General features: G+C 33.5%; 3 protein-coding genes across 3 annotated transcripts; 1 reads left to right on the top strand and 2 right to left on the bottom strand.

Annotated features, from left to right (window-relative positions):
• Positions 1-10,885: 10,885 nt before the first annotated feature.
• Positions 10,886-13,873, top strand: LOC134253822 (uncharacterized). Its single transcript, XM_062736413.1, has one exon. The coding sequence runs from the start codon at positions 10,886-10,888 to the stop codon at positions 13,871-13,873; it is 2,988 nt and encodes a 995-aa protein (XP_062592397.1).
• A 1,289-nt stretch (positions 13,874-15,162) lies between these two features.
• Positions 15,163-21,858, bottom strand: LOC134253824 (uncharacterized). The gene is made up of 4 exons (XM_062736415.1): positions 21,705-21,858; positions 16,666-16,905; positions 15,542-15,681; positions 15,163-15,324 (listed from the first exon to the last, which is right to left on the bottom strand). Exons 1-4 carry the CDS (start codon positions 21,856-21,858, stop codon positions 15,163-15,165), a joined length of 696 nt encoding a protein of 231 aa, XP_062592399.1.
• Positions 21,859-33,298: 11,440 nt separating this feature from the next.
• Positions 33,299-63,808, bottom strand: LOC134253823 (uncharacterized). Its single transcript, XM_062736414.1, has 10 exons — positions 63,724-63,808; positions 60,067-60,288; positions 58,097-58,336; positions 57,889-58,023; positions 57,660-57,800; positions 36,020-36,160; positions 35,240-35,379; positions 34,970-35,101; positions 34,744-34,881; positions 33,299-33,387 (listed from the first exon to the last, which is right to left on the bottom strand). Exons 1-9 carry the CDS (start codon positions 63,782-63,784, stop codon positions 34,744-34,746), a joined length of 1,350 nt encoding a protein of 449 aa, XP_062592398.1. The 5' UTR covers positions 63,785-63,808; the 3' UTR covers positions 33,299-33,387.
• Between the last annotated feature and the right edge of the window lie 8,281 nt (positions 63,809-72,089).

Genomic DNA, 72,089 nt, shown 5'->3' with positions numbered 1-72,089 from the left:
ACAAATTCAAAGGAAAGAAATGCTAACAAATAGTTGGTTTTGCTTGAATGTACAATCTATACTTGAGGCATTTTAATTAGACCAAATGTCCTCTTCAAACCTTTCAATGATTTCTCCATTCTCTTGATACTTCTTGATTACTCTTATGATCTTCTTATGCCTTCTATTAACGTCTTCAACTTGAATGTTGGCCTGTGTAGCTTTTTCCACTGTCTCAACTTGTTTCTTGCAACAGGAGCAATGTTGATCTTCCACGAGTGCCTCCTGGTCTGATCTACTACTAGTGGCTTCGTCTACATTCTCCACATCCTTGTCTTGTATTACTCTTTTCTCAGCCACTTGGTTCACTACGTCTGTTGTTTTTCTTTTCACACCAGGCAAACGTGGGGCAGTTCTTTTTCTCTGCGTTCTGCCTAACTCGAGGTCGTTTTCTTCAAAAATAAGTTCCCCAGGGTCTTCTTGCCAATCTTCTTCTGTAGGCAATTCCACTGACAGATCCTGAATCTGCCCCTGCCCCTTTCCGTGTAATTCTGAGTTCTCTTGTTCTTTATGCATACGTTTCAGGTGCCTGGTTAAGATAATTTTCTTACTGAAAGCTTGATCACATAACTGGCATTCATACTTTCTTCGATTATTGTCAGCCATTCCACATGCTAGCAAGTGATCCCTTCATTCCTCTTCAGATGGAAGGCGAACCAAGCAAATTGAGCATAAAATCCCAGGCTTTCTTTGAGTATTGACCTTTGAGAATAGGTGCTGAAACTTTGTTAAAGTTGACTTAACTTTGGATCCCTCTTCTGCCGTGAGGCCCTTAGCTGTTTCTGTGTACAATTCGTTTAAATGATCTGGGATGCTCTCTACCTCACTGAATTAATCATATTTTCTTCCTCGGATTTAACTACGTCCACTACCGAAGTCAATCCAACAACTGTATTTCTATAACCGATTTGCACCAGCTCCGACATATTCATCAAACGCACTTTGACATTCTTGGTTGGATTAACCAAGGTTCTAGCCATAAGTGCTTTACTGCCGTTATTAAACGTTTTAGTAGGAATTGTTTTATTTTCCTCAAGACTAACACTAAAGCAACCTATTTGGCCCTGCAAGTGCAGTTCATGTTCTTCTCCAGACGCCAACATTTTAGTACGTGATATATCCACTAAGCATTGACTTGATCGAAGAAAATCCAAGCCTAGAATTCCATCTGCTTTAATGTTTGCCACGACAGCTTGGCAGTCAACCGCATGGTCTCCTAACTTAATCACAAAGTCACCTCGTCCCTGTACTTTTAATGGAGTTCCATCTGCAGCTACTATATTCTGTGATATCCTTTCAAGGGGAATATTATCCGACTTTACCATTTCATCATATAATCTATCAGCAAAAATAGTAAGTGTTGCCCCGGTATCAACTAGTAGATTACAAGGAACACGGTTCACTTGAGCTTTTATGAAAAGACCTGATTCTAGACCTGTATTTGCATGTTTAACAGTAGCTGTACTAGACTTGATAGTATCTCTTTCCTCTGGCGATGACCGTTCCACAGTTTCATTGTTCTTCGCCTTTGGTCTGGTCCTTGGAAAATGGCCTGGGTTAGATTTATTCTTCAAAAAGCAATCTTTGATTTTGTGTCCACGTCTCCCACAATGATGGCATTTATACGGAAAAGCAGGTTGTGATGGTTCAGCATTTTCGGATGGTTTATTAATTCCTTCTTTTGAAAGGTTTTCAATTTTGCTTTCTAATTTTCTTAAAGATACCTGTATCTCATCCTTAAGCTTCTGAAATTCTTCTCTTACACTGTCATCACCATGATTTACATTTTTAACCTCTTGATCCCTTGTGGCATTTCTAGCAAACCCAACATCATGTCTTCGTTGCCTTTCTGCTCTGCAAAATGCTTCAATTTCGACTGTCAGTCGCACTGCATCATTAAGTGACTTTGGTCGACTCTGCTGAATACGGAGTCGCATGTCAAAGTCTGTCAATGCATCGACAAACTGGTCTTTGGCGATCATTTCTGTTACTTCACGGGGAGCAGTTGGGTAGGCTAAGTGAATTAATCGGCGAATACTTTCACCTAATTCTGGCAAAGTTTCTGTGGGTTTCTGTCTTTTCTCCCTCAGCATTGCTCTATATAACTCAGTTTGGTTTGCCGGTGCGAACCTGGCCTCTAAAGCATCGCACAAATCCTCATATGTACAGGCGGTACCTGGGCTCATATTTCCTATGACAGTTTGTGCCTGCCCTCTTAACGAGGCTGCCAAGTACAAACTTTTCTGTCGAGCGCTCGATAGTTATGTCACAACAGGCTTCAAAGTGTGCCTTGTAATCAATCCAAGATCCTACTCCATCATATGTGGCTTGTTTCATCACAGTTTTGCCCATAGTATATTCTGCTGCTTTATTTGTTGCACAGTCTAAACTTGGTTTTGGCTGTTGAACAGATAATGATCCAGTCCCTGCATTTCGGCTGTCTGACCAGGTCACATTTGTACTTGTTGACGGAGCAGCATATCCACTAAAACTCCAAGGCAATCCTGTTGTTGGAACATTTCTAGGGAGGGTTGTTTGCTTAATCTGTCCTGATAAATCATACTTGCTTGGTTTCCCAAACGTAGTAGTACTTCTATCTTTCAGTTCTTCTTCATCATACAAGGCATAACTTGGCTTTCGGGACATAAAGTACCTATAGTCTTCTGTGCCACCCGTAGCACCCTTTTCTCTGTCCAAGGTGTTTCTGTATTTAGATGTAAGTTCATCTAAACTAGATTCAAATGGCCTGTATCCAGTATCTATTCCTGAATCTGGTATCTTTGCTGGATTTGTAGACGTCTTTGGTGTAGATTTCATTCTATCTAAAGATTCCCTTAGCTTCTCCCGCATAGCGTCTATAGCCAAAAGGTCAGCTTCTTTATCAGACATTTTACTTTTCTCCAGTATTCCTATGGATTCCTCCTTTTATTAATAATGAAAATTACACTGAACCAAGATTTAATGCCTTGTCACACTATTCTTGCCCTGGCAACACTGGACCTGGTAAACAGTACTTCGTTACAACGCACTTGGCTCTCTGTACCTGGTTATACTGGACCTGGTAAAATGTCCTTGGTAACACAGTACCTGGCTCTGCGTACCTGATACTACTGAACCTGGTAAATAGCGCTTGGTAAACTGGACCTGGTACCTAGTATATTTGTCTTATTAACTTCTATCCCCTTACCGGCTGCCACCAAAATGTAACGTGTACCCCTGCGTTTGGGTTCTTATAGGGGATGAAATTTTCCTCTTACTCTAACTGAGTTACTCTATCTGAGTATTTGATCTAATGATTTAAATATTTACAATACAACAATTTTCCTTTAACCTATCTGGGTTATTCTTTCATTTCTTTAATCACAAAATATGTACAAGAGTTGTTAAATTATGACTTGGTAACAAAGCACCGTGTACCTTGCCCCAGGTTCCTATTGATGGCGGATACTAGGAGTTTCGTTCTTAAGCAGATCTACAGCCCCCAGTATCTCGCCTCAATTCCCCGGGTTTCTCGCCACTTGTGCAATGTATTTTAATTTCTATTATTTCACCTTTTCTTATTCTCACCCAAATTCTTCTACCGCTTCTTCTTTGCAGCTCCGCAAACGACTGACTGACCCTGAAACTCTCAGCGCGTTCTTATATATACCCCTTTTGGGCGAGTCTATTTCAACTCAGACAGGGGAGACAGGTTATTCCATTTAACCCGTATTCTTGGTCTTTTAAACGTTTATAGTTACCACAAATCATTACAATAGTTATGAACATCATCGTCGTGTATAGATCTATTCTTCTTGCTGTTCATGTACGTTTCAGAGTTCCCTCTTATTTCATTCCAGACTTGTGCGATGCGTTTTCTAGAAAAATGAATTTGAAAACAAGTTAATATAACATAATAAACCCTGTAAAAAAATAATCTCACGATATATTCAATTCAATTCATAAGCAAACTCTAATAGGGCTCTCGGCGGGGGCCCTATAGTGATCAGTCCGTCCGGCTGTCCGGCCAAGATCTCTTGTCCGGAGCAACTCTTCTCTCTCCTTTGCCCAATCTGGCTCATACTTCACCCCCCCCCCCCCCAAGAGTGCCTTTGGGTAACTAATGTGCAGTGACCTTCCTTCTAGTTCTAAGGTCAAGGTCAAAGCAGAATTATATGAAAAATCCTTGTTCGGAGCATATCTTCTCTCTTCTTTGTCCAATGTGGCCCATATTTTACGCAAAGAGTGCCTTCTAGTGAAGAGTGTGCAGTGACCTTGAGCAAAGTTTCAAAGTCAAGGGTCAAGGTCTTTTCTGTTTAAATTCTTGCCTGGAGCATATTTTCACTTTTCTTCGCCTAATCTGGCTCATACTTCACTCATAGAGTGCCTTTCAATAAAGGGTGTGCAGTGACCTTGAACCATGTTTCTAGGTTAAAGGTTAAGGCCATAACAGAATTATATGAAAAATCCTTGTTTGGATATCTTCTTTCCCCTTTGTCCAATGTGGCTCATACTTCACTCACAGAGTGCCAGTGGTCTGTGAATGTGCATTGGCCTTTAGGAAAGTTTTTAAGTCAAAGGTGAAGGTAAAGAATATCCTTTCTGTTAAAATTCTTGCCTGGAGCATATTTTCACTTTTCCTCGCCTAATCTGGCTCAAACTTCACAAACAGAGTGCCTTAGGATTAAGAATGTGCAGTGACCTTGAACCATGTTTCTAGGATAAAGGTTAAGGTCATAGCAAAATTATATAGAAAAATCCTTGTCCGGATCATATCTTCTCTTTCCTTGGTGCAAACTGGATATGGAACATTTGTGATTTTCCTTCCATATTATGATAGAGGATTTGTGATTTTCTTTCTATATTATGATAGAAGATAAGCAACAATTTTCATAGAGGATACATTTCTAAAAGTTTTTTAATTGTATTAATTTTCATGGAGTAGTATTTTTTGTCCCCCTTAATCTCAAACACCTTTGAAATAAACCCTTTTCAGCTACGTTACATTCTCAAGTTCATTTGTTGATTGCTAAAAGCGGGGCCCCTGAGATTGCCACCATCTCAGTTTTATTTTTTATTTATTTCGACAAAAACCTTTGTAAATTGTTCCAACAACATCTTAGTTTCAGATTTAGAAATGTTGATGCAATTGATTTTACTGAACTTGTGAATCGAGCTAAAGAGAACACTACCTGCGCTTTAACCTTAAGCAGGTCAAGCACAATACCCCGATAAAGGTATATAGCTTGATAAAACTATATAGCTTTATCAAGGTCAGGCACGTAGCATCGTTTTTGAAAGTGGGGGGGCCAACTTACGCAAAAAAACCTGACGAGCAAAAAAAAAAGAAAGACAGAAACGAAAATTAAAATTGCCCAAACTCGAAAATCCTATTTCGGGGGAGGGGGGGGGTAGTGGCCAATTTCCTTTCACCTCCAATTTTTTCCTATATACCCTTCCTATAAATATACTGTGATAAAAAGTGGGGGCGGGGGGGCAACCATCTTTTCAATGGACATTTTCTATAGTAAATATTTTGTTGGGGAAAAAGTGCGGGGGGCAGGCCCCCCTCCCCCCCCCCCCCCCCCCCCGTTGCTTCGTGCCTGAAGGTATTTCATCAAGGTACATGTATTTTATGTAATGAAAATTCGAAAGAAATCTTTAAGAATTAAATGCTAAAAGTCGAGTTCTAAGTTTTTGTCAGTGTGTCTATTCGTGCATGAAAAACACTCTGGCATCAAAAAGTAAGCATAAAATAACGTCTCCTCACACGACACGTTTTAATACTGATTTGTTTGTGTTTGAGTATATAACATTCATGGATGAATTTACTGACAACAACTCAGAACTCGACTTTCAGTAATTAATTGTTTTGAATTTTCATTACATAAAATACCTTGATCAAGGTATTTTAAATGCCTTGATAACGCTATATAGCTTTATCAAGCTATATAGCTTTATCGGGGTATTGTACTGGACCTGTTAAGACGAGACATAAATGCTAGCAGTCTCGTTAAAAGTCATCATTTCGTAAGATCCTGGTCGATGCAATGACCTTGTCAGAAAAAAATATCATTAAGTCAAATGCTGACTGTCGATTTTAGTATTAATAGTTTGTCCATCAATTCACTGAATTAACGATAGCTTTTTCCGTTATTTTCCGATCCTGACAAGCGCATACGGCGGGTGCCCGGTCGGCACCCCATTGGCACCTTATCCCGCCTCTGATTTCTTCGATTGTATTGCTTTATGGACTTGAATACTGTTTGTTATCTCTTGTAAATAGGGATGAATTCACGCTGCTTTCATCAACAATCGTCTTGGATTATATGCCCTTACATCGCATAGAAAGGAAGCTAGATCAATTACATTGTATTATCTTGAAATAATTCTGAAGTTTACTAAAAATGATGGTAAATCGCGATATCTTCAATGAATCTAGTTAACTTTGATATATAAGACATGTTTCTACAAATTAATTTGAAAATAAACAAGACCGTGGTATAGTACAAATTGACATTTATATTATAAGTTATAAAAATAAGTTAAATATAATTGAAAATTAACATTTACCTTTTTGAAAATGCAAAGGCAACACATGCTTGCTGTATTGAGTGTGACTGATATCAACTGTATTGAGTGTGACTGATATCACTACAACCCATGTCAATGAGACGCAGTCTGATGCTAAAAATTCAGTTGCCGGTTTCTTATTACCTTTAAAATATTTAAAACAGAATATAGTGACATTTATTTAAAAAACACCTTTTGATTTTCAATGTTTTCCATGTTAACTCTTGGATTCCCGAAAAAAGTGTCAGATCAAAAATAAGGAGGTGCACAATGACATTATTTAAAAGAATATGAAAGGATCAAAAGTTTTCTTTAGTGGTGCAGAAGGAGTTTGACGTACGGGTAAGAGATACATGTAGGTAACCTTGAATTCAATATTATAGGAAAAATGGCAGTGTCATTGTTTTGCTATTGGAAATCCATAACGTTTCCGACCAAAAGGTAAAATAGATCCTTCACAATGACACTCTGTAACAACAAATCTTTGAAAGTCTTATTAAATTTCATGAAGTGGTAAAAGATTAGTTGAGGAAAAGAGATGTGTACACCAAATCTTAACAGACAGGCGGACATTCCGATCACTTTTCACCCTCCCATTTTCAAAGATACCACCCACTCTGAAAAAATATACTTTAACTGATACGATTTTTAAGGGAGCATTTTCATTCTATTCATTTACCTAGATTACATCTGTCTCCATAATATGGATCCTTACATCCTACCAGGCATATTCCATTGAATCTGTCACAAGTACCATTTGCACAATTAGACTGCAAACCTTGTAGTGTTACACAATTTATACCTCGTAAGAGTTATCTTTCTTTTTACATTGTTATTATTATTCTGGGTTTGTAACCCTTTACGGTTTGTTTTTTAGAATATTTTATGTTGTTCCTACATGAGGCTAGGAGGCCATTTTCGCTTGTTCCAAGCATTGTTTTAAAGTATTTTTCACTCTTACGGGTACATCCCTGCACCATAAGTAAGTTTTTATGTATTATCTTAAGTTATATTTTACAGATTACTTTGGATCAGATAGGTTAATAGATTTCGATGTGTATTAGAAAGTTAATGGTTATGTAAAAATCTGCTATGAATGTAAACGCTATATTGATCCTCAGTTTATGTGATAAATAACCTACATGTTACTAAGAGTGCATTTTAATTTTTTATGATAGGCTAGTCTATGTTTGAATTTAAATTGGAAAAATGTTCACTAAATATGGATATTATTCTTGTTTGTCTATAATTTGTCACTTACAATGTAAAATAAGGTTAATTGGGTATCACTGAATTGTATGAATCTTTTTGTAAATCTTGTCTCTTTATTATTTTCAGTCTTTTACCATACACATACAAGCATCGATGCAATAAAGAGTGATCCGCCTTTATTGTTTTGGTTTGTTGGTTTGGTAAACACTCTGCACAGAGGCAGAACAGTAAAAGATTATGACCAGGGACAACCTGTAGGACGATGGCAACAGGGGAAGGGGAGAAACAACAGGTCAAAGACGAACAGGATGATAAACAATCCAGGATTCGGACTCTTACAGAGACGGGTCAGGCTTCCTTTGACCAAACATTCCTTGATCTACAAGAAAAGTGCACAAGCGCTTGCAGAGAGGTAGAGGACCTCATCGCAAATTGTGATGGTGACAATACAGACAGGAAATACCTAAGGACAACAGAAGACCAGATAAATGCAAAATTAAAACAGTACCTTAAAGAAAGTCAAGCCCTAGCAAACTTCCTTGAAAGAGCTCGTACAGAACAAGCTCTGCAGAAACTGGAGCAGCATGAGTCTCAGTATAGCACATATTCCGATATAGTGTTCACATTTCGAGATGTCCTACATAATAAACTATTAGAGGCAGCCGAACGACTCTCGGAAAAGTTCGAAGTGAAATCCAGGACTTCATCACAAACCTCAAAGACAATATCAGAGATATACAAAAAACGAGTGAAAGCGGAGACCCAGCAAACAAGACTTAAATTCTTGGAAGAGCAGGCGGCTCTGGAAAAACAAAAGGCAGCTACTGATATTGATATATGGCTTTCTAAGGAAAAAGAAGCAGCAGCTGTGGCAAACGCAGAAGTGAACGCCATGGAAAATTACGATCGTGGATCTCAAGGAAGTTTTCAATTTGACATTGAAGAACAAAGTGTGAAACAGACGGCCAGAGAAAGAACTGAAGCTTATGTGAACTCGCAGGCCAGCAACCACTCAGAAATCACACCTAACTATGTTCGACATGATGATGCCTCACATCACTCGAGACCTGCAAGCATCAGTCAAGCAGGATTTCATTTTCCGACTGCCAGTCATGTTCAACCTCATGAACAGTCACCTATAGTTGACCTCAGTAACTACCTTTTGAAAAAGGATTTACTATTACATCGTTTCTCGGCATTTGATGACTCGGCGCAAAACTATACAGTGTGGAAAGTTGGTTTCCTGAATATTCTGAAGGAATTGAAAGCATCACCAATCGAAGAACTTGATTTTTATTGACAAAATGACTGGGCCCCGAATCAAAAAGATACGCTCTATCCATACGTTCAGCAAATACTCACCAACCTGAGAGGGGTCTATCCCTGATATGGGCACGATTAGAAGACCTCTATGGAAAACCAGAAATGGTGGAGGCAGCGTTGAAGTCAAAGCTCAAGGACTTTCCAAAAATTACAGAGATGGATCCGAAGCGTTATTATGATCTACTTGACTTGCTGTATGAGATTGAGTCCAACAAGCAGGACCCAAAATATTCCAGACTACTTGGATACTATGACACTTCCTCAGGCATATTGCCTATTGTTAGTAAACTCACCAATCAAGTACAAGATAAATGGGCCACCAGTGCATCTAAGTATAGACGTTTGAATCATGTTCCATTCCCACCATTTAGCATATTTGTCAGTTTCATACAGGAGATATGTGAATTGAAAAATGATCCAGGTCTTATTTCTAGTACGAGGTATCCATCCGACAAGAAGAGAGAACCTACAAACAAAGTCTTTGTCCGGAAGTCAGACGTTGGTACTGAAACACCGACATCCTCTATGCGGTGCCCTATACACAAGGCTGACCATTCCTTGGAACAATGCCGTGCCTTTCTGGCAATGACATTCCCAAATAAACGCGACTTTCTGAAAAGTAGGGAACTCTGTTTCCGTTGCTGCAAGGGAAAGCATAGGGCCAACAAGTGCAAACTTAAAGTGAGTTGTGACTTTTGTAAAAGCGACCGCCATGTTACGTGTATGCACTTTCACGGAGACTCTGGGCAAGAGAATGGCGGGGAGAGTTCATCTAAGGAATCACCATCTGGGAAGGGAGATGAAAACATTATCACTTCCTCTTGTACCCGATTGTGTGGGAAGGATAAAGTTGGCCGATCTTGTGGGAAGATTGTTCTTGTGAACGTATACCCGTCTAACAGACCTGATCTTACCTTTAGAACTTACGCTATGATAGACGATCAGAGCAATAGAACCTTAGCTCGTTCCAAGTTTTTTTTATCACTTTGGCTTAGAGGGCAATGACTGTTTTCATGTTGAATTCCTGCGGTGGGAGTGTTACATTTTCTGGAAGAACAGCAGAGGGATTCGTCATCGAGCCAGTGTCAGCTGAACAGAAGTTGTACTTACCTAAAATTATAGAATGTTACGAGATTCCCAACAATCGTAAGGAAATACCGACTCCTGAAGTGGCGTCGGCATATCAACACCTGTTGGATATTGCACCATTAATTCCTGATTTGGATCATACAGCCGAGATTCTGCTTCTCATAGGAAGGGATCTGATCCAAGTGCATCATGTGATCGAACAAAAACTTGGGCCCCAGACTTGCCGTTTGCGCAAAAACTCTACTTGGGGTGGACTATTATCGGTGAAGTGTGTTTGGGTAGTGCAGCTAGTGCTCATAGACCTAATTCCATTGTAGTGAATAAGACTCATGTGTTGGACAATGGGCGTAGTACCCTACTTGAGCCTTGTGATTCCAAGTTACTCATTACACGAGAAAAACATCAACATGGTGTCGGTTCTTGTACGGGGATATTCTGTACTACAGTGAATGATGAGACTCCTGGAATGTCGACTGAGGACCGCCAGTTTCTGGAAATAATGGACAGGGAGTTTCACCGCGATTCCTATGGAAAATGGACAGCCCCATTACCCTTCCAACATGATAGGCCTGTGTTACCAAATAGTTACACCCAAGCAATGAGACGGGCTATGATCTTAGATGCTTCGTTGATAAAAAATCCCACCTAACTTGGACATGCCTTAGAATTCATGAGGAACATTTTTGACAGAAATCACGCAGAGGTAGCCCCACCTCTGAAACCAAACGAAGAATGTTGGTACCTACCAATTTTCGGGGTGTACCACCCACTCAAACCGGAGAAGATTCGCATGGTATTCGACTCTTCAGCTTGCTTCCAGGACTTGTCTCTGAACAGCGTACTTTTGTCAGGTCCAGACCTTACAAATAGTCTCATTGGAGTGTTGATGCGTTTTAGGATGGAAGCCGTAGCTGTGACCGCAGATATCGAGCAAATGTTCCACTGCTTTGGTGTCTCAGAGAAACATAGGAACTTCTTAAGATTTTTATGGTACACAGACAATGACCCTACCAAGCCTCTAACGGAGTACCGCATGACAGTCCAGGTTTTTGGAAACACCCCATCACCTGCTGTAGCTACTTATGGGTTTCGTCTTGCTGCCATTCAAGCAGAACATAGCTTTGGGAAGGATGTAAGAGAGTTTGTGGAGCGGAACTTTTACGTGGATGATGGTCTGGTGTCCCTACCAACAACACAAGAAGCCATAGATCTCCTACGACGAACTCAACAGGCCTTACTGACCCACGGGAACCTCATATTACATAAGATTGCCTCTAATGACCCTAGAGTGATGCAGAGCTTTGATGTGAAAGACCTAGCAAAGGACTTGATTGACTTAGATATTACACATGATGATCTTCCAACCCAGCGGAGTCTGGGACTCGTGTGGGATCTTCAGAGGGATGCCTTTGGGTTTAAACTTAGCAGGAAGGAGAAACCATACACTAAAAGAGGAGTTTTATCATGTGTTAATAGCCTGTACGACCCTCTAGGCTTCATAGCGCCTATCACTATTCAGGGAAAGTTACTTCTTAGAGAAATGACACAGGCACCTTCTGTGGACTGGGATGCTCCCTTACCAGAAGAATTCCAGAGCAGATGGGATGATTGGACCCAATCATTGACTCGTCTTGGAGCATTGAATGTACCTCGTAAGTACCTGCCCATTGGCTTTTCTCAGCTTCAAGAGAAGAACGTACTGATTTTCACAGATGCCTCGGAGGTTGCTATTGCTGCTGTGGCCTACCTGCTTCACAGTCATGGTGGAGACATCAATCTGGGTTTCATTATGGGTAAATCTAAAGTCGCACCCAGACCAGCCACTTCTATACCACGCTTAGAGTTGTGCGCGGCCGTCCTGGGAGTAGAAATTGCTACTATTATAAGGGATCAGCTAGACATCAATGCAGATCATTTCAAATTCTACACGGACAGCAGGATCGTTCTGGGTTATGTGTACAATCGCACAAAGAGATTTTTAACCTACGTAAGCAACAGAGTTCAAAGAATTCTAAGCTTCTCCAAATCATCTCAATGGAACTACATCCCTACGGACCAGAACCCAGCAGACCATGGCACTAAATCTACTATCGACAGTGCACTGTATGACTCATGGCTCAGTGGACCAATAGAATGGCTACGCACAGAAGATACTGTAGATGGTCCTGCCCCAACAAATGATTTGGTAGATCCAACTATGGATAAGGAAATCAAACAGGACACTGTGGTTTGCAAGGTGGATGTGTCTACCCCCTTATCCTGGACTTCACGCTTTGAGAGGTATTCTTCATGGAAGAATCTCGTTAGAGCCATCATGTGCCTGAAACGGATTGTCCATGCAGTGGCACATCACAGTAAGGATATTAAAGCTACAGAAGATAGCAGTGCATTTAGGAAGGCAGAGGAGCTTATAATACATCACGTCCAGTTAGAAGTCTACGAGAAGGAAATTACTGCACTTAAGAATGAAAGGCCACTTCCTAGAAACAGTTCCATTTTGAGACTTAACCCATCTTTAGATAAAGAAGGCATGGTGCGGGTCGGAGGCCGATTACAACATAGTGACTTTGATTTGGGGGAAAGGAGTCCCATACTTGTGCCAGGGAGTCATCATATTGCTAAGCTGTTAGCTCTACACTTTCACGAGTTAACACACCATCAAGGGCGCCATATAACAGAGGGAGCAATCCGCAATGCAGGTCTATGGATTACTGGTGCCAAACGTATTGTGACTTCACTGATTAACAAGTGTGTGATTTGTTGCAGAGGGCGTGGGAAACTTCTTACTCAGAAGATGGCGGACCTACCTGCGATATGGTTGAAACCCTCACCCCCATTCACTTACGTTGGAGTGGACTGTTTCGGGCCATGGAATGTGACAACTAGGCGTACTCGTGGTGGGAGTGCTGACTCTAAGAGATGGGCAGCTTTGTTTACCTGTATGTGCTGTAGGGCTGTGCACATTGAAGTATTAGAACAGATGAATACACCTTCCTTTGTGAATGCTCTACGTCGATTCTATGCCATAAGAGGAGATGTCAAGGAGTTTTACTCAGATAGAGGCACAAATTTTGTTGGCAGTGTGCGTGAATTAGGTATTAACTCTGTGAATGTAGAGGACGCACCCATACATAACCTACTCACAGATAAAGGAACAGTTTGGAGGTTTAATCCCCCTCATTCCTCACATATGGGAGGAACTTGGGAGCGTCTCATAGGGGTCACGCGCCGTATCCTTGATGCCATCTTACAAGAGAATCGTCACGTCAAACTAACCCACGAAGTACTCACCACTTTCCTTGCAGAGGTCTCGGCAATTGTCAACAACAGACCAATCGTTCCTATTGCAACGGATACGGAGTCGCCTCAGGTACTTACACCCAATGTTCTACTTACCCAAAAAATGGGGAATGTCTCTGAAAGTCATATGAACTTTGATGTTCGCGACATGTACACCTCTCAGTGGAAGATAGTCCAAATTCTTGCCAACAGATTTTGGGACAGATGGCGCAAGGAGTACCCCCAGTCGCTACAAGAACGCAGAAAGTGGGCCGATACCAAACCAAATGTTCAAGAAGGAGATATTGTCCTTATGAAGGACGCGGAGCAGCATCGGAACTTTCTGGTCTCTCTGTCGTGTTACTCGTGTGTTCCCTAGCGAGGATTATCTCGTGAGAAAGGTCGAACTTGTGACATTCAAAGACGGAGCAAGAGAACATATGTGCGACCGATTACTCAGATCGTGCTTTTGCTGTCAAATCACAACTAACTGTTTTGTGAAAAGTTGAATGACTAGTTTATGTATTGAGTTAAAGTAACTACATTTTGTGCATTGTAGGTATCCTCAGTTAAGGATAATGTATACATTTGTTTTGCTTGTAAGGGTGTGATATTTCATATCAGGCGGGGAGTGTAGTGTTACACAACTTATACCTCGTAAGAGTTATATTTCTTTTTACATTGTTATAATTATTCCGGGTTTGTAACCCTTTACGGTTTGTTTTTTTAGAATATTTTATGTTGTTCCTACATGAGGCTAGGAGGCCATTTTCGCTTGTTCCAAGCATTGTTTTAAAGTATTTTTCACTCTTACGGGTACATCCCTGCACCATAAGTAAGTTTTTATGTATTATCTTAAGTTATATTTTACAGATTACTTTGGATCAGATAGGTTAATAGATTTCGATGTGTATTAGAAAGTTAATGGTTATGTAAAAATCTGCTATGAATGTAAACGCTATATTGATCCTCAGTTTATGTGATAAATAACCTACATGTTACTAAGAGTGCATTTTAATTTTTTATGATAGGCTAGTCTATGTTTGAATTTAAATTGGAAAAATGTTCACTAAATATTGATATTATTCTTGTTTGTCTATAATTTGTCACTTACAATGTAAAATAAGGTTAATTGGGTATCACTGAATTGTATGAATCTTTTTGTAAATCTTGTCTCTTTATTATTTTCAGTCTTTTACCATACACATACAAGCATCGATGCAATAAAGAGTGATCCGCCTTTATTGTTTTGGTTTGTTGGTTTGGTAAACACTCTGCACAGAGGCAGAACAAACCTTGACGCAGTTTTCGCCAAACATATTAGGAAGACACTCTAAAATTTATTTATCATATTTTTACGTTATATTTTCAATAAAATATATTATCTGAAAAAGTAAATATATGTTTAAAGGTCCATTGTATTTACGTTTGTCGCAATACGGCGAACCCCTCCAACCGGAACTGCACTCACAAGAACCATCTGTATGACTGCATGTATTTGAGCATTTTATAGAACATAAAGTGGAACAATTTCTACCGTAGTGATTGAGAGGACAAGCTAAAAGAAAGCAAAATTGATTTTTTTTAAACTTGTTTTGATTCAATGCTTGTAAGTATTAAAACACTCAAGTAATTAAAAGGGAACATTTGTTTCCATATAATTCGATTTTAAGCGTTTCTAAATATTACGTGTGGAACAATTTTGCCCGGTATAACCGTCTTCACATCCATGTGGACAAATTCCGTCCGAGTGATTACAAACAGCCTTATCAGCACAGTGTCCACTACAAAGTACTCTACAGTCCTCTCCAAACCACCCAGGTGTACATTCTGTACATGTGAGTAATTGTTCATAGATATAAAAAGAAACGCAGATATTCATGTATATCATACTAGTCTTAATAATATCATTCTTCTCCAAAGTTTGAACTATTCAGAAGGAACAAAATTAATATTTGTACGGACGACACATTCATGTACAAGTATAAATTTATGTATATCACATTTCTCTTAAGTACAGTAAATTAAAGTAATTGTAAAAACTTACCATTCTGACATAAATCCCCAGTATATCCATCACTACATCCCGAGTCCAATGCCCAGTTTCCTTGTTACAAGGTTTGTCATATAAACAATGCCCACTACACGTGGAAGAACAATTAAAGCCATAATACCCATTGTCACAAGCTATAATTAGATAATTACATTTATTTATGTAATTATTATGTATTATTTATAAAATTAGATTATTACATGTATAGAGTTTGTAGCTTTATTTTATCTTAACATTAAATGTCATATATATCTATAGTTTTTACATCTGCTAATTAAAACAGAAATGTCTTGCATAACATTCCTAACATTAGTATTTCTTTACAATATAAGTATCATTCCTAAATAAATCTTCAGATTTGTTGATACTAAAGTTTGTAGATTTTTTTTTTCTAGAAAGCACTTGGAGTCAACCTTATTACATGTGCAACCATTTTTACAATCTTTACCATTCAAGCAGTGAATTTTTAGCATAAAAACATGATTGCATATGTTTAACATGCCGTTTAAAATTAAAGTTTTTTTTTTCCTGATCATTTGTATTTTTTTTTTATTGATAATTATATTTTTGTTTACAAAATTAAAAAAAAATCATGAGCATCTGTGCATGGACTTCATTCGAATATATTTGATTCAAGTTCCTTAAAACTTAAAGAGACATTTAACTCACGTATTCTTCCTTACTTTTATTACACATCGATCCTGTCCATCCCGACACACATCCTTCGACACATTCACCTGTCACATGGTCACATGACCTTCCACCTTTGCAATGTCCTGAACATCGAAATTTACAGTCCTGGCCGAAAGATTCTTTAAGGCAAGCTATTTTGACATGCAACATTTTAGAAACCAAGTAGGGTTTTATCTATGGAAAACCAATTTATGAAAAGAAAACTCGACTTACATGATTGACACTTTTTTCCGTCCCATCCCGGCTTGCATTTCATACATTTACCATTGATAATATCACATAAAGTTTCAAAGCAATAAGGAGAACAATTCTTTTCACAATTTTCTCCATACTTTCCTGAAGAGCATCCTGTTAAAGAAATATTTCTTAACTGACAAACAACAAAACAAAAAAGACAAAAAAAAAAATTACTCCTTTGAATTTACCTTCCACTACCACTTCACACAACTGGGAGTAAGACATAGCTTCATATCCTGCTGGATACGTTACTCCACTCAGTCTTTCATTGTAGTAGATGACATATCGACCATATCCTATACATTTTGTTGTGAAATTTAAGGGAGGTAAATCTGGTCCGTCTTTGTAGCACATATATCCCTCTTCTTTTTTAGTTGAATTTGAAAGGTAGAGAGAAAATCCAGCAAACCTACCCCTTTGCCTCTGGACTAAAGGAAGAGAGAGGAAATCATATACATTTTAACAAGGACAAAAATGTATGCTATTTTAACTATTAATTTAAGATGTTGAATCTATGCATTAATGACATTAAGCGTTAGTTTAACACACACTTATCAAGATTTTTTGATTTTTAAATTTTTTTTGTAAAATGCGTTGCAATTTCACAAAGGACAAGTGCACTTAAGCAATACTTAATGGGCCCTTTTTATGTGCCATTTTGCTTCAGAATATATTACCAAATCGTTCTCTATTGGAAATAGTTAGATACTAGTGGATATTTCTAATCAAAAAGCATGTTAAGCGCCACTTTAATCAGCATGGATTTGAAACAATTGAATATTTTAAAAGGCCTATGGATACCCTGTAAATCCGGAAAAGTCGTACCTAACCTTCTTTTAGTTTCGTTTATGTAAATCAAGGGAATAGATAATTATTTAAATCAATACTTGAACAATCTGATGGTGGATCATAGTCGGGCGCGTTTGCGGAATGATATTTCTTGCGCCAAACCTGTTTTTAAAAATATGGAATGACGTTGTTTAGTTGCCTGTATCTAAAATGATTAATCTAAGAAATTGGTACTCTTGCATTTGAAAAATTACAATAATAGTTTCATTGAATTTGAAATTAAAAAGGAGTGTTACATGTATAGGTGGCTTTCAATACCTGTTTCATTGTCTTGCATGAAGGTTAAAAATGTTTGACACATTATGAACGACACTTAGATCTCCTTACCCGTGTTCTTAAAAACAAATACATACAAACATCTCTAAGCGGCACGACTTTGACTTACTGAAACAAAACCTGCCTATGTTTTAAAGTGAGCACTTCTGAGGAATGTTTACCTGCGTAGAACTCACGTGACTATCAGTATTTTAAATAATTTATTCCACACATGGGTTCAACATGGGTCATACAGGTAAATAGCTCTCACTTGCTATAGGAAAAACATTGTACTTTTTATACATTTTTAATATTTTAAGTACGAGCCTAATCGTGTGCAAATTTCATACTTTCACACAAGTTTTATAAATAATATGCGTCTTTTGTCATTCGCACAAGTTTGCACAACGTTAGGCTCATAGCTAACAAAGGCTTTGAAATGAATGACCGTTCTCGATTTACTATAGAAAATCGCCAATGTCGGCTGACCCCTACCACATTGTATAGTTTTGCTCTTTGTATATTCGTGGATTTCAGCGGTAAAATTTGTTGAATCGGATCGTTTAGATATCAATTAATGATTCGAGATGAAAATTTTTGCTTAATTTGATTGTTTATTTTTTCACATTTTTCCGGGGCCCATAAGTGCACTCGTTCTTTATTTACAGTACTGATTTATTGATTTCTTGTTATTGGTTTGAAGAAAATGGCGTGTTGTTGTAAAAAAGAAAGCAGAAACAAATTTGTTTGATAAACACAAATGGTACATGTACAAGAATGAACAGATAGGACATTTGCGACTAGACTGATAATAATCAGAAAGGAAATTTCATAAAGTATGATATATTAAATCAAAAACTGTTTTAAATGGATAAATTTACTAAGTTTTAACACAATATCAAAATTTCACATTTTATTATTTGAAGAAAATATACAGGAACAAAAATATATGTATGGCAATGCAGAGGAAATTCGGACTAAATTTTTAATTTTTCATTTTTGTCAAAATCTTTTATTTCTTGCAATATTTATCAAATGTAAGGGTTATACAGACATCATTTTGCATATTTTATTTGCCTTAAAGCTAATAAATTATTTTAAATAAATAAATGCTATCAAATAGAGAAATTCAGGAACATGAACAAAACCATTTCAGGCAACATATCTCAATATTATACTTTCATGTAAATTAGTTGAATCTGATTTGTCGAGAAACATTTGCTAAAAAACACTATTACTTGCAATAATGAAGCCACGCCCTCCAGCGTAGCAACAGTCAACATTGCTTGACGACGGGTGGTATTACAAAAAATAGCGACTGCGCAGAATTTATGCGCGCACGGTTCACTGTTATATGTATTTGTATAAAACATTCAGTAAAATATAATAAATATAGCATTTTCACCCCTCGAAAACCATTGTCAACCTCGGCTGCGCCTCGTTTGACAATGGTTTTCTTGGGGTGAAAATTTTTAATGTTACACTCAACTACATGCAATATTTATATAATAATTTGATCATTGACCCCATATAATGTTAATACCATGAGAATTAGTGCAACAAAGGTAATATGAGGCTATAAATAATTTAGAGTTCTTATCAGTCAGATTTATTAAATATGCGATTAAAAATGGGGGAAAAACATAAATATGACAGAGGAAATTTGGACTGTAATAATTATCACGTTTATGGCCCAAACTCTGCTCATTTCTTTATACAGCAACTCTGTTCCATTGACATTGATATAATATTTCATAATTTAAAGACTGTTGTTGCTTGTAATATTTAGTGAGTGAAGAAAAAATTGGCCATAGTGTGAAAAATTGAGGTATTTCCCAAGAAATACTTAGGGGACCCTAGCATAAAAACGAGGTCATTAACCTAATTATTTGAAATTAAAGCCAAAAATGGATGCCTGGATTGGTATATATTGTTTGACCTAATTTCATTGCAAATAATGCAAATAATACTTTTTTTTAGAATATAAAGAAAGTGTAAACCTTCTGTAATATTCAAACGTCTACCCTTCTGAAACAATCCTTATTAATCTATACAAATATTTTTCACTTCAAATTCCATTTCTGTGAAAATTTGAATAAAAAATAAAAAAAACTAGAAAGTTATTCATTTTACTCATTTAAACATGACCCAAGTTGTTATTTTCAAATCTATCTACTGCGACATGGGACCTTGCTTTAAACGTTCTGATCAGAATACCGGTCTCCACGACCCACAGTAGAATTCAAACCTGCGACATAAGGATCGACTTCTACGCAGCATGTTAAGGCTAAAATAAGGAGGCGGGGCCTTATTTATACGGGAAAAGTTTACTGTGAAGTCACACTAAAAATGATTTTGATGTATTCCTCATAATATTAGAAAATAAAATAACTTGCAACTTTAAACTGCATTGGCATAAAAAACAACAATAAAATTTATCAATGCATTTTAAAAAGTTGCTGGTTAAATTCCATACAGCTGGTTATAAACGGATCTCTGATCTCAAAGATCTGTGCTGTGAGAGGCAGATTGAGGATTTTTTTAACAATGAAAATTGTGTTTTATGATAAAAACAGAATGTTATTTACAGGTGTTAAAAAAGGCTATCAATACCAATGTATATCTTTTGTTCACAGCGATTATTCATTAACAATCGAGAGAATGTATTTCAATTATTTTGTCGTGTTTTTATGTTCAGGTTAGGTATATTTTACATGGAGGTGCCTGTTTAAATCGTTCTTTCGCCAGGACATACACTAAATAAATCTTAATCATTTTTTAAATATAAATAAAAGATATGTTCCTTAACTTGAAAAGAGCTACCGCTTTCTTTAAATCGAGAGGGTAACTTTATAAGTACATAAAATATATGTTAACAAGATGTGTTTGTGAAACACTATGCGCCCGGCGGCAACAAAAATCGAAAAAAGCCATTTTTAGCATACTAGCATAGGTAACAATCAAGGTCACAAGGTCATTGACCTTGGTGGCATTTGAAAGAACTTGATTAGTGGAGTATGCACACCAAATATGAAGTCTCTATCTTTTATGGTTCAACCTTATGTTGAAGGTACGAAAAAGTTATTTTTAGCATGTAGGTCACAGTCAAGGTCACCAGATCATTGACCTTGGTGTCATTTAAAAGAACTTTATTAGTGTAGTATGCATACTAATTATGAAGTCTCTATTTTTCATGGTTCAAAAGTTATGGCGAAGGTTGAAGTTTGCAGACAAAAGAACTATTTTTGGCATGTAGGTCACATTTAAGGTCACAAGGTCATTAATATCGGTGTCATTTGAAAGCACCTGATTAGTGAAGTATCCATACCAAATATGAAGATTCTACCTTTCATGGTTCAAAAGTTATGGCCAAGGTTAAAGTTTGGAGACAAACAAACAAACAAACAGACAGACAGACAGACAGACAGACAGACAGGACAAAAACAATATAAGCCTCGGATCTATCGATCCGGGCGCATAAAAATCATACATATTTCGACATGGGCCTATTTTCTTAAAATTTTAACTATTAAAACGCAAATTCTATTCAAAGCAGCAGCACTTTCCAGAAAGTAAAAAGTATAAAGTAACAAAAAAATAGCTTGAATTTTTAATTTCAAATAGGGTATGTCCTTGCAAAATTGAAATTTGTTAATGACCCACATTCAGTACACGTACTATGCATTTATCACGTGACTGTCCATCGATGAGACCAAACCTCATACAGTACAGAGTAGGTTATACTATGCTATTTTACACAAGTATTTAAGTTCTGTGATAATTAAACAGCTAAACAAAAATAAATTCAGTTTTTAAAACAATACCCCTTTTTGCATTTTTATTTTCCGTTGCTTTCTCATAGTAAGCCTTAACAGTGCTGCGTATCGTCTCCATTCTAGAACAGACGCTCTAACAACTGCGCCAAGCAGGCGATTGTCGGTTGACAAGACTTCCTTTATTTGATATCGAAAAAATAAACAGCCATGATGCAATAAACATATGGAGATACCTAACAGTATTTTTGGTCAAAGGTCCATAAATCAATACAAAATAGAAAGAGAGCAAAGGCGTGAGAGGTGGCATCAGGTGTCATGAAAATAAAATATTAATCATATAAACTTGCCGTATGTTTCACCCATGTCCTCAAACTGTATCCTAATGCTGTATATACAGTGGATATCTCCCAGGTCCATGTACCACCAAGCTCTATCATATCGACTACTAGAACCAATTACATCAAGCCGTGCACACGTAGCAAGATTCCCATCTACAGCCATAGTTGCACCCGAACCAGTTATAGGTAGATTTGCGCTTTGAAAAGCCGGTTGTTTATGAGATAAAACGTCTAGATTTATAAAAGTTAAAACGTTTATTACTCAATTCTGTTCAAGAAGCCATAAAATATAGATAAAAGGACGATAATAGTTAGATACAACAATGGAAATGTGAGCACAAATAAATGACCTTTTCCGAAGAGATGGTATCATTTTGTGTTTTATTTCTTTAGTGTTATAATTGTATTTCTTTTTAATAATTGTTGACTTGTTTTGTTTTTTTTTTTCTTTTGCTTTTTTTTAGTTTTTAAACATGCAATGACATGATCAACATCATTTTAGAGGAGAACATTGTCACCTGTATTCTTAAAAAATAAAAAAACAGTTCATGCGACGAACAAACATGTTGCTATACAAAAAGAAAAAAAAAACAAAAAAAAAAAAAAAACGAATGCGTACTTTATAAAATACTTTTCCTGTTAGTTAAAGGGTACCTGTACTTCTATATAATTTGACGTATCCGTTTTAAAACAACACTTCCCTCAAATCTCCACCAGTAAAGCTCTAATCTACTGTGCTTTACATCAACCAATGATATTTATTGGTTATTTGATACATGTATATGACATAAAAAAAACTACTATAATTAAAATTGATGCTTAGGCTAGAAACATTTCACATTTAAATTCAGCCTCTTAAACTCTTTCAATATTAACTGGTAAAATGGGAAGGTTTAACATGAGAATTTCCCACAGGGATTTCCTCGTATGGCTCGTTCACGATCGTACCTCGCACACTAACCTCGGAAGTCAAAAGTGTTCTATTATCTTGCTTATTCAGTCATGTTATCTTTTTGTACACCGCTTTTGCGAAAGCTAGGGGACTTTAAATCTCATTCGTTTGTCAGTCTAAAGTCAGTTCGTCATGAAAACTTAAATCTTGGTCATTTCTTTTGAATGAGAAGAGACAGTTTATCACATATTCCACATGTACATTGCCTTTGACAAGACTTTTTTTACATATACACTATGATTTTTGACCCCGTGACCTTACAGTTTGGCCTACTTAAAAAATATTTATTTAAATTGGCCATAATTATTGATGAGAAGAGATACGGCTTATATATAAATATATATGTGGGTATCCATGTAAAAGTGAATTTCTTTGTGCTTTCTATATTAATATTTCTTCACTTAGGGCAGTTATGTTAGTTTAAGAGTTGTTGTAAAATGTGCGTTATAAATAATAATTAATTTCATTACAACATGTATTGGTAACAATCCTCTGTTAAAACTAATGTCCAAATAACTGTATCTCACTTCTATTCTCAATGACCGTGTAGTGTAGGGCAGCGCCGCGAGAATTCCATCGGCATCGAAAGCAAGTTTTTTTGACTTGCCTAGATAGCCGAGCGGTCTAGCGCGCTGTTCCTGCACTGCTAGGAGACAGATTCCGAAGGTCGAGAGTTCAACCCCGGGCTGGGGCGGAAGTGGGTATCCATGTAAAAGTGAATTTCTTTGTGCTTTCTATATATATATATATATATATATATATATATATATATATATATATATATATATATATATATATATATATATATATGTAACTGGACAAAATTGCTAACGCACCACCAAATGAAAGTAATATTTTACTTTTCAAAACTTGTTTAAGTTGTATGGAAACCTAGGCATTGGATGACTAGCAGGCGATATAATAGTCAAATGCTGCATATTATTTGATTTTTTTTTAACTGGGAGACTGTTTCTGGTGTAACCTCAAGGAGCACTATCGATAATTAGCAATACACATATCTAGGCAAAAAAGAGGTACGCAATGCATGTCGGGAAATTGATTTTGGGCAAGAAGGTCATTTTGGGGTTTTGTTCTGACACCAAGACATTTCCCAATCTCATTGTATTGGAAACTATGGCGTTTTATATATACTTATACCAATTAGGCAAATGTTCAATTCACAAAGAAGAATTTTAAGTGGTGCGTTAGCAATTTTGTCTAGTGTATATATATATATATATATATATATATATATATATATAAAGCACTAAAATGACCAACGACACGAACAATAAAAAATGTCAAATTTTCGGGACGCCCTGTCCCTTCCTCAGGACAAAGAAAAAAGTTAAAAAGTCATAAAAACAAAGGAAAAAGAGAAACAAAAAGAACTAGCACTACTACTAAACACTAGATATTTACATAATTACATGTTGAATTGGAAATATTAAGAACACTTATAAAGAAAGTAATCCGGACCGCTGTGAAATGCGACCGGTCTATCGGGTATACTCGGGTGAAGTGCGATTTGCATAATTGAACGAATTAATTATGCTAATTAATTACGATAATCAGTAAATCGTACATTGTTTCATTATCTCAAAATGGCGTAACTTTACTAAATAAAGAATAATCAAACAATAAATAGTTTTGTGGGTTGTCCGAGAGTTGGTGACGCAAATTAATTGTAGAGTTAACACTAAATTGAGAGAATAATCTTGTTTAGTATCATCAGAATTGGGTCTAGTTTACGTTCATTCTGGTGAAGTCATTCAGTTTGTTAATGCCATTAGGGCGGAATGACTTCAATCTGTGCATCCAGAACTTTTCTTTGCTTTTTCTCTGAGCATCTGTCCATCTTGGGTTATGGTCAATCACCACTACTGTCATGTCCTCCCATTTGTGACCCTCAAGGTTGAAATGTTCCCCAACGGGTTCATTGAGTTTTTTGGTCCTAATGGTCGAGCGGTGGTTATTAACTCTATTTATTGTTTACGCTTTTGTTAAAAAATTTTTCCCGGTAATAAATCCTGAAATAATTCAAAATTTATAATGGATCATAATTCATATGTATAAATATCCCTGCTATATTATTTTTCTTTGATTATTCTTTATTAAGTAAAGTTATGCCATTTTGAGAGAATGAAACACTGTACGATTTACTGATTATCGTAATTAATTAGCATAATTAATTCGTTCAATTATCACAAAACTATTTATTGTTTACGCTTTTGTTAAAAAAATTTTTTCCCGGTAATAAATCCTTAAATATTTCAAAATTTATAATGGATCATAATTCATATGTTTAAATATCCCTGCTATATTATTTTTCTTTGATTATTCTTTATTTAGTAAAGTCACGCCATTTTGAGATAATGAAACAATGTACGATTTACTGATTATCGTAATTAATTAGCATAATTAATTCGTTCAATTATGCAAATCGCACTTCACCCGAGTATACCCGATAGACCGGACGCATTTCACAGCGGTCCGGATTACTTTCTTTATAAGTGTTCTTAATATTTCCAATTCAACATGTAATTATGTAAATATCTAGTGTTTAGTAGTAGTGCTAGTTCTTTTTGTTTCTCTTTTTCCTTTGTTTTTATGACTTTTTAACTTTTTTCTTTGTCCTGAGGAAGGGACAGGGCGTCCCGAAAATTTGACAATTTTTATTGTTCGTGTCGTTGGTCATTTTAGTGCTTTATATAAATTTCCATCCGTGACCTTGTATCTACTTAGTAGATCCGACATTTAGGATATACAGTGTTGTTGGTTTTTTAGTGCTTTATATATATATATATATATATATATATATATATATATATATATATATATATATATATATATATATATATACCCGTGACAAGATCTTTCTAAATTAATACACATGCCCTCACACCGCACAAATGGCCATAGCATGAATGATATTTCATAGGGCGTTTATATTTTACACAATATGCCATATATATTTAAAATTAAAAATTAGTTACTTTGTGGCATGCCTACTAATGTCAGGTAGTCATAAATCCTATTTAAAATGTAGAATTAGTCAAATTCAGAATTTTTTCCGAAGAACTCTATGCAAAGTGAAATATGAAATGAGTAATCTGCGGTGGAGAAATATATAGACAAGATGCGTATTACTCTACCAATCCAGGTTTGAATGGAGCGTAGCGGAATCAGAAGAGGATTCCCGATTAGAAAACTTGACGTACATGTCATTACAAATATCTTTTGTTCTTACACATAATTCTATTGAGCACGGTTCGTGAAGAGCTTAACGCTAAACGCAGTGCTAAATCTAGCTATTTATAAAAGTAAATAAGTATAAACAAACATCTACTTAATCTAAAATGCTCTGCCTAAATCCTCTTTTTAAATTTATATGCCCTACCGTAGCATATAATTTCCACTGTTTTCCCTAGAAGTAAAATTGCCAATATTTCCAAATGCATAATTTCCACTATAAATGTACACATGCATCGTAATGAAAAAAGACAGGATCATCAAGGTGTACACGTTTTCTTCCGGGATAAAATGTACGTTGCGCTGCAATAGTTATACCATCGTCTTCCACCTTCCTCAAATAATTTATTTTCTCCACGAATGAGTCTACTCTGCTCTGTTGTTTGCAAATATCAAAACAAAATGTTTGTTGTAAATGAGCATTTATTGTAATGCCAAACAAATTAACCAAATATGTACAAAAGTTACATATGACCATATTTGAATATATCCTTTATAAGGATATTAATATACATAAGGAAAAAATACAAATATGACTAGAAGAATTTGCAAAAAAGATGGGAGAACAAACACGCCCACATGAAAAATTAAATACAGTATTGTTACATTGTTAACATATCAGATCAAAGAACAACATCAATGTAAATATATGTATACTGTATATAAACAACCAAATAATTATGATGATATATTATTATAACATTATTAACACATATCAATTGAAAAAAAAATAACATACAATAACCCCACTGTAAGTAAACATAATTTAATCAACTACAATTGAGTATATATTGAGTGGTTGCAGGGGAGGTGGTGGGTCAAAAATTATTTCCATCAGAAAGCGTGGTCTGGATAAACAAGATCAAGTTACAAATATAATATAGTATCAAGAATTCATCGCGGCATTGAAAATTCCGGGAAAACTCTCTCATAACAATAGACTAACAGAGATGGTATATGGTTAATATACCTTGTATGTAATACCGCGGAAGTTTAGTTTGAAACACGCAATAAGTGAAAGACGAATACGTTTTCTTTACGTCAACTGCCAAAAATACTATTTATTGTATATCTATTGAATTATTACAGAGCTCTACAGGGATTGAGAGATTCGAGAAAAAGAGTTGCTTGATTTTTCCTTTGATAAATCGTTTCATTTGTATGTTTTGTTCATATGTGGAAGAAGGAGATAACTTTTAGGTCATTGGCTTGAATCGAATAATTGGAAATTATTTACTTATATTGAAAAAATGTTTTTGTCAGACATTGCACTTACGCGCCAAATACCCCTCAATGTTACCACGGACAGTTAAATCCGTCTTAGTATAATTTTAAATTTAAGTATTTCAGTTTCGTTGTAATATGAATATGAATATGAATATTCATATTCATAATATGAATATGAATATGAATAACCTTTTTTTTCAATGTCCAAAAGATTGTACATGTAAGGCCCTTCTCTATTGTTTAAGGTAACTATCGATAAAAGGACATGGTTTTCTAACCCTGAATATCCGTTCTGTTTCAAATACCCTGAAACTAATTCGAAGCAGTTACGAATAGAAAAGGATTTACAACGTAGAACAAAATTTCAAAGTCAGTAATCACCTAATTAAAAATGTATTAAGGTCCATTGGAACAGGCACTTTTTTAAAATAAGAATTTAAAATATTAAAAAATTCTTTCGCTGCAAGATAAATATACACATATATAATTTTAAAGAATAGAAAAAAAAATTGAAAACTTTTTTTTAACAGATAATTTTTTTTTTATAAATTAATTTTTTTCTGGTAAATAACGAATTGTAGTTGAAATTTATACTAGTATTTGTATCAACATCTTCAAATTCGACGCATTTTACATTTAAGCCACATAAATTTTTGGTTTTCAACATATTATTTTTATACATATGTGTATTAACACATCACATAATCTATAGCTCAAATCTAAATGTAAAACAAAAAAGACAATGTTTGTAATTGATAAAAAAAATATGTATAGGTTACTGAGCTTAAAAAAGAACATATAAAATGTAATTAAAGGGTATTATTAAATAGGCTTTCAGGGTCCTCAACACACACACATACACGCACACACCCTCACCCACGCACACACACATCTTATGTTCTCATATTACTGAGCATTACTTTTAAAAACCATATCAACCTTTAAAAACTGGTCAGGGATTAAGACATAATTCATACTAATTTAAAAAATAATTTCACAGGTTTCAAGATATTTCCCAAGGCGTTTTCATACGTATCAGCAAAAATTTTGTCTCATCAAATGTTTTTAAGCTCACTGAATAACCATGAAAGACTTAATTTTATCAAGCGACATATTCTTTAGAAAAATAAATAAAAATGCATTTTCTCTAAAATACATATAGAGAGAAATCAATGGTTACTCCTTTTGTATAGAAGAATCATCAATGAATGAGATAACATAAAAAAATTGAATCAAAATAAGATACACTGATGAAGAAAAAATATTTTCAAAATCTTTGGTATCAACGTTCCTTTATGGAGTTATCTTTCCTGCTGCATGGGACTCAAAAACTTTTGACAAGTCTCCGCATACGTCACAATATTATAGTTACTAACTATTGGCTACTGAACTGGACATATATAAAAGAAGAAAACTATCTATCAATATTTATAAACACACAATGAGATAATGTTTTATTGAAACGCACAAGTTAGTGTTCAAAATATCAACTTTCAACACAGACTCTGTTGACGATCAAATGGAAATGGTTTGATTAGCCTGAAAGCATAACCTTACAGTTCTCGTCATACTGACAACCGTTGTTTACGAATTATTCTGTAACATAAAATCGGATGTCTGTAATTCTTTTAATATAGAAATAAAACAGACATCTTTTTCTGTCGGTCACTCCGTGACCATACCATGTGTTCATTGTTTATGATTAGGGTGTCGCTCTTAGTGTACTGCATAATTTCCCCCTAGCAAAACTTTTATCACTAAAGCGTTTGGCAGACTCTCTTTCAGGCGGTGCCTCGGCAAAACGTCGGTGAGCAAAATACATAATCCGGAAGAAAATGTATTTTTTCTCTACATACGTCACAAGTCACATCGTGTGGAAGACCCTTAAGAAATATCAGTTTATAAAGATTAAAATCTAGTAATTTTGTGAGAAAATTAACGAAAAGTACCCCCCCTTGAAAAAAAATCATTTCATATAATATATATAACATTTACCGTGTAATATTTTTCTTATATCAAAACTTTCATACTACGCAGCTAGGTTAAGGCTGCCCGTAAAATATCAAACTGTTCAAACTGTAGTAACTTCTCTGAACTACCTAGATATGACGTCATAATAGAATATGACGTCAAGTCACTGCATAGTTGAGCTAACATGACGGGGAAAGTGTCATAATTATTACACGGCATGTATAGATTTATTATGGAGACTTGTGTTTAATTCAAGAGTAAGGGTTGTTTTTAAGCTCTTGTGTGCTGTTTTAATGTTTAACCTTTGATATTTAAATATCTCTATTCCTTTTGCTTGTCCGATATGCATATATTCAAGCAATAGCAAAAAATTATGTTTGAAACGCTCCCCTTACACTTCCGTAGACAGAGTTAGAATTTATGAATCGTGTTTATATTGGACTGGCACAAGTGAAAGACGAGGATAAATTGAAGATATTTTGCGTGAATCTAAAAGAGAAGTATGTCTTCTAACTGAACTTTGCTGGGGGATCGTATGTATTTTATCCGCTTTTGTATAAATCGCGATAATGAGTGGAAAATACCCCTTCTTACGTTGGTAATTTTGATTTATCGTAAATTATTTTCTTAAGAAGAAAAAATTAAACCTGCCCCAAGCACTTTTTAAGTACCATGGATCACGATGAATTGATCTATATAACAAACTTTGCACAATAATTGTGTTATGCACTTGTGCCGATGCGACTTTTGTGCAACATTTAAGAATATCAAAAATATCCGTCACGTGATCAACACAGTCATCTGACATCACAGAAATGCTTTATTATAATACCTGATTAAACTGTTATCTCAAGTTGACTGCAATTTCAAACAAGGATAACATATTGAAATTAAAATCTAGCTCAAAATAAAATGTCTATTTTTAAGACATTTTAAGCCTTCGGGCAGCCTTATCATAACTGCGTAAAAGTGAGGCAAACATTGTAAAAATTGAGAAAGAAAATCCTTCCTTTCACAAATAATAAAATATACTTATGAAAGTTTAGATCTTATCAATATGCTAAACACGAGTTTTAATGTTAGAAAAAATTATCAGTATGATATAAAATGATAAATCTCTGTAGAGCTAAAATTGTTTTAAATGACGGTTAAATAAAGGACAAGTTTTAAGTGTAAGTTATGTTAAAAATCAGTTATATTACAAGCGTTAGAATAAATTTGAAACCTGGAACTCTTTCGATGACTTCATATATATATATTTTTTTTGATTTTCGGAGATTCTTTGGTGACAAGTGCAGCATGCTCTAATGCATGTGTCGGTACTAACATTTTTCAGTTGTGTTTTCGTACCTATCTTAAAGGAATGAAATAATTTAACCTTTAAACAAAATGTATGAATATGCCTCTTATAAGGAAAAGAAGGAGGGGGAGAGAGAATAAAAGACTGTTCGGATGAGGGGTCCAGTCCCAGGTTTGATCCGGAATCAATCTGCGACTGAAATAGGAAATAGACGATTGAACGGGGACCTAAAACTCCATCCAGTCAACAAGTACAAAATTAATTATATTCCTTCATAGGACGAGGGACCACAAAAGTTAATCATTAGTCGCTATAATACTTAAATATAAAAAAAAAAAATTCATCACACGATGTTTGTATAGAATTAAGAGGAAAATCTAGTTACTCTCTTGTATCTTTATCAACACTACTCTTACTAGTACAGAGATTTTGGTTTTTGTCCTATCTTGTATTTTATTGAGACACTCAAGAAATGTTAGAGCAATGGCGCAGGCAATGAATAGGCTAAACAGTAAGAAACAAAACAGGTACTTCAAGTGGGGGGATTATCATGTTTTCCCAAATTATAGGTAAATCAGTACAATTATATCACTCAGATGGAACAGACTTGTCAGAGATAGGGAAATAAATTTTCCTCATCAACATTCAGGGGGCCTTTGGTATGTTTTGTCAGATGGGGTAAAAGCAAAGAATTTCCTTGTAAATTTTTACAAAGGCATATTCACCCCCATAGAATTAGGTACTGCTTTTTACAGAGGCACAGTGGTCATCTTGGAGGATCCTATCCCCATCATGTGGTGGTGGGCAACCTGATTGTATGTCTGCAAATGCACACATTCATCTGGCAAACCATAAGCATGTGGCCTTATCGTCATCTTCAAGTTGGTTGTGAAATATGATCTTAACTGTTACGTTGATGTTGATTTGGTAATATTCTCAAAGATAATTAAAAAAGGAAAAGCGTATAGTAAATATGTTTAAAATGCCCTTTAGGTTTATTGTTGAAAAAGACAGGAATCCTTAAACCTACACATCGTATCAGTGGTATTATAAATGCGGTATAGCCATATGCATATCGTTACCTTCAAAGTTGGCTGTGAAATATGATGTCGACTGCTGTTATGTTGATATTGACTGATGGTACGACATGTTGATTTCATAAGATTTTCATATATAGAAAATTTAAAGTAAAGGGAAGTATATTCAATTAAATGTTGATGTGTCGGTAACATGATTGGAAAACTCAAACCAGCATGCTTCTTGCCGTTTCGGGCGACACATTAAATGTTGTTGTAGGGGATTAGCCCTAGGACTGTTGTCTGGCGGCCCCAAAGTTGTTGTTAATTGTAGAAATACATACATGTATCTGACCACTGTGGCCAATCTGCCATACAATAAAAATAAACTTTAAATGTGTTTTTAATTTTTAAAAAAAAATCATAAACAATGTTGCAAATACAAGCATAGGGGTTATGCAAGCCCATGTATATCATGCGTGTTTGGGTAGGATATCCCATAAGGCATTACTGTCTTTGATAATAATATTTGTATTCCTTTTCCGAAGGTTGACTGATGAAGTAAATAAATATAAAATTTTAAATTCTTAGGGAGCGTATACTTGGAATTGATCAAGGTATACTGATACTGGATATATACGTAATTATGCAAAAGATTATATCTTAAATGCAACAAAATACAAAACAAGACTTGTAAAAGAAAGAAAATGTGTGAAATGTGAAAGGAAAGATGTATGTATTAAATGAGATTCAGACATAATGGGTCCTGCTGGGGATTCATCATTCAAGGAGTGAAAAAAAGATTCGTACATATTTTGCAATTAAAAGAGAAAAAATATGCAAAACTGAAATACATGTACATCAACAAAATTAAGAATATCAGATACATGTAGATTTAAGAGTTTAATATCACAAAAATTATACCCTTTTTATTTGGAAATTAATATAATCTTTTTCGTTAATTACAGATACATCAAGCTCTTGATAATTATGTACATCATCCTCGTGTACTGATCTATTTTTCATTCTGTTCATGTACGTTTCGGAGTTCCCTCTAATATCATTCCAGACTTGGGCGATGCGTTTTCTAGAAATTTAAAATGAATTTGAAAACAAGATAATTTTAACTCAGAAACCCTGTAAAAATAAATATCACGATTCCATTCATCTTAATTCAAAAGCAAACTCTTATAGCTAAAAAAAAAGTTCACATAACTGCAAGAAAGTCTCGATTGACTTAAAGCAACAAATAAATCTATACATGTACAACACTTCATATCCAAAATACATTATAAAACATTTAAGATCCACTTTCGCCCAGCTATGAAAAAATATCAAGGAAATAACAAATTGAGATATATTTATAGATATACTGTATCTTTAAGGCCAAACTGATATAAAACGTAAAGCTTGTATAGGAACTGTTAACGGATTTTTTTTCTTTATTTAAAAAAAAAAATAAGTTTCTGATATAGAATTGTTGTTTTAATTGATGTAATCAAATTTGTATATTGAGCTAAAAAGTATACTGTCTGAAGTTTAACTTTAAAAAGAGAGAAAATGCTTGAAAAGACCAATTTTTGTATAACATGTAAACTGTAAATAGCAATAAGTTCATGCTGCTTTCACAACAATCATCATGGATTATATGTCCTCAAAACGCATAGAAAAGGAGATAGATCTTGACCATTGTATAATCTTTAAATAATTCTGCAATATACTTTGTAGGTAAATGGCGACGTCTTCGTGAAGTGTAGTTGACTTTAATATGTAAGATAAGTTTTCACAAATTAATAATTAAAAAAAAAACGCTTATGAATGCGTTAAAGTACATATTGATATATATTTACCTTTTCGAAAATACACAGGCAACACACCCTACTGTATTTAGCGTGACAGATATTACAAACATTACAATCCATGTCAATGAGTCACAGTATGATGCTAAATTTTCAGTTCCCAGTTTAATTTGACCTTTAAAATAGAATATAATGATATTTTAAAATTAGGCTTTTTGATTTTCATTTCTTTTAATGATGGAATCTTTAAAAACTAATCATCGTTTAGATATCCTGACGTAATATAATAGGCCTATGATGTCATATGCATATAAAAACAGCATTTAAATGATGTAACATATAGGTGGTCGGCCCAGGACATTTTTTTCACTTTTACAAATATCATTGCGAAAGAAGTTTTTGTGATTATCAGGCAATATGGCAATATCATGTCAAAAACTTTACTTACATAAATTCTCTATAATTTGGTGTACTTGTGTTTAAAATTTCATTTATTTGACATCATTAATGGCATATATATCACGATATATACCACAGCGCTTTGAATTAGACATGTCAAAAATTGTGACATTGGACAGTAATGTGGAACACCAAATTATCAAGCAACACCATGTTGAGCGGGATAGGACTCTGGTATAAAGAGAAAAAAGACGTTAACCATCAAAAAATTAACTATGAGAAAAAGGTTTTTATCTAGTAGAAGAGGTTTCAAGTTGACTTTACTGGTTTTCCGATAGAAGATAATAGACTACATGAATAAAAAAAAACCTGAAAAGACAAGAGCGGGACATCACAGGCCTACGTGAAGACCGCTGTTAAATAATTTGATCACGCAAGTAAGTTGATGCAACGTATAGAGATTTCTATGCAATTGACCAATTAAAATGCATAAAGGCTGAACTTATTGCACAGAAAAAGTTGAAACTTGTTTTCTTGTTCAAACTTAGTACCCACGACATGCCCTAGCCAGTGGACATTATGACGTCATATTATGACGTCATAGACCTGTACTACACAAGTTCATAAGGAACATCAACAAAATAGCTTCGGCGCAAGGGCATACTCAACTTTGTTATTCAGAAACAAAGTATTATTAGATGCAGGATATTACAAGGATTTACGATATTGCTGCACAAATGTCGACAATGCAATTGTTTATTTATTAGGTATAAGAGGAGTTGCGGAAAAGAGATGCGGAACCTAAAGCGTAACAGACGGATGGACATACATTTCGATCACTTAATGCCCTATAACTTTGAAGATGGGATGTACCAACGACGCAATCTTATTAAAATAAGATTGTCTAGATTAATTCGCTTCAACAATATACAATGATTTTGCAGCCGACGATGTAATTGGTTGATAGAGTTTGAACTCTGATGTGACCCTCTATGGGAAGATGATAGATGTTAGTGTAGCGAGTATACGACCGGATCTAACATTTAATTTAAATCAGATTGAACAAAGACGCTACCCACCTCCGAAAAAAATTTAATTTTACTGATGCAATTTTTCTTAAGGGAGCATTTACCTAGGTTACATCTGTCTCCATAAAATTGTTCCTTGCATCCTGCCAGGCAACTTCCACTGAATCTGTCACAAGTGATATTTGCACAATGTGGGCTGCAAATGTGAGCACAGTTTTCTCCATATGTATGAGGAAGACATTCTAATAATAAATTATGCATCGTTAATTTTTTCGTTATATTTTCACTAAAATGGTATTTAAATAAATTATATATTTATTTATTTATTACTTGTGTTGCAAATTGGGGAACCCATCCAACCAGGACTGCATGTACAAGAACCATCAGTTTGTCTGCATGTACCCGTGCATTTAGAAGAATATAAATTGGAACAATTTCTACCGTAGTGTTTGAGAGGACATGCTAAAATATAATACAAAATTGAAAACTTTTCATTGTATTGTTTTAGAGCTTGAAAATATAAATATGAAAAACAACCAAATAACTGAAAGAGACGTTTGTTTTCTCTATAAATCGATTTTTAACGTCTCCATATATTACGTGTGGAACAATTTTGTCCGATATAACCGTCTTCACATCCATGAGGACAAATTCCATCATGTGATTGCAAACAGCCTTATTAGCACAGTGTCCACTACAACGCTTTGTACAGTCATGTCCAAACCACCCAGGTGTACATTCTGTATTTGTTAGTAAGTGTTCATAAAAACAAGAAACACTGACATTCTTGTACAAAGTTAAGGAATCACTGCCTTGTTAGTATAGTACACTAGGCACAGGCGAAGCCCGTTATGCATAAATTATCCCAGGTTTCTCACTATCGTTGATGTTCCTGGCAAACTATACTAAATAGACAGTGTTTCCTTAAATTTCCATTTCAGTTTGAAATAAATCTGTAGATTTAAATTTTAAAATTGCAGAACGAAATATTTAAATTACACGAGGCCTCCAATCTCAATTGCAATTGTCCTCGCCCACTCTCGTCAAGCACAAAGTTAGCTGCACGAGATTACTTGCATATTTGGCCTCTTTAGCGTCAGACACAAAGGAAGACGTGCTCGAAATATACATGCATGTAAGGCCTCTTTATCCCCTGACTTATCAATTTGTCTAATTTATATTCCGGTAGAATTTTAAAGAAATCAACTTCATTAGCTTCACTAACTTACAATGAGAAAACAAATAGAAATGGAAATTATTCTTAATAAATTCATTCTTCCACAAATCATTATTTAAAGAACGACACATACAAGTATTTAAAATTTATGTACATCACAGTTCTCTTTTGTACACTCAATTAAAATAATTGTTAAAACCTACCATTCTGACATAAATTTCCAGTATATCCATCACTACATCCCGATTCACAGTAACCAGTTTCCTTGTTACAAGCTTTGTCATATAAACAATGTCCACTGCACGTGGAAGAACAATTTATACCATAATGACCATTGTCACAAGCTTAAATTAGATATTAAATACATGTACGTGTACGTGTATTTACATGTATGGATGCTGAAGCTTAGTTTTATCATAACATAAAATATAAAATATATCTATATTTTTTATATCAACTAATCAAAACGGTAATTTCTTGCATAACATACCTCTCCGTAGTATTACTTTATCAGTATCATTTCTAAATTAATCTTTCGATTAGTTAATACTTTGTAGAATTTTATCCTGTTATCCTAACATATACACTTACTTTAGTATAATCACCTGAACTAAACTTAGAACCCTTTTATTGGTCTTTACCATGCATACAATGAATTAATTAACATCAGATTATGTTGACTTATGTTTAACATGCCATTTTAACATTAAACATTATTTATTCTCAATTACTATATTTTTCATAGATTATTAAATTTAGCTCTTTAAAATTGAAAAAAATATTATGAATATGTATGCATTGACTTTATTCAAATAAAATTTATTCAAATGTTCCATACTTAAGGACAGATGATACAAACAATTTTTTTTCTTTGTAAAAGATTTAATATAATGTCACAAGTTTAGAAAAGTGTATGGTTCTTAGAATTCTTTCTCCGAAAAACTGGAAAATGAAATAGACTTGGAAAATATTAGTAATATATCAATAACAAAACAAATATAGACAAATCACCTTTAGTAAAGGTTTACAGGTGAAAACAAATTTCAGAATATCTTACCTTGGTGCTCAAATGTGTAATATTAACTTTAGAAAATTATACGAAGGCAGGTGACTTTTAAGAGGAAGGTAAAAATGACATAAAATTTACAATATCATATAGACTGATTTTTACCACTTAGCTTTTCCTAATAAAATTCACCTAGCATGGTATATTTTTCTTAAGTTTACACTTTTTCTTAAGCTTACACTTTTAGCTCGATGGTTACATATTCTGAAATTTGTTTACACCTGTAAACCTTTACTGAATGTGATTTATCTATATCTAATTTTTCATTGAAAGTTTTTTTTTCATATTCCAGTTCTTAGGAGAAAAAATTCTAAGAACCATCCACTATTCTAAACTTGTGTCATGAAATTAAATCTGTTTCCAAGAAAAAACTTGTTTGTAACATCTGTCCTTAAGAAGAAGTGATTTTACATATTCTCCGTTACTTTCATTACACATCGATCCAATCCCTCCCAAAGCACATCCTTCGACACATTCACCCGTCACGTGGTCACATGACCTACCATCTTTACAATGTCCTGAACATCGAAATGTACACTCCTGACCGTAAGATTCGTTAAGGCAGGCTATATTGACAAGTAGGATTTTAAAAATCAAGTAGTTTTTATGAATGTATGAAACAGAACAGTTTATTAAATGAAAAATCACCTTACGTGTTTGACAACTTTCTCCTTCCCATCCCTGCTTGCATTTCATACATTTACCATTGATAATATCGCAAAGAGTTCCAAATCAATTAGTTGGACAATCCATTTCACAATTTTCCCCATACTTTCTCAAGGAGCATCCTGATAAAGAAATATTTGTTAACTTAGAAGCAACAACAGTATTAAATGATATTAAAAGAAATGACTTCTGCAAAATAACCTTCCACTACGACTTCACATAACTGGGAGAAAGACATGGCTTCATATCCCGCTGGATACTTGACTCCATTCAGCCTTTCATTGTAGTAGATGACGTATCTACCATATCGAATACAATTTGTCGCAAAAGTTAATGAAGGTAACTCCGGTCCGTCTTTGTAGCACATATATCCGTTTTCTTTTACAGTAGAATTTGAGAGATAAAGAGAAAACCCAGCAAATCTTCCCCTTTGTCTCAGGACTGAAAAAAAGAGAAGGCGTTGTTTGGAAAGAACTATTTTCTAAAAAGGACAACATTTTCAGCTCTCCAACGGTAAATGTGACATCTCCATATGAGTGAAAATTCTTCGAAAATTATGTTAAATAACATAACAAAATGGACAAGGGTAAAATTGCTTTCTTGATGACAAATCAATCCATTTATTATCTGTAAAAATGGGTTTAACATATAGACTTTGATCTGATTTCTACGTCTTAATACATTTAAAGCAGTTTTGCAAAATTTCACTTGTATAAAAATACAAACTAATTTTCTTCTGAGAATGAAACCCATTTGCAACCACTCAGTGAATTTATCGTTGACTAAAACAAATGCTTAAAGTTGACTTAATAACATAGCTATACTCTAGTGATTTGTCGTCTTTCTATATCATCGCAGAACTGTTAAGGCTTACTATGAGAAATCAACGGAAAATAGACGTGCAAAAAAGGGGGACTTTTTTAAAACTGAATCTATTTTAATTAAGCTGTTTTATTTTCAGAGAACTTAAATACTTATGGAGATATATTTACATCCACTGAATATTTTCTCCTTTATTTCTTAAGAAAACCCATTGCGTTAATCACTGCATGAACTACATTAGGCATGTCGCCTGTACATATTTCTTGATTAGTGGCTGTTTCATCAATAAAACGTATAAAGACGACCGCATCATTAATACAATAATAATCTTTTTAATCCTACTTTAAATGATTATTTAAACAGATATAAATATAAACCAAAAAATGTCTTTCTTTGTTTGTTATTACTGGAATTAACGGTCGCAGCTATTGCAGAAAAAAATTACATAACCCGCGTAAGCGGGTTATGTATTTTTTCTGCAACAGCTGCTTCCGTTAATTCCAGTAATAACAAACAAAGAAAGCATTTTATTGTTTAAATAATAGTATAACCCACCCTGTACTGTATGAAGTTTAGTCCCTTCGATAGACAGTCACGTGATGAATGCATAGTTCGTGTACTGAATTTAGATCATAAAACATTTCAATATCTCAGGGGCATACACATGTACCCTAGTTGAAATTGAAAATTCAAGCCAAGCTATTAATTGTTTCTGCATACTTTGTAGTTTCTGAAAAATGCTGCTGTTTTCAAAAGAATTCGCGTTTTAATAGTTTAATTTTAAAGTAATCAGGTCAATGCCGAAATATGTTTCACTTTTACCAAATATTTCATGTACTAATAAAAGCACGCCCTCGATTTAATGAAAGCAGCAGCACTTTTGAAGCTAAGGAAAATATTTTATATCTATATTCAAAAAATGGTTAAGATCTATGCAGCGTATGCCCTTGCGAAAGTACGATTTTATGAGGCATCTTGATGTAAAAAAATACGTAACATGTACATAAAAACACGACATAATTAATAAAATACATTCTCTTGATAGATATTTAATAATCGAACTAAACAAAGGATATACAATAGTATTAATCGACTATTTAAACGCTATAAATAAAATTCCGTTTAATAATATAACGCATTTTCATTGTTAAATAATTTCCTGCCTCCCACAGCACACGAAAAACGTCATTTTTACCAAAATGACGTCATGTTTTCAAGTTCATTGCGATCAGTGCTTTGTCTTTAACCAGCTACATGGGATTCAACTAGCACGTTTTTTAAATACATTGATAAGTTTTATTGTTGTTTATTATACTTATATAGTTTAAAATTGCAATTTTTTTAATTTTCAGGTATTATGAGAAATACATAAAAGTCATATTTTTGTGTGACGTCACAGTAAACTTTTCCCGTATAAATTAGGCCGCGCCCCCTTTTTCAAGCCTTAACAATGCTGCGGTTCGGCTGATGACTGAAATGTGCCTTGTTTGAAGGGGGGGGGGGGGTATGTGTCTCTGTTGAAGAAATCAGAACTAAAAAATTAATCATTATCAATTACATGTATATATATTGAACAGGTATCAGATGTTAAGTTATTTCTTTGTGTGTATCCCAAAGACTTACATGTATATGTAGCGACATTTTCAGTAAGGGCTAGGACACTTTATTTAATAATCAGCAATAGGCCACACCAATTGATTCTGTGTTTGTCGAACATTTAAAAAGAAAAAGTATGAGCAGGCAAGTGGTTAAAAATATAATTATTACTTTTTTCAGGCAATATTTTAGACGGACCGCGAAAAAAAAATGGACGGATAATTATATTTCTCTGATTTTCAGAGTACAAAGACGTAAAATACGAAAAAGGAGAGGAAATGGAACAGAAAATGGCACACAAAAAAATTAAATTAATATCATTTATATAATTTTGTCGAAATACGAGGGCATGGGTCGACGAACATTTTAGGGTGGGGCCAAAATGGCCGATCAAATTTTTACATAGGAATATATAGGAAAAATCTTTAAAAATCTTCTTCTCAAGAATCACAGGGCCAGGAAAAATGAAACTCATGTGGAATCATCCTCAGGTAGTGTAGATTCAAGTTTGTTCAAATCATGACCCCTAGGGGTAATGTGGGGTCAAAGTTTTACATAGGAATATATAGGAAAAAATCTTTAAAAATCTTCTTTTCAAGAACCACTGGGCCAGGAAAGATGAAACTCATGTGGAATCATCCTCAGGTAGTGTAGATTCACGTTTGTTCAAATCATGACCCCTGGGAGTAAGGTGGGGCCAAAATGGCCGATCAAATTTTAACATAGGGATATATAGGAAAAATCTTTAAAAATCTTCTTTTCAAGAACCACTGGGCCAGGAAAGATGAAACTCATGTGGAATCATCCTCAAGTAGTGTAGATTCAAGTTTGTTCAAATCATGACCCCTGGGGGTAGGGTGGGGCCAAAATGGCCGATCAAAGTTTAACATAGGAATATATAGGAAACATCTTTAAAAATCTTCTTCTCAAGAACCACTGGGCCAGGAAAGATGAAACTCATGTGGAATCATCCTCAAGTAGTGAAGAGTCAAGGTTGTTCAAATCATGACCCCCTGGGGGTAGGATGGGGCCAAATGGCCGATAAAATATTAAGGGAAACCTTTAAAAATTTTCTTTTCGTGTACTTCAAAGCCATGCTTAGTGATATTTATAGGGAATCATCCTCAGGTAGTGTAGATTCTAGATTGTTCAAATCATGACCCCATCAAGTGTAGATTCTAGATTGTTCAAATCATGACCCCATTGGGGGGGTTAAAATTCAAGCCCCCCCACCCCCCACCCAGTAAACTTTCAGTTCCGATCTGATATGTGCTTTTTCCTAGCCATTTGCTCAGGTTAGTGATGTGACCGCTGGGCCTCTTGTTTTTTATTGGTGTGGCCTAAGGAATATGTCTATAATTTACCAAATGATAACTCCCAAGCAAAATTAAAAAAAAACAAATAAACAAAACAAAAGAAACGAAAGAGTTTTAATGCATGTAACAGAATTTCTTTACTCTTCTCCTTTTGATACTCTCTCTCTCTCTTTCTCTCTCTCAATAGGTCTTCAGTACCCCCTTGCTTGTCGTAAAAGGCGACTAAATGGGGCGGTCCTTCGGATGAGACCGTATAAACCGAGGCCCCATGTCACAGCAGATGTGGCACGATAAAGATCCCTCCCTGCTCAAAGGCCGTAAGTGCCGAGCATAGGCCTCAATTTGCAGCCCTTCACCGGCAATGGTGACGTCTTCATATCAGTGAAATATTCTGGAGAGGGACGTTACACAGTATACAATCAATCAATCAATCTCTCTCTCTCTCTTTCAAATTTCAAATTTTTAGCAGTAAAAACTCATGTGAGCAAAAATTATCTAAAAAGAGGTGTTTCGGCATAACAAATTTTTACAAATACATGTACCAGGTTAAATAATACATATGAATTATAGGCAGATATCGAACAGTATTAAAATTTTATATAAAAAAAAATAATAATAAACAAAGTACCATGTATGTCTTGAATTTAATATAATTTATATATAATTAAGGAAAGAAGTAAACGATTTATAAAAATATAAATACAGTAAAGAATTGTAAAACTTGCCATATGCTTCCCATGTGTCTTCAAACTGTATCCTTATGCTGTAAACACTGTAGATATCACCCAGATCCACGTACCACCAGGCCCTATCATATCGACTACTAGAACCAAATGCATCAGTCCTTGCACACGTAGTAAGATTCCCATCTACAGCACTATTTGCTTCCGAACGTTAACCAATCCGAGGTAATGTTTCACTTTGAAAAGCCAGTTTAGCGTGAGATAAAACATCTAGATTAATGAAGACGCAAATGTATATTAAATTATGTTTGAACAGCAAAAATTCTTGATCAATGAATAAAACAAAATATTCTTTGGTATTCTTCAAACCTATAAATATATAATCTTTGCTACACAAAATTAAATAAATTCTGAAATGTAAATTCAATGCATTTTACATTGGTAAAAAAGATGAAGCAATTGAAGTGATGCTGGACACAAGACACAAAGTATGCTATATTCACTTTAGTACTTAAGGCTACAGATAAGCAGAATTCGATGCATTTTTTCAAATACTAAATATAACCAGAAGTCTCTGTCGAGACTGAAGCTCTACTGGTTTGTACTTATAGCAAAGGAAGAGAAAAGTTCTTAAGCAGTTGGGAATTGAAACATTACCACAGCAATAAAAAATAATCATCCTTGATTAAGTCTCTTTATGTTCCTAGTGTAGTCTACTTGCATGCCACATTATATTATAATCAGACTTAAACTATTTGGAGTAGCATTTTGAGAGTATTTAACAGAAATTTCTATTTTTAGTAACCAAAGCAAAAATGTTCATCAAAGTCAAAAACTGATATACAGAATTGTGTATCTTAGTGTAGTCTACTTGTGTGCCAAGTTATATTGAAATCAGACCAAAACTGTAGGAGGAGTTGCATTTTGAAAGAATTTCACATAAATTTCTATTTTTAGTAACAACGGCAACACCGCTCATCGAAATCAAAAACCGATAATCAGAATTATGTATCTTAGTGTAGTCTACTTGTATGCCAAGTTATATTGAAATCAGACCAAAACTGTAGGAGGAGTTGCATTTTGAAAGAATTTCATATAAATTTCTATTTTTAGTAACAACGGCAACACCGCTCATCGAAATCAAAAACTGATACACAGAATTATGTATCTTAGTGTAGTGTACTTGTGTGTCAAGTTATATTGAAATCAGACCAAAACTGTAGGAGGAGTAGCATTTTGAAAGAATTTCAAAGAAATTTCTATTTTTAGTAACCACGGCAACACCGTTCATCGAAATCAAAAACCGATACACAGAATTATGTATCTTAGTGTAGTCTACTTGTATGCCAAGTTATATTGAAATCAGACCAAAACTGTAGGAGGAGTAGCATTTTGAAAAATTGTTTACAGACAGACAGACAGACAGACAGACGGACAGACAGACAAACGGACGGACGACGGACGCATTACTATCGCATAAGCTCTTCTGGTCTCTGACCAGTAGAGCTAAAAATGGGCCAAAACCTTTGCAAAAGAAGTTTTTTTTTTAAAAGAAAGATGATTCTACACCTTTTTAGAATGCTATCGCTTGTCTTTGATTAATTATAGGTTTAGAAGAGTATTTAAGCTTCCCTAGCAGAAGTGTGACCTTTTATTGTGCACTTGTCTCATTATACGTAAATGGTCATGATATACAAAAACCGTATTTCCTGTTTTCTCATCGCCTAGCCCCACTGGCAGATTTAAGCGATTAGCAGGGGTAGGAGTTTTATTTTTTGAAAGAGATCTAATATCATCAAAGAAATTAATATCAATTCTCTGTAAGGACCAAAAATGCTTGGCCACGCACTATCATGGAATTTTATTTTATAAATATAATATTAAAGAGTGTCCTATATAAAGACTATAGGTGGGTAAATTTTGGACAGTGCTTCCTTGGTTTCCATAGCAACGGCCTTGAAATATTTTGCCATGGCAAAAATGACCTAATTGTCATCACCATGCAAAATAATTCCATGCTTCCTAAACGTAGAAAAGTTGAGAACGTAACATGGGTCTCATTTTATAGCGAATTAATCAAAGTTTCTTGGCATATAAATTTTATTCAATTTAACTCAAGGTTTTTAATGTAATACAGATCAATTTACACGAAGATTGTCATAAAATGAATACAAAGGTACCTATTTCTTCACGTGCATAGAAATTTTTGCAGGCAATTTCAACTTATAAAAAGGTTTTTTCAGTAAGATAGAAGTTAGATCTAAAAGATACAAAAAGATTTGAGGTGGGTAAATCAGTTAAATGTTGTTTTCCATTCGCCTGAAATCATCACTTTTCATGAAAATTGACAGAGTTATTTCCCTTTGCTGACTCTTTTGCACTGAAGACAAAAAATAGATGACTCTCCTGTTAAAAGAAGTTTCTAACAACATGTGGCAAAACAGACAGCAGGAAAATTAACAATGAGAAAATGATGTTTAAGGTAATTGTAAGTGACAAAGTAAGTCATCAATCAATTAATGAAAATGAAAGAGACAGGTCTTGTGAAATATTGGAACAAAATTTATAAAGTCTATCAGTGTCTAAGAGGGATCGAGTCCATCTACTCTAAAAACTCATACGTACATTATGATGAAAATGGAAGAAAACATTAAAAAGCAGTGGATACGACCACCCGGAAATCAGTAGGAATGGATCTACCCTAAGCACAGGTAAAAAAAATGTAGAAATTGTGTTTACTTAAGAAAGCAAATTAACTTACTCTTGAAAATCATGTAACTATTTATTAGGAGGAGAATGTAATAGAAGATGTAACTTAAGATTGTGTGAATGAAATCAAAAATTAATATGTGTTTTCGGGTACAGACTACATTGTTGTTAAGTGTGTGTGTGTGTTTTATTGGGGGGGGGGGGGGCTAAAAAATATTTACGGAAGTGTGTATAAATTAGAGACGGACGTAAACACATGCATATTACAAGGCTCTATTCAGTTTGACTGTGAAAAAACACCATAATTTTTTATTAACTTTAGCAATATATACACACTTTAATAAAATACATGACTTGTATAAAAAAGATATGCCCTATCTTGTAGGTATGTATTCATGCAAATTTATTTCATTTTAATAATTAATAATAAATTTATTTTTAGATGTACCAATACAGTTCGAACTATGAAAATAAAGATGAAAAGATACATTGAGAATTCATTTTCAGTAAAAAGCAGGTGAGAATTTTTTTAAATATTAAATTTATCTGGTAAGGAAATAAACTTTCGTCATAATTTAATGCTAATAAAATAAACATTCATCATAATTTAATGCTAATAACTACATGTACCACAGCAAAATTAAATCTTTTATTAATGTCATGATTTTTTCTTATAAAGTCTTGGGATGCAGTAATTAAAAAAAGAATCAAAATTGGTTGTAGAACCTACTATGATTGTTATGTCAGGGGCATAGCAACAGGGGGTGCTGGGGGGGTGGGCTGCCCCCCCCCCACTTTTTTTCTCAACCGTACTTATACTACAGGAAATGTTAATTGAAAGCCTGGTCCCCCCCCCTCCCACTTTCAGTGATGAACCTAAAATGTAGTATTAGAACTGGTACTGAAAGTAGTTGACACTAAGAAAAAGTTAACCTATGTATTAAATATGCATTAAACTATTATGCAACTGTACTTGGATACATGTATCTATGAAATAGTATGAATATCCCTAATATACATAATGCATATAATGTGTATGATTTATGCAAGAAAGTTGCATATAAGGCCTGTAAATAACTATAAATAGAGGAACCCTAAATAGAAATACTAGTATCCAGTGTACAGCAATGAACTATATAGTTGCAAGTGATTAGGAAATAATCTTTGTTTTTATGTTTTTATTATCTTTTTTTAACACAAAGGTTATATACCAGAAACAGGAGGCAGTTACAAAATTAATAAACGAAGACAGAAAACTTGCAAGTGATCCTGCATGAGAACTGAACACCAGACATTATTGTTACCAAACAGTATTCTTTTGGAGGGAATTCTGAAATTGAAGATCAGAAAGAAATTGGAGATCAGAAGTTTTTGAAGTTTGTGATGGTAAATTCACTAAATTGTTTAGGTTGCTTTTATCTTCCATTGGTTATACTTAAAATATTTTTGAGGTATTTTTTTCAAGGTGTAAATACTAACAATTGGTTTAGAATTAAATACATGATTGTGAAAAATATATCAATTTTGTTTTCACATGAAAAAATGTTGTAGATAAATAATGAATTTAAATTAAGGTATAGATCGATGTATGTTTTTTTTATTCCAGGGAAAAAGTCGAAGATGATAACGGGTATTTCAAGTGTCACTTTTTAAACCCACTTTCTTCACTGGACAGCCATAAGACCAAATACAGCAAAACTCGTTTAGTCCAAACATGGATATTGTGAATTTACGGATAAAGTGAAGCCATCTTGGATCCCCAACTATATAAATTTAACACATTCCTTATACAGATATAACAAATTACGGATATAGCAAAGTAATTTTGAAGGTCCCCATGCCTTTGTTATAACTAAGTTTAATTACTGTAACAGTAAACGTCTGATGTAAAAAAAAGGTAACTTTTAAGTCTAGCTGTTTCAACAAAATTGTTATATGAGAGAATTTTTTTTTTTTGGACAGAATTTTTTTTTTTTTTTTTTTTTTTTTTTTAAATTTTTTTTTATACATATTTTGACATATAGATACACATTTTAGATAATGTTCAGAATGAAGATTTTCTTGATTAATAATTTGAAAAAAAGACTGTTTTAATATAAAAGTTGTTATACATGTATATACATGTACGGTGGATCACATAATTTTTGCAATTATTTTACCTTATTTTCACAACATTGTCATTGACTCTTTTTTAAATAGACACATTTTTCACAAATTGGTGTCAATACTCTTTTTAATCTCAAAAAATGCTATTTTATGTGAGAATTAATTTTTGTTTAATAGTGGGAAAATAATGTTCTCGTGAATAAAACTGATTAACAGAATATACATGAGTATGTGTATGTTTACAGATTGTTAGTGATATATTAATGATTTTTACAATGTGTTGTTAGTTTTACAGTCAATTTAAATTCAGCACCTTTTCTCCATTTTGTATCTAGTATTTGAAAATATTGATTACTGGGCAAAGTTCCTGTGAAAAGTTTTCAGTATGTTATTGGTGTTGCAAGGTCTTAAAGATGCATACTAGTATGTGCCTGTCTAGAATTTTCTTGTTTTTCCTCAAGATTAGCATTAATCCAATCTTAGAATCTTATTTTGCTTGGTTTCACTATTCAACTGTGGAAACCGTAAAAGTTATTTATAGAATGATTTAGCTAACACCTATTTCTTTGAGATCAAACACTTTTATATTGTTTTTCTTAAGTTGTTATTAAATTTTGGTCAAGTTACGCCTAGAATTAGTGAATACTTTGAATTTTTCAGTATTTAAATTGGCTTTCAAATATACCCATATTTACCACTGACTTACATGTACAAATAATTTTCTAAACATTTTCTGCGTAGCATAAAATTAAAACAAGGTGTGTAGTTTTTGTGAGAATAATTTGTTGTGTTTTTTTTTTTAGATTTTATTTAATGTTCAGTAGAGATTTCAAGTAGCCAAAAGTCTCAATTTTCAAAAATTTCTGGCTGTTTCCATAGCAACCAAGATACATAGCAACCAAATTTTATTTGATAGTTTTATTTCTGGTATCAAGTAGTACTAATGGGGAAAGTTTCTTCAGAATCAGTGCATGAAAAAGAAGTTTAATTGTTTATAGAAAATGGCTATCAAAGAGCTAATTTTTGCTAGATTTTGAGTTATCTGCCCTTTGTAAGGGATCATAGAGAAACAATAATAAAACAATTAATTTTGATTTATTTTAATTAATAGCTTTAAAAAAAATTGAACCATTTATTATTCATTTGATTTCTCATATTTATAAGAAAAAACTGTTTGGAAAAGAAATTTTATTAAACAACTAGTGTCTGGTAAAATTTTGAAAAAGAAACAAATTATTTGGCAAAACGCCAATTTTCGAAGTTAAAAATATTTTAAACGAATAAAATACCCACTCTACTTTTTATAAAAGTTGAATAACATTTTTATAGTGTTTTTAAAATTTCAGTTGATTTTTTTCTAATAGTGCTTGCAATTCTCGATAGACCTCTTGAAAAACAGGGTAAAAATGTCCATTTTCGAAATGTTAGAATTTGGTCATCTTAGAGCCACCAATTGAAGAATTTGCTGTGACATTTAGAATTTTTTTTTTATTTGTAAAATATATTGCTCCATATGTTCTGTTCATATAATGTATTATTTATCGTTTTAAAATAAAGATGATTATAGCATATGAAATGAATTATACAGCATTTTTATGTGTGAAATGGGCATAAATGGGGCCAAAATCTATTTTTGTCCGTTACCATGGCAACCAAGGCGGTAACCTTAATTTTGAATGTTGATTATGTCATACTGTATGGGCATTAATCACCTGAAAAAGTTTCATTGAAATCGCCCATGGTGTGTGCCACAGCCCTACAGTAAGATTTTGGTCCTTACAGAGAATTGATGTTAATATTTATAATATTTCTAAAACCCATTATATGTGTACAAATTCAACATTGATTTTTATGCCCTCACACTCGATAACTAAGAAGTATCCTTTTTTTTGTCTTATCCGTCTGTCTGTATTTCATAGGTTATATCTTTTGATTGGTTGAAGTCTTGACTTTTGTTCATACTGTATTTGATATTTGACCTCTTGACTCACCTTTGAGTTTTTCCCTCTTTTGCCAAAAATTTCAAACCGTATACATTTAACCTTGTCCATAACATTTCAGAAAAGAACGTCAGAGAAAACAAAGATACCGTAAAATACACATTTAAAAAAAACTTTCAATTAAAAATCCGACCAACGAGAGCGTTACAAAGGGATATAATGTTGTTTAAAAGACTATTTGTCCGAAAAAAAAAATGCTTGTAATACCAAGATATAACTCGACTCTTGTGCATTCACAGAGACTTCTTTTAAAATTAGAATATTGTTATTGCGACAGTTGCTAGATCAACTAGAAAATATTTTTTATGAGCAGATTTTCTTGTACTTATTCCATTATAAAAAATGACGGTTCCGTTTAATTACAACATTCCTTCCGCCCTGACAAATTAAAGTAGGTTGCTTTATCCATTTTTTTTACTTTAATTTTTTAAAACAAATAATTTAGGCGAAAAAATGTTCAAATTGCTTTTATCCTCTATCAAACAAGCTTTACACTATTTTGTTTACGAATTGTTTTGCATGCTGTCTTTCTGTAAATTGTTCTAACAACTGATTTATACTCAATGAATAAGAAATATCATACGCCTACCATAACATAGAATTTCCATTGTGTTCCATTGCAGTAATACTGATAATATTTCCAAATGCATACTCCTTCAACAAATACATAGTAATGGAAAAAAGAAGTGTTAAACAGGGTTTATCAATTTTCTTCCGCAATACGCTGTCCTACTTACATGTAGGCTTTGCAAGAAGTACTATTGAATAATAAACCCTTTCATTTAATACCACGGAAGTTTACATTGAAACACACAATGACTGAAAATCTTATCATGTTTATTTATTTTTTTTGTCAATGGCGAATACTACTATGTGTAATATGTATCGATAATCGGATATTTTTTGTAACGAAAATGATGAAATATTTTTTTTATTTACCATATATGCATGTACATGGAAAATGTTACTTCCAAAATCTTGTTTCTGAATCAGTAGTTTGCAATAAACTGTAGAATTTATTTTAAATTTCAGATTATGGTTTCTTTTAAAAGTTTTTTTTTTAAACTTCTAAGTGAAACAAACTCACCATGTCACTTTAGTAAATTAAAGCAGGGGAATGAGAAACTGTTCCAGAGTATTGATCCATATGATGCAGGTTCGAATCACATGCCGGTTTAGATACTTTGCTGACGTTTCTGGCATAACTAGAGGTACTTTAAGCAATGAGCTCACTCAATAATATCCCCCCCCCTTCCATATGAATATAATGGCAGTGTCCATGTTTTGCTATGGGAATCCAAATCTTTGGGTCATATCGAAAAGTAAAAGTAAAATAGAAATTGAACAATGGCAATATATAATAAAGCTAAAAGCATCATTAATTTCATTCAGTGGTATTAGAGGAGTTGCGGATAAGAGATGGGTAACCCAAAGCGTAACAGACAAATGGACAAACAAGCATCTCGATAACTTCGTACTCTCCCGTTTTTCAAGCGGGGTATAAAAAGATCGCCTTCTACTTAGTACTACTTAGTTGTAAGTGTTGGCATAATGTTTGCAGTCCTCCGCCAGCATGTACCGGCTTCGTCTCAGTGGCAGTAAAAAAAATCACGAAAGGGACGTTGAACAACAAAAAACGTGTATTATAAAAGGAGAAAGGTGGCATGTATGCATAATATTCAAGAAATTATCTTTATTCTTATTTGAATATTATGTTAAAATTAAATTAATACTTACACAATTATATTGTAAGTCTGCAAAACGGATACTATTCGCATAACTTTTATTAGAAACTTTCGTGTAAAGTTTTCTTTGAACGAATATTTGCGATATGCTTTTTGTGAAGAATTCATATGACATTTTTGACAAAAACACAAATACAATTATGCTAGTCCTGCACTAATTAATAAGTTACAAACAATGCAGTAAACAATGTCTGTAGTCATATTCTTTGTAAAATGGGGTAAAAACGAAAAACAACCTAGAAATACAGATTAAGATCTAATTGTTACATCGTTTTCTTTTTCAAATTATGGCTTAAAATTTTGCCTTATTGGAAAGACATCAACCTGTAAAGATAGGTAGTCCTCATTGAACAAATACTATGACGCTTTAGAACGTCATGGGGCAGCAGATAACGATGCAATTTTGTGTTTTACTTAGAAAAAATCCTGATAAAAATCTTAAAATGTTGCAGGAATAAAAAATAAGTCACGAGGAAGGTGTGCATGTGGGTACAAATATTACAGACAGAAATTGAGTGACAGAGACTCCGTATCGGATGAGGACAATCTGTGCTGAAAATCTTTAAACTTTAAAAATCTGAACCAACTGTAAAAAGTTGGAACGTCAAGGAAAGACATAGGCGTTTTAGAGTTGCGTATCCTTCGAATGCAGAGTTAAGTATAAAAGATATTAAAATCTTACAGAGGAAATAATACAACGAGGGGAATTCTTAAATCTGAAGTATTAGCAAAAAAGATTTATAATGAGTTGGAATTTGATTATGCTGTGCGACTTGTATAGGGAGATAATGTTTTTTTTTTTTTTAGAAATTGCTTAAGCTTTCTTTTGGCGTTATATTGGCATTAAGTGTGCTCCGCTGTAACAGAGCATATTGATTTTAAAATGAAGTACAGTGTTGTAAATTGATTTCTTTTGAATCAAATGGAATGAATTTCACATGTCACCAAAACGAATATTTTTACACATTATATTGCGCTTATTTTAAATTTCTTTGAGTAATATAACGAAGATTGACATCGTCCACGAACTTTACGATCAACCCTCGTATACTCTTTGATTTTTTTTTTTTGAGAGCCAGTTTTAATATAACAGCAATTTGTAGACGTTCACTTCCTTTTATGACAGTGAAATTTCTTCTTAAACACATCTTTTACATTATAAAGGATGCTACGGGACCGAAATACTTTCTTTGGATGAAAGGTGTTCTGTCTGAGAAGGTATTATCATGTCAAATATCCTTTGATGAGTACACAGACAGTAGGTAGTGTCCAGTATGAATTAGAATGAATGGAAATACAAATATTTTGAATTGTACACTTCCAGACCCCGAAGGGTGTGAGTCAAAGAAATGGAAAAAAATACGAAGGTTTATTTCTAGGTTTTAAATAAAGTAAAGGAAGAAGTGCAACACAGCTGTTTTACAATTAGATATGAAGTTCCTTTTTAATAAAAAGAAATAAAGGAAATTTTGATACTAATTGTAGTTGAAATCAGTGTGCTTATAAAACAATTGCAGAATATTGGACAAATTTTACATTCAAATCACAGAATAGTTTTTAATGGTAACATATCTTCAACATATACAATGTGTATGTATTTACATATTACATAAGGAAGAGCTCTTATTTGAATGTCAAAAAACAAACAACAAAAACAAAACACCAAACACAAAATGTTTTTAATGATAAAAAATTCATCTATGAAAACACAGGTCTTCAAATTCATATTAAGTTACAGAGTTTTAATAAAGAAGCATATCAGATCTCAAGAGTTCAATTGAATAAGACTTTAAGGACAGATGATACAAACAAACTTCTGTCATGAAAATCGAAAATAAGAAATTTTATTATGTTTTAATGAATTAAATGAACAAGATTTACCACGTAGTTTTTAATTTCTTACTCAAAGTTTTACAATAATAGGATTTTAAGTGAAAAATATTTGTAAAGATTTTAAAGAATGGCTACAGAAGGGTAGAAATTTGAACATAATACATGTAGAAGGTTTACAGTTTCCTAATATTTTACAAATTTATCATTTGCACCATTTGCAACAAAAAAGGTCCCATAAAAATATTCAAATACAGGCATCCATTATTTTTTTTTTATCACATGTCCTCAAGAAAGTTAATTTTAATATCTACTTCTTTTGAGAGATAAACTTATTAGAATTCTTATAAGGCAGAACATTTTGAAAGTTGACGGAAAGAAACAAAAAATAATAATTTTATAGATGAGAATGTACTTAGGTTATAATAGTTATCTCACATAGAATCTTTCAGAACAGGCAATTATTGTGAAAATAACGATTATAGAAAATCGATTTTTTTACACGAACAAGACTTTAATATCTTATCTACATGTACCACAAAAAACAAAACGAAGACATATAAAAGACAAAGTATATTGTGTAAAATGTGCAACGAAAGATCCACGTATCTGATAAGATAATGAGTCCTGCAAGGGATTAACGATTCAAAGTTTATCATTAAAAATTAATCTCTTTTAATTTGGAAATTAATATAATCCTTTTCGTTAATTACAGATACATCAAGTTCTTGATAGTTATGAACATCATCGTCTTGTACTGATTTGTTATTCGTTCTGTTCATGTAGGTTTCCGAGTTCCCTCTTATATCATTCCAGACTTGTGCGATCCGTTTTCTAGAATAATGAATTTGAAAACAAGAAACAAACTCTGACAGCTAAAAAAGGTTCACATAACTGCAAGAAAGTCTCGATTGACTTAAAACAAAATGAATCACAATTGTACATGTGCTAGGCATTGAGCTCAAACATCTATACAACAACTCTCATCCAAAATACATTTTAAAACATTTAAAATCCACTTTTGCCCAGCATTGAAAAAAGGTTGCAGAAATTAAAAATTAAGATATATTTATAGAAATACTGAATCTTTAAAGTCAAACTCATATAAAAACTTCTAGCTTGTATAGGGACTGTTAATGTTTTTTTTTATTTAGAAATATTAATTGTTCACACTTTATCTCAAGTTTCTGATGTAGTATTGTTGTTGCAATTGCTGTTATCAAATTCGTATATTGAGCTAAAAAGCATACCGCCTCAACTTCAACTTCAAGAAGAGACAAAAAATGCAAGAAACGACCAATTTTTGTATGACATGTTAACTGTGAATAGCAATAAGTTCATGCTGCTTTCATCAACAATCGTCTTGGATTATATGCCCTCAAAACGCGTAGAAAAGGAGCTAGATTATGAACATTGAATACTCTTGAAATAATTCTGCAATATACTTTGTAGGTAAATGGCGATGTATTTGTGAATTGTAGTTGACTTAAATATATGAGATGTTTTTCACAAATTAATAATTAAAAACGCTTTGAATGCGGTACAGTACATATTGATTTATATCTCCGGTCTAAATTACAAGTCGGATAGAATTCTGAAAATTAGCATTTACCTTTTTGAAAATACACAGGCAACACACCCTACTGTATTTAGTGTGACAGATATTACAAACATTACAATCCATGTCAATGAGTCACAGTCGGATGCTAAATTTTCAGCTGCCAGTTTAATTTGACCTATAAAATAAAATATAATGATAATAAAAAAAGTTAGGCCTTTTTATTTTCATTTCTTTTATTGATGAATGATGACTTTAAAACTTAATATATAAGTCATTGTTTTTAAAAATATTTCTTTTTCTTCGCTTTTTACGCAGATTTGTATAGTTGCATTAACATCACAGATATCGCTTAACCATTCATATCCATCTTCGAATTTTTCTTTCAGATAAACGGAATTTTTTACGGTTCTAACTCACACATTCAGTGAAGTCAATCACCATCGCAAAACACGGCCAAAATATACGATACTTTCCTATTCAGAAGACTCCGGATATTGGGCTTGAGACGATGCTTGCAGATAAAATGTCTAGACAGAATACTAAAAGTCATTGTTAAACGAATGTAAGATAATCATTAAATTTACACTTTAAAATGTAAAATTTAGAGATTAAAGTGTAAAATTTGTAGCTGTTAAAACTATAAAGAAAAAACAATGAAAAGTGTCCAAGTGGCACTCATACTTTTACATGTACGTAGATGACAGACATTGGTTCAACTGAGAAGAAATCTTTGTCTCAAAATTGAAAACAAAATGTCTCTGGCAAAGAGTTTGATAAAAAAAAATGTTCTGCGCTCACTGTGTGATTAAAATAGCAAAGGTAAAAGAAAACGTTCAAAGTGGCAATTTGTAACAAAGAATCTATTAACGCCTCAATTAATTTCAATCAGAGGTACAGTGTATAAGAGGAGTTGCAGATTAGAGATGAAGACCCTAGAGCGTAACAGACAGACACTCCGATCACTATATGTCATCCCACTTTCAAGCAGGGGTATAACAAACACACTACACTACTGCGATAAAAAAATTTTACTAAAGCAACTTTTTTAAGGGAGTTCTTTGTATTTTATTCATTTACCTAGATTGCATCTGTCTCCATAAAATGGTTCCTTGCATCCTGTAAGACAACTCCCATTGAATCTATCACAAGTGAAATTTGCACAATTTGGGCTGCAAATATGAGCACAATTTTCGCCATACATATTAGGAAGACATTCTGAAAATGAATAATACCTGGTTAAGTTTTTCGCTATAATTTTGCTAAAAAAGTATGTTAATATATAAATCATTAATTACTTGTGTTGCAAAACGGAGAATTCATCCAACCAGGACTGCATGTACAAAAACCATCAGTATGTCTGCAGGCATCCTTGCATTTTGAAGAACATAAACTGGAACAATTTCTACCGTAGTATTTTAGAGGACACGCTACAATATGATAAAAAATTGAAAGTTTCTCTTTGTATTGTTTGATTCAGAGTTTGAAAATATAAATATAAAAACACCCAGATAATTGAAAGTAAGGATTTGTTTTCTATATAATTAGAATATTAGAGATTCCATATATTACGGTTGGTACAATTTTGTCCGGTATAACCGTCATCACATCCATGAGGACACATTCCGTCCACGTGATTGCAAACAACCTTATCAGCACAATGTCCACTACAGCGCCCCCTACAGTTTTCTCCAAACCACCCAGGTGTACATTCTGTATATGTAAGTAATTGTTCATAAATACAAGAAACACAGGTATACTTAAAAAAAGTTGAGGAATCACTGCCTATTTAGTATAGTATGCCAGGGACTAGAGAAGCCCGTTATGCATAAATTATCCCACGTTTCCGAGTATCGTTGATGTTCTTGGTATACAGTTCAGTGATTCATTTTGAAATAAATTTGTAGATTTTAATGTTGCAGACTAAAAGATTTAAATTACACGAGGCCTCCCGTTTTATCTTCAATACGTAATATCGCGAGTACCACGTATTCGTATAACTTACCACCGCTTTTTTGCGGGAAATCGAGACAATGCTAAATTTTGTAATATTTCTGGGGCAAATGGCATTGTTTACAGTAGTGTCAATCGAATGATTCGAACATTTTTTTGCCGAAAGTACCATGTATTGCCAAGGATTGAACTCCAAATAGTAGATTGCCAAATAAGGAAAGTTTAGAATATAACATTAGGATTAAAATTAAATGAGGAGAGTCCGCTAAGTTAAAAATATAGTTAATATATCGTAAATATATAACATTTTAGGATTAGCTCCTCTCAAAAATTGATTAGGGTGGTTCAGCGATTGTTTAGCAAGGTATTCTAGCAGGATTATCTGCCCTTATAAATTCTACAATTATTGATCTTGCATTATATTCAATTTCACATTTGCCCCTATCCAACGAACATTTCCTACCTCCATCACGAAAGAGTTCTGCGAAGTCAAGTTATCTCTGTATTAAGTATTGTCCTCACCCACTCACGTCAAATACAAGTTTAGCCGCACTAGATTTACTTTGTACATATTTGGCCTCCTCACCATCAGAAACAAAGACAGGCACACATGCGATTTACATACAGATTAGGCCTCCTTAACTTTGACATCAAATTGCCTAATTCACATTCCGGTAGAATTTTCAAGAAATCAACTCAAAGGGTTTTCATTGAGAAAACAAATAGAAATTGCAATATTTCTTAATAATTCATTCTTCTGTAAATCATGTTTTTACTTTTAAAAATAAACAAATGTTTAAACACATACACATACACATACAAACATTAATTCATAAACATCACAATTATCTTTTGTACACTCATTTAAAACAATTGTTAAAACTTACTTCTCTGACATAAAGCCCCAGTATATCCAACACTACAACCCGAATCGCAATGCCCAGTTTCCTTGTTACATGGTTCTTTACGATAACAATGTCCAATGCACGCTGAGGAGCAATTCATGCCATAATGTCCAGTTTCACAAGCTTAAATTTGATAAATTCGTGTATTTACATGGATGAGGAAGCTTATTTTAATCATAACATAAAATGTCATGTGTATCTATAGTGTGTATATCAACTAATTAAAACGAAAATTTCTTGCAATACACTCCTCACATTTATTTATAGTATTACTTCAAAAATCATTTATAAATTAATATTCGGATTAGTTAATACTTTTTAGACTTTTATCCAAGAAATCACCTGAAGTTAACCTTATTAATACAATTTTATAGTCTTTACCATGCATGCAGTGAATTAAATAGCATCAGATTATGTCGGTATATCTTTAACATGCCATTAAACTTTGTATTATTTTTCAAAAATGAGATTTTTGCATAGATCATTATTTTTAGCTCTTTAAAATGAATGATTGTATATTGTTAAACGTCCCTCTCGAGAATTTTTCAGTCATATGGAGACACCAGCACTAGCTGGTGGAGCTCTCAGGGCCATTGAGCAGGGAGGAATCTTTTTTGTGCCAGCACCTACTGCGACATTGGGCATCGGTTTATATGGTCTCATCCGAAGGACCGGTTTCCACGTCCCACAGTGGGATTCGAACCTTTGACGTAAGGATTGACTCCTTACTTCGCGACTCTAGAGCAGACGCTCTAACCTCTGCGCCATGCGGGCGACTTTGAAAATAAAAAAAAAATATTAACATGTATGCATGTACTTCATTCAAGAACAATTGATTCAAATATAATGGTCCTTACAGAGAAATCTAATTAACATATTCTGTCTTACTTTTATTACAGATCGATCCAGTCCATCCCGACACACATCCTTCGGCACATTCACCCGTCACATGGTCACACGAAGTTCCATCTCTGCAATGTCCTGAACATCGAAATTTACAGTCCTGACCGTAAGATCCTTTAAGGCAAACTATGTTGACAAGTAAATATTTAGAAATCAAAAAGAGTTCTATAAATGTATGAGCCACACAAATTTATCAAATGAAAATTCATCTTACATGTTTGACACTTTTCTCCCTCCCATCCCGGTTTGCATTCCATACATTTACCATTGATTATATCACATTTTCCTCCACAACAATTAGTAGGACAATTCATAGTACAGTTTATCCCAAATTTTCCTCTAGAGCATCCTGTTGAAAAAATAATTTAATACATCTACGTATACACAAGGAAAAAAACATAAAATGACTTTTTTCTACTTACCTTTCACTACCACTTCACACAACTGAGTGTAAGACATAGATTCATATCCCGCTGGATACTTTACTCCATTCAATCTTTCATTGTAGTATATGACATATCTACCATATCCTGTACAGTTTGTCGTGAAATTTAAGGGAGGTAACTCTGGTCCGTCTTTGTAGCACATATATCCGTTTTCTTTTATAGTAGAACTTGAGAGATAAAGAGAAAATCCAGCAAATCTTCCTCTTTGTCTCAGGACTGAAAAAATGAGAAGGTGTTATGTGCGGAATTAAATATTTTCTAAAAGGACAAAGGTCAAAATTTTCAGCTCTCCAAAGGCAAAAGTAGCATTGTCATATGAGTGAAAAATTCTAGAGAGTTACATGTACGTTAAACAACATAAAAGCAAAAAAGGACACAAGTCCAATTGCTTTTCTTGATGACGAATCTATGCATTAATTATCTGTAAAAATAGGTTTAACATATGGACTTTCATCTGATTTCTACGTTTAAATTCATTTATAGCAGTTTTACTTAATTACACTTGTAAAAAAAATACAATCTTATTTGCTTCAGAGAATGAAACCTATTGCAATCATTCGCTTAAAGTTGACTTAATGACAGAGCTCTGTTATCTTTCTATATCATTTGGCTGATATAATAAGTTGTCTGCTCATATTTTTTTTTAGCTCCGCCTAAAAAATGACTTAAAAAGTAATAATTATGTTTTTAATATCACTTGCATCCTCATACATTTTCTTTTCAAATGTGCTACGAACACGGAATTAAATTGTTGTGGCCTTATACTTACATGTATTTAATAAAGTATAATACAAGTATTTTAAAAACATTTTTGAATAATACTTTCTTGTAATCACGCTAATACATATCTTATAAGATTGTAAATAAACCACGTATTCCAACGTGTTTTCCCTCGCCATATTTCTCTCCTTGTGCAAATAATAAAAATGGAAGATGAGGTTCATATAACAGTGTCTATCATCGTACTATGCACTGCTTGATATACACTGTATTCAACAAGTTCTCTTCCCCTTCCCATAAAACCACGAAGTTTCGATGTCTTTACTTGTGCTTTTTAAGTAATTGTATAAATAAGATGACGCCCAATGGGAGTACGTTTGATTGGTTGAAAGTGAAAGGTAAGTCAAGATCCTGTATTAAGAAATAGAGGATTGTCCTATTCTTAATACAGTTTCACAAGATTCGAAAAATCGTATGATACACTGTATTAAGAGTGTATACACAGTAAGATTTTGTATCATACATGTAATACAAAATTTATCATACAAATCTGTGGGATGTATATTTAGCGACAATTTTCAGTAAAGGCTAGGACACTTCATTATTATGCATAAGGTCACACCAATTTAATTCCATGTTCGTCCGACACAGTACACAGACTTAAAATACGAAAAAAATAGAGGGGAAATGGAACAGAAAATAGCACAAAATAATTCCGTGTTGCGAAAAATTAAAATAAATACTATTTATTTAATTTTGTAGAAATACGAGCGCAAGGGTCCGACGACCAAATTTTACATTGGTGTGCCCTAAGGGATATGTCTGTGATTTAACAAATGATAACACTCAAGCAAGATAAAAAAATAAACAAAACAAAAGAAACAAAAGATTTTTTATGTATATAACAGGATTTACTGGATTACTCTTTCTCTCTCTCTCTCTCTCTCTCTCTCTCTCTCTCTCTCTCTCTCTCTCTCTCTCTCTTGTACTTCAAATTATAAGCAGTAACTACTTTTAGGATTAAAGATTATCTACATAGAGGTGTTTCAGCAAAACAACTTTTTATATGAAGTATAAGCAGATAACGAACAGTATTCAAATTATAAAAAAAAAATAAGAAAAAAAGTACCCTGCCTGTCTTGAATTTACTATTATTAATATATAATTAAGGAAAAAAGTAAACAATTTATAAAAATATAAATACAGAATAGAACAATAAAACTTACTATATGCTTTCCCTATGTCCTCAAAGTGTATCCGTATGTTGTATACACTGTAGATATCACCCAGATCCACGTACCACCAAGTTCTATCCTGTTGACTATTAGAACCAATTACATCAGTCCTTGCACACGTAGCAAGATTCCCATCAACAGCACTATTTGCCTCAGAACCAATCCAAGATAATGTTGCACTTTGAAAAGCCGGTTTTTTGTGAGACAAAACATCTAGATTAATGAAGACGTAAATGTATATTTAATTCTGGTTGAACAGTCGAAATTCAGATAAATACTCCGGTAAATAAAACGGAATATCTTTGATAATTTTAAACCTCTTCATATAATATCATCTTTTCTAGACAAAATTGTATGAATTTTGAAATGTAGAAGTTAATTCTGATATAAGTAAAAAAGAATGTAAACTGCGCAATTTTTTGTCTTTTTCATCAAAGATATGCGACTTCTTTTTTCCTTGCAACCGAAATATGATAGATTAAAATAAATTCAGTTGCTTTATATACTGCTGAAAAGGTTGAAGCAACTTTTAGCTTTACTGGTCAGAGACCAGAACAGCTTATGTGATACATGTAGCAATGCGTCCGGCGTCCGTCCGTCTGTCTGTCTATCTGTAAACATTTTTTTAAAATGCTACTCATTCTACAGTTTTGGTCTGATTACTTTATAACTTGGCACACAAGTAGACTGCACTAAGATGCATAATTCTGTATATTCATTTTGATGAAAGGTTTTGCCGTGCACGTGGCTACTAAAACTAGAATTCTCTGTGAAATTCTTTCAAAATGCTACGTCTCCTAAAGTTTTGGTTATGATTTCAATACAACTTGGCACATAAGTAGACTACATTAAGACACACAGCTGTTCATATCGGTTTTTAACTTTGATGAACATTATTGCCTTGGTTACTAAAAACAGAAATTTCTGTTGAATACTCTCAAAATGCTTCTCCAAATACAGGTTTAGTCTGATTATAATATAATATGACATGCAAGTAGACTACACTAAGAACATAAATATACTTTATCAAAGATCATAATTCTATTTATTGCTGTTGTAAAGTTTCAACTCCCAACTGTATAAGTATTTTTCTCTTCCTTTGCTATAAATACAAACTTGTAGAGCTTCAGTCTCGACAGAGACTTTTGGTTTTTAAAGAGTGTTGAACTGTCATTAAAAGAGACACAAAGCATGCAATATTCACTTTAGCACTTATGGCTACAGAAAAGGGACTTGGTCAAAACATATACAGAAATTTCTTTTGAAAGGAAAGATGATTCTACACCAATTTAGAATGCTGTATTAATTGTGTTTGATAAATAATTGGTTTGGAACGGTATATAAGATTCCCTGGCAGAAGTGTAACCTTTTATTTTGCCCTCGTCCCATTTTACATGTAAACGGTCATGAGATGCAACAAGAGGCCCATGGGCCACGTCGCTCATCTGAGCACTGTGGCTATGAAAAACGCAGAAATTAGTTTATTACTGAAAAGTTCAGTCTCAAAAGTAGCCCCAACCATTCCTTAAAGGAGAGAGGGTATGAATTGCAAAAACTTAAATCTACACTACATGTGCCTGAGGATGCTTTCATGAAAATATGATCAATCATGGCTTTGCAATTCTCGAGAAGAGTTTTCCACCATTGTTCATCAACTCAATCGAATGCACATGCGTAATGCGCATGTTCTTTGTCGTTGGTACATGCGAGACCTTGAGGGGTACATGTAACAAAGATTCTTCAATAATTTTCCTATATATATATTTCGATGTAAAACTTAGGTCGGCCATTGTGGCACCCGCCCTATCCCCAGGGGTCATGATTTGAACAAATCTGAATAAACACTACCTGGGAATGCTTCATAATAAATATGTCCACGTACATGTAATCATGGCTTGTTATTCTTGAGAGAATTTTTTAAAGATTTTTCCTAAATATTTCTATGTAAAACTTTAATCGGCCATTGTTGCCCAACCTTATTTCTGGTGGTCATGATTAGAACAAACTTGAATCTACACTACTTGAGAATGCTTCCATATAAATATGATCAATCATGGCTTTGCTATTCTTGAGAAGAAGATTTTTCGAGAATTTTTCTAAATATTTTTATGCAGACATTGGTCGGTAATTGTCGCCCCGCCCTATCCCAAGGGGTTATGATTTGAACAAATTTAAATCTACATTTCCTGAAAATGCTTCCATATTAATATGACCAATTGTGGCATTGCTATTCTTGAGAAAAAGATTTTAAAGAAATTTTCCTTTATATTTCTCTGTAAAAATTTGGACCCCCATTGTGGCCCCGCCCTACCCCCGGGGGTCATGATTTGTACAAACTTGAATCTATACTACCTGGGAATGCTTCCATATGAATATGATCAATCATGGCTTTGCTATTCTCAAGAAGAGGATGGATTTTTCAAGAATTTCCCCATGTATTACTATGTAAATCTTTGGTCGGTCATTTGCCCTACCCCAAGGGGTTATGATTTGAACAAATTTAAATCTAGACTTCCTGAAAATGCTTCCATATTGATATAAACAATCGTGGCATTGCTATTCTTGAAAAGAAGATTTTAAAGGAATTTTTCTATATATATTTCTCTGTAAAAATTTGGTCGGCCATTGTGGCCCCGCCCTACCCCTAGGGGTCTTGATTTGAAGAAACTTTAATCTACACAACCTGAGGGTGTTTGCCCATAAGTTTCGTCTTTCCTGGTACAGTGGTTCTTGAGTAGAAGATTTTTAAAACATGCCATTAAATTTCACTATACCTGAATTATCTCCCCTTGAATCATTGCGTAGCCCTTCATTTGAATCTTGAATTCCCTTACCTAAGGATGCTTTTTGGCAAGTTTGGTTGCAATTGGCCCAGTGGTTCTAGAGAAGAAGTCGAAAATGTGAAAAGTTTACAGACAGACGGGCAGCAAGACGGACGGGCGCCGTACAAAATGTGATCAGAAAAAAGCTCACTTGAGTCGCTCAGTGAGCTAAAAACCCTATTTCCTGTTTAGTTCTCCATTGTAAAACTCTCATAGACTAGCCCCACTGGTAGATTTGAGCGATGAGCAGGGGAAACAATTTTATTTTAAAAAAGGGTCAATTATCATCATGATCATAATATCATAATAAACATTTATATACTTTCAATCAAAAATCCGACCTCTGCGAAAGTTACCATGTGGCATGATGTTGCTTAAAAGACTATTTGTCTGAACAAAGAATTCAAAATGGGTGTACATATCAATATTTAAAAGGACTTTTGTACATTCACACAGACTACTTTTAAAATTAAGAATACGGTTATTGCAATGAACAAAATAAGTTGCTAGAACAACACAAAAATATTTCTTTAGGGGCAGATTTTCCTGTCCTTGTCCTGTTATAAAAATTGACGGTCCGTTTCATTACAACACTCCTTCCACCTTTAAGTTATTTTAAAGTATGTTGCATCATTCATTTTTTGAGACTTGAAAATGTCAAAATAGATACTTAAAGCCAAAAATGTCCTAATTGCTTCCATCCTCTATCAAGCCAGCTTTACACGACTTCGTTAATGAATTAAACTGTTATGCATGATTACTCTCTGTACAGTGTCCTAACAACTAATTCATACTCAGATCAAGATAAGAAACATTATACCCCTACCATAACATAGAATTTCCACAGTTTTCAGTAGTAGTAACACTGATAATATTTCCAAATGCATGCTCCTACATTAAATATACATAGTACTGGAAAAAGCAGTGTTAAACAATGTTTACCAAATTTCTTCCGCAATACCCTGTCCTACTTAAGCTTCACAAGAAGACCTATTGGTTAATAAACCATTTCATTTACTACCACGGAAGTTTACATTGAAACACACAGTGAAATACTAATGTGTATTAAAAAATCAGATATTGTCTGTATCGAAAATTATGAAACATTATTTATTGAGCATCATACATGTAAATGGAAAATTTTACGTCCACAGTTTGCAAAAAAAAAAAAAATTAAAAAAAAAATAAAATAAAATAAAAAAAATGAATAAATAAAAACCCTGTTGTAGGCCTATTCATTTCTAATTTCAGATTATGCTTATGTTTAAAAACTTTAAAGTGAAACAAACTCAACGTTGCAGCTTCGAAATACATGTAAGGAGAAATGATGTGCTGTTTATTCATGAAGTTGCACCCATGTGATTTGGGTCTAATTAATATTAGAAGATACTATAAAAACTCAAATATACCACTTCCTTAATTAAAAAAATCAAAACGGCAATACAATTTAATTTTCTATGTCTTAAAGCCCCCGTCCTAGTTTAATGGAATAATATTTTGTGTGATGGACAGTTAGCAATTTTATCCTTTACTCGGGTCATTGAACAGTGAGGGATCTTTTTCGTGACAGCACCTACTGCGACACGGGACCTCGGTTTATACGGTCTCATCCGAAGGACCGGTCTCCACGTCCCACGGTGGAATTCGAACCCGCGACGTAAGAATTGACTCCTTACTTGCGACTCTAGAGCAGATGCTCTTACCACTGCGGCACGCGCAGTTTCAATATAAAGTTAGACCATATTAAGGAAAACATATTTTTGCAAATTAATATGAAAGTTGAGGTAATACTGAATCAATTTATATTTCTTAAGACAAGCATTTTTAAAGATTGAACACCTGCAACAGTTTTCCATTTAACGATATTTTTATTCTTTTTTAAAAAAAGTCACAAAATTTTCAGTCAGCATCCTCATGTTGTCTCTAAGTCCTTTATGACATTTATTTGGACATTTTTAACATATGAGTACTTTTTTCCAATATCTTTTCACTAATATTGATGATTTTGGAGATTTTCTGTCTGTTTTTTGTTTAGTCTTTAAATATCCATAGACCCATTTCTGAATTAAAAAAAAAAGCACGAACTAATTTTTTTATCATAATGATATATTAATATTCTAAATTAATAAAACAATGAAGAAAAAGCTGAAAAAAGTTGTTGGTAATGTCTAATTAATAATCATCTTAAATCTTTCCATTTATTTGGTATGCCTTCCCCATCTATCATGTTCTTCAGGGTATAACGAAAGTGATGCTTACTCTGAATCTCAATAAAATACCTGTTGTATTTGAATAAAAAAACTTATTTTTGCTTGAATATTTTGTTTTAAAGTGACATTGAATATATGTGAAAGAAGAAGTTTGTTGATTTTTATATCTTTTTAATTATTATTAATACATGAATTTGTTATTGTATATCATTAATAATCAATAAGAGCTGCTTCAGAATGTATTAACATAGCATGAAAATAAGAAAATGTTTTACCCCTTGTGTGTAAATCATGATGTTGAGTCAAAGTTCAATATCATTCGTATATCTGCACTGTAATGTTACATTAGTATATATAGTAAAGTATCAGTTGTATCAGATACCATCAGCATTTTTTAAAATTATTTTATTATATGTATTAATTTTTGTTTGGCCATGAAAGTCTATTATACATACATTCAGTAAATTTTCAGAGATTTTACAATTATGTTTTTTTTTATGTATAAATTTTAAAATGGATATGTCCTAGGATATCATAGGACATCATAGGAATTCTTTATTTCCTAGGACATTTTTAAGGCCTGGGATATTCTGGGAAGTCTTGGCATTTTTATTCCTGTGATTTTTTAAGGAATGTCCAAGGAAATTTTAGGAATTCCTATTCCAAAAACATACCAGGGTTTCTTAGGAATTATCTGGGGATTTTTTCAAGATATCCTAGAATTAAATAAATCTTGAGATTATCTGAAATTTCTTAGGACATCTCAGGATAATCCTGAAAGAGTAAGCTTAAGATGTCTCATGATCTCCGGACTTGATTATAATGCTAGTAAAGATCATATATATCTAATGGTTTTACATATTGCACCAAGTTTAAATTGGTTCTTAAGCAAAGAATTTCATCATATACTAAATTCAATTGAAAGATTGCATGTATGATTTGAAAATCAATAATAACAATATATATATATATATATATATATATATATATATATATATATATATATATATATATATATATATATATATATATATATATGCTAAAGTTGCCGATATGGTGCAGTGCTTACTGCTTAGAGTGTCTGCTCTAGAATCATGGAGTTAGAAGTTGATCCTTATGTTGCATATTCAAATCCCTTTGTTAGACGTGGTTACTGCTTAGAGTGTCTGCTCTAGAATCATGGAGTTAGAAGTTGATCCTTATGTTGCATATTCAAATCCCTTTGTTAGACGTGGAAACCAGTCCTTCGGAAGAGACCATTTAAACCAAGGTCCCTTTTTGCAGTCGATGCTGGTATGAGAAAGATCCCTCCCTGCTCACTGCCATACATTTGTAGGTCAAAGTTTGCAGCTCTCCACTGGCAGGTGGCGGCATCTCGATATGAGTGAAAAATACTCGAGAGGGACGTTAAACAACAATCAAAAACCAAAATAGGTTTTTAAATTTTTTCCCAAAGGGGGAAAGAGAAGAGAAATCAATGCAAATATGCACATAAATCATTACCAATCATGTGTATTTCTGGAATTAGGCTTTGCATGGCTAGGAAGAAGGTTTTTAATCAAATATATAGTCCAGGGTCAAGATCAAAATAGTCAAGGTAAAGAGCCAAAGTTATTTTTTTTACAAAAGAAGGTCAAAGGTCATGATGACGTAAAAGTTGGAACCCAAAGAAAGCTCTAGTCAAAAGAAATATAAATATTAAAAATGAAAGCTCTAGCATCATCCGTGCGAAAGTTAAGGCCAATTCAAGGTCCAAGATTTTGCAGTTAAAGATACAAGTTTACAGGAGACATAGGGTACATCGGTTGCCATGTACTGGGAATCGTTGCCATGGTTTAATTTAGAACCAAAAAACTTAAAGACACTGACCAACAGTTCATTGTTAATTCTGCTTGATCACTTTGTTTTACTTAATTTGAATAAGCCTTAATAAAATTAAACGTAAACAGTCACAAAAATTATCTTTCTTTGCCTCGTTGATAGGGAGAACCTGTGGTTGCTATGGAGATAAAGAATTATGCATTATTCAATAAGTTGCTAGGGAGTCTTAAAATCTTAAAATTTGTATCTCGTTTATCGTAGATAAGAGTTCATATGATTTTCCCGTAAACTTTTTAAATTATTTTTCATTTTATGCACCAAAACGCCAATATTATTTTCTAGGCAACATACTCCATTTTTAAAGAACCAATGGATTTGACTTCAAATTCTAAAAGAGAAATTCCTCTGCTTTCATATGAAATACACGCAAAAATTGTATTAATTTGGTCATTTTTAAAATTTGGCCTTGAATATTGCCAAAATCACGAAAAATGCTGAATCATCAAAAATTATAAAACATGTGTACCTTCCAATGTTTTGCACAGAACTGACTTAAGACCTAAATATTTTTTATTACATTGTTAAAACACTTAAAATATGTATCTTTATTACATCAAAAAATGAGAATAATTCTGTTGGTATTAACATGTTATTTTAAGTCTTAAAGATAGGTAATTTTTTTGTCCTAAAAAACTGAAAAAATCTGCCGGTTGCTAAGAAATTTATTTGGCCAAGTTTCTATGGTAACCATTACTCAAAACATTTTTTTCATTTTACATACATTGTTCATACTTCAAAATAAATTTATGGGTTGAAAATCATAAAATTTTGAGAACCCTCATATATCACCTTAATTTGTCTGATGTTTATGTGGACTGATACTTAATTATACCGTTTGTTTTAATAATAAGTAGGTCAAACTTTCACTCCCTTAAGTATACTTTTTAATTTTATTCGAGTGACAGCATGTTAATGTAACAAACACATGTAATTTATAGACGTTCACTTCCTTTTTATAGCAGTGAAGCTACTTTTTGAACACATCTTCTACATAAAGAAAGAGGAATATTACTCTCTGTTAGTGGAGCGAGTTCTTTATAAAACTATTGATCAGAAAAAGGACTACATAAAGCTTGATAGGATTGATATTCCCCGGCTTTTGTAGATGTTTCAGCGACTCATACTACCAGACGGAAGGCATTCTCTGTAAGGGAAGGCACGGGCATATCTGATACAAGTATCCCTTACAGTTTCCACCGACAGTAGGTGGTGTCCTAGTACGAATGAGAATAAATGGAAACAAAGATAAGTATTGTTCCTGGCCCCATTGTGCCTGAGGATTTGAGGCAAAGAAATAAAAAGAAACTAACAGTTTATGTTCTATGATTTTAATTTAAAATAAACTACAGCCATAATAAGTGCAACACAACTGTTTTACAATTAGCAATGAAACTTTAAATAAAAACAAAAAAGGAAAGAAAATGTTTGATACTATTTCTAGCCGAAATCAATATACAACATGTATTTGTAGTTGAAATAAGTATGTTTATAAACAATTACTGGAAATTGAACACATTAAAAAAATCCAATCACAGAATATTTTTTTTTAATGGTAAACCTTTTTTTTTACATATATTTATTTATTTACATATTATATAAGCAAAAAGATCAAAATGTTTGAAAATGATAAAAAAAAATACATATGATGAGAAGACTGATGTTTTAGTTTGAATGAGTTACTGAGTTAAAAGGAGTGAAATTAAATAGAATTGTAAGTAAGATCACTTTAAAATATATTTATTTTGTGAGAAAAACTTATTAAAAACTCTTTTTAGGCAGAAAATCTTGAAAATTGACGAAAAGGGACCATACTTAACAGCCTCATTTTAATATGGCAATTTACCGTGTTTTATATCAAACATTTCAGACCAGGCAATTACATATACATGTATATTGTAGGGCTGGGTATTGACCAAAGATATCGTATTACGATATATTGTCATATTTTTAACTGCATTGTCATATATATATATATGTATTGAAATTTTACTTAAAATTTATAAGCCCAAATTTTCATGTAGAATGCACATAACTTTGATAAGTAATCAAAAGGATAAGAACAAGAGGCCCACGGGCCTTATACGAGGTCGTAGGTCACCTGAGTATCATGTAACAACTTTCCAGCGATTGTATTTGGTTCGTGTTTTAATCCAAAAACCATGAAATTCACAAATTTTGAAAGAGGCACCATTGCTTATCAAAGGGCATATTTCAAAGCATTAATTTATTTTTAGTCAAAGTACCCCCCCCCCTGGTACCCCTGACCCAGCAGTCCTGAAATTATCTATTTTGAAAGAGGCCCCTTTCTTCATTTTTTTTAATGTTTAGATTTAGTTATTAACATGAGAATAAAAAAGTCCCAAAGGAGAAGGAAATAACATTTCTTTTTTGATAAATCAATTATTAATATTTGTACATTCTTTTTTTTTATGCTATCTTAATAGGCTCCTTACCACTGGACACATAATGCTTACAAATAGGAAAGTAGAACATTTAATTGCTTATTTCATCATCTGCCAGTTTGGGCCAGTTATATAAATTTTGTGATGTTGATCAAAATATATTTTACAAAATCAATTCTATTAAAGTCTTTCAATATATCTTCATTTTTTTAATATGTGTTAGGTGAATGTGTAGACATTGTTCTAAAATTTACTTGATCCCTAAAATAATAATTCCTATCATAAAACAACCAGGGAGTATTGGGGAGTAGGATGAATATTTTTTCAATTAAGTGTAAAATAATTTTTCTGGCTGATACAAATGATACTACATGCCTGTATATATTTGTATATTCTTGCCTTTTAATAGTTGATTTTTTTTCTTCAGGTTATTGTTTATTATTTCTTCCTCAAATGGACTTAACTTCTCCCATAGTTTTATTCATTATATTCATTACATCTGATGCATAAGCAACCCTTTTCTGAAGAATGATGCTTAGACTGTAAGCTATATCAGAGACTTAAACAATGTCGTTGGCAATATGCAATAGCTACCACGGGCAGTTTAAAACCTGGGGGAGGAAAATAATTTACAGGCAGTTACTTTTGAAACGAATACATAATTATCTCACCAGCATGATATTGTGCAACAAAGTCGTCAGCATTTTATTTGTACTTTGAACGGGTGAAACGTTTAGAATGACACTCTTATCGATGAATTTTACACTAAACCAAGCTATCTTCTCAGCTTTATTTACCCGCCGTTTCATCGTAAAACCGGAAGTGCGAGTTCGTAAATTTGAAATCTCGATCCCGACTCAAATTTGACATCGGAAAGAATTTTTTTTAAATTTTTTTCTGAAAATTCAAAACCTTGAGTGGAGGGTTTGTAAAACTGAAAATAAAATAAATCCTGGCCTTAAATATGTAATTAGATCATTAGCATATTAACCGGGAGCAAAGGATAAGATGTTCAAAGAAATCATGCATTTCACTATATAATCACTAGAGCCCCACCCTAAAACAAGAACCCCTGACCCTGGGGCCATAAAATTCACAATTTTGGTAGAGGCACTCTTGCTCATCATAACTATGTACTTAGTTAATTTATTTAATACCCAGGAGCAGAGGAGAAGATTTTAAAAGAATTCATGTATTTTCAATATATAATCAAAAGAGCCCCGCCCTAACACCAGAACCCCTGACTCTGGGGCCATAAAATTCACAATTTTGGTAGAGGCTCTCTTGCTCATCATAACTATGTACTTAGTTGGTTTATTTAATACCCAGGAGCAGAGAAGAAGATTTTCAAAGAAATAATGCATTTTCACTACCTACTTATTTAGCCCCGCCCTAGCACTAGAACCCCTGACCCCAGGGCCATGAATTTCACAATTTTGGTAGAAGACTCATTGCTGGTTACGATCATGCAAACGGTTTGACTACTTGATGTCCAGGAGTAAAGAAGAAGATTATTAAGGATTGCATTAATTTTAGTGGTTTTAGCCCCACCCCTCAGGCCCTAGAGGGGCAGGGATCATGAAATTCACAATTTTCGTTCCCCTTCACCTATAGATGCTTTGTGCCAAATTTGGTTGAAATTGGTTCTGTGGTTGCAGAGAAGAAGCTGAAAATGTTCAAATGTTAACGGACAACGCACGACGACGGACGAAAACGGATAGCAATAGGTCACCTGAGTTTACTCAGGTGACCTAATAAAAATCATTTTATTACAATCATACAATGAAATACACCAAAACAACAGCTTATGTCGCACTGTTTGGATTAATCATAAACCTTTATTTAAGGTTTATAATATTACAAAAACGTATTGCAATACGATATTTTTCGTCATTGTTTTGCAATATACTGAAATATCGATATTTTTGCCAAGCCCTAAACAAGAGAATTTAAAAAAAATGAAAGGACATTTATAGATCTAATCAATCATATGATTAACGCAAGTATGAATGACAAAAATATCATTTTTAAAAATCATAAATTGGAAAGTATTTTAGGGTGAAATTAAATTTTGTTATTAAAAAATGATGACCTATTCCAATAAACATTTTCGTTTTTTATGCATTTGTCTGTCAAATTTGTTGTCACTTCAAAAATTTTAATTAAAATGTACAAATATGAATATATTCAGGATGAACTATTATTTAAAAATATGATCAATAATTTTAATTTATGAGCTTGTCCATTTTTTTAATTCACGCAATTGGTAACTACAGCAACAACAACAAAATTTCAAAAGTATTACCCACAAGGATGATATTGAATAAAAAAAAATATTGAATGATAAATATGAAGATTACGAACATGACTTTTCAAACAATACAATTTAGAAGAATAATATTTAACACATTATTATACTTTAAAAGAAAAGCTTTACCCCCGTTCACAGTGCTTCACTAAATACAAGCCAGAAATACTCTGCACACTAAGCTACAAATGACCTTGGGTCTACGGTTTTTTATTTCAATATATTGACAAGTTGGTATGAGAAATAAACGAAGCAACGTTTATTCATATTAATTTTATGCTGAATATTGTATGTTCTTATAAGCATACAGCTCAGATGCTTTCATTAATTCGTATGCGTCTTTATCATCTAGGTCCTGGTAAATGTGTGTGTCTTCATCTGCGTAATTGGT

This window comes from Saccostrea cucullata, unplaced genomic scaffold (genome assembly GCF_032062105.1).
Source record: "Saccostrea cucullata isolate Sc308-1 unplaced genomic scaffold, CSIRO_AGI_Scuc_v1 ctg1510, whole genome shotgun sequence".
In the NCBI taxonomy this organism is placed as follows: domain Eukaryota; kingdom Metazoa; phylum Mollusca; class Bivalvia; order Ostreida; family Ostreidae; genus Saccostrea; species Saccostrea cuccullata.
This window is presented reverse-complemented; position numbering and strand designations above follow the sequence as displayed.

Bases quoted from the DNA above. Each gene is read 5' to 3' on its own strand.
- LOC134253823 (XM_062736414.1), bottom strand. From the start codon at position 63,784: ATGCATTTGGAAATATTATCAGTGTTACTACTACTGAAAACTGTGGAA. The intron at 58,024-58,096 runs GTAAGTAGAAAA...TTTTTTCAACAG, and splicing joins GTGTGAAGTGGTAGTGAAAG to GATGCTCTAGAGGAAAATTT. The intron at 35,102-35,239 runs GTAATATATGGA...ATTATATTTTAG, and splicing joins CGGACAAAATTGTTCCACAC to CATGTCCTCTCAAACACTAC.
- LOC134253822 (XM_062736413.1), top strand. From the start codon at position 10,886: ATGAGGAACATTTTTGACAGAAATCACGCAGAGGTAGCCCCACCTCTG.
- LOC134253824 (XM_062736415.1), bottom strand. From the start codon at position 21,858: ATGGCTGTAGATGGGAATCTTGCTACGTGTGCACGGCTTGATGTAATT. The intron at 16,906-21,704 runs GCAAGTTTATAT...CTCTTCCTTTAG, and splicing joins GGACATGGGTGAAACATACG to TCCAGAGGCAAAGGGGTAGG. The intron at 15,325-15,541 runs GTAAGTTTTTAC...TCACATGTACAG, and splicing joins TGGGGATTTATGTCAGAATG to AATGTACACCTGGGTGGTTT.